The sequence below is a fragment of the Tachyglossus aculeatus genome, chromosome 14, assembly GCF_015852505.1.
Source record: "Tachyglossus aculeatus isolate mTacAcu1 chromosome 14, mTacAcu1.pri, whole genome shotgun sequence".
In the NCBI taxonomy this organism is placed as follows: Eukaryota; Metazoa; Chordata; class Mammalia; order Monotremata; family Tachyglossidae; genus Tachyglossus; species Tachyglossus aculeatus.
The window spans coordinates 36,894,305-36,966,393 of record NC_052079.1 but is presented as its reverse complement, the minus strand read 5'-3'; positions in this window follow the sequence as shown (position 1 = coordinate 36,966,393).

The following is a 72,089-nucleotide window of genomic DNA, read 5'->3' as shown; positions in this document are numbered from 1 at the left end:
TTTGGGGAGTAAGGTGTTCAGACTGGGTTGTAGTGGGAATGGAGCGAGTTAAGTAAGGGGGAGAGAAAGAGATAAGTAAGGGAGAGAGAGCTGATTGAGTGCCTTGAAGCTGAGCATCAGGATTTTATGTTTGATGAGGAGAGGGATGGTCAACTACACAAAAGTAGGCCCTGCTCAAATTTCACAGAGAAATAACTCAGAAAAGAGGAAGGCTATGTCTGCTATATGAGTTTCAGAACTTACAGGTTCAGAAAGTTTTAAGTTCCCCTCAAGTGATGCTTTGTACAGGACCCTGACCTCTGACAGTCCTCAGAATTATGATCAAGGGGCTCCTGAAAATTATATCTTAAGCTAAAATGCTGTCATTGGAACTCATTTTCTCCTAGGAACAGTATCACAGCAAGAATATTGAGCCATTGTCAGGTAACCATTTTTTACCAAAATGGCCTAGACTTGTGTACTCAATCAAATTAAGATGAACACTAGAGCCTCATTGATGTATTTATATCGAGGCAGACAGGTTTCATTATAGAACTACCTGCTTGGATTTCATCAGAAGCAAAATGGAAGTGTCAACCCGCTTACCAGGTGACCCCCCTCTGACTCTGACCCTTGAACCCACTTGCTCTGGTCCCGTCTTTCCTTAAGCATTCACCATCTTTTCCCCCACATTGCAGTTTTAAAAACATTTCCCCATTTTCCCACAACTCCTGTGTTTAGCCCTGTCCCCATGGCCACTGCCTGTAATTACTGCAACAGAGGAGTGAAGCTACAACAGAGTATAAATTTAGAAATGTCTGAGCTGTTCTTTATAATCCAATATGACCTGTACCTTCACTTGCTTGATGGAATTGGTTATGCATAAAATTATTGCAATTTGAGAGTGGGACAAAATCTCTCCAGGGAAGCAGCTGGGCCCTGTGGCTTGGGAGCCAGAAGGGCCTGGGTTCTCATCCTGGCTCCACCACTTGTCTGCTGCGTGACCTTGGTCAAGTCACTTTGCTTCTCTGGGCCTCAGTTCCTTCATCTGTAAAATGGAGGTGAAGATTGTGAGCCCCATGTGAGCCATGGACTGTGTCCAACCCGATTTGCTTGTACCCACCCCAGCGCTTAGTACAGTGCCTGGCACATAGAAAGCACTTAAATACCGCCACCACCTCTCAAACCAAAGATTAATCTCTGGGTCCTTCTCTATGCCTTCATAAAAGGAAAATATTGGATCTAAAAATGCCTACTTGATCTGGGAACCTCTTCCTTAATTATAAAGCGACAAAGGTTAGCCAAAATTTGTCACTGGCCCTCCTCAACTCATGAAGCAAAGGATACCTGGAGTTCCCTCCATCCAGAGTAAAATTCCACTTTTCACAGATTTTTCCCTGGTCTCTTGAGTTTGCTGCAAGTTGGTTTTGCTTTAGCATATGACATTTTAATGGGCTTTTGATGAAAATGTTATGTATATTCAATATTGGCTGGGGTGTGTTGGGGAGTTTTTTTAACTCAAAAATCTTGTGGTTTTACTCAGATGCCTTTGGAAGATGTGTTTGAAAAATGTTTTTACTCCTTTTTGGCAACTGCTGCTGCTATTTGTCAGTACAAAGCGTGTTCAAATGGAAGTTGAAAGTGATACTCTGAAGAAACTGAAATCTTTCCAGCTAAGATAATAACCAAAGTTCCCTGATATTTAATTAAATGCTCTAACTAAATACACATGTCAAATGATCTCTGAGAAGTCCTTCTTGTGTGTGCTTTTAAAGAAATTATAATGGTGTAAATTATAACAGCACAAAGAAAGGCAATTTACCAATCTGAAACTTTATTCTGAATCTGCTGTGTGCTGATTTTAACAAAAAGTGAGAAGCAACATGGCCTAGTGGATAGAGCACTGGCCTGGGTGTCAGTAGGACCTGAGTTCTAGTTCCGGCTCTGCCATTTGCCTGCTGTGTGACCTTGGGCAAGCCACTTCACTTCTCTGGGCCTCAGTTACCTCATCTGTAAAATGGGGATTAAGGCTGTGAGCCCCATGTGGGACAGAGACTTTGTCCAATCTGAATAGCTATATCTACCCCAGCCCTTAGTACAATGCCTGGCACATAGCAAGCACATAACACCAATCAAAAAAAATTGAAAGGGGTGATAAGAGTGAACTGGTCAGGGTGGAAAAATGTAGTTAAAGGTTTTGGCTATTTTCTTTTATTGCTGCTTAGGTTTCTTCAACAGATTCAATTCCTCTGTCTCTGAACACTTGCTGATAAGGAAATTATTTTCAAAATTAGTTCAGGATAAATTACTCTGTAAGCCTTTATTAATGGAAATAGGCCATGGTTTGGACAGTTAGACTAAAGGATCCTCAGAGGCAGGTACCAATGGTACATAGCAGAAGTGTTGTCAGCTAACACACCCTGATTATGTGTCAGAGGACATAGAGGTCTCTAAACTAGTCTTCACACTTCCAAGTTCTGCCAAAGACCTCCTTTCAGGACAGGTTAACTGTTTCACACGCAACTTGGTCAAGATTGACAGAAAGTGGAAAATACATCTAATATCTTTAATTCATTTTAAATTATTTTAAATGCTGCTTTGCTCAGTTCACTTGATGAGAGGAAACACTGGCAATAGGGTCCACTCACCTCTAGCTAACATCTAGGTGCTTCGTTCCGCCTACAGAATTGTAGGAAGGAGAGTCTGTCTAGAGGAAAGGATCATTATTCAGTAAACTGATAGCTGATTTTTATTTTTCAAAGGTGAGAGCATTTTTATGGGTTGCTCTGGGAACATGGCCAAGATTTAACCAACTGATTAATAAATAAATAGTAGTTATTATGCACCTACTGAGTGTGAAGTACTTTATTAAGGGCTTTGGAGTGTATAACAGAAGCAAGATACATGTTCCCTGCCCTCAAGGAGGTTATAATATTAAGAGGAAGACAGGAAGATAAAAATCATTTCCAAATAATGGGATTATTCTGAGACTTAGTAGCTCTTTTTTGTTCTTTTGTTCTGGTAGTTAAGTGCTTACCATGTGCCAGGCATTGTATTAAGGACTGAGATGCAAACTAATCAGGTTGGTCACTATCCAGGGCCCACAAGGGGCTCAACAGTCTTAATCTCCATTTTAAGATGAGGTAACTGAGGTACAGAAAGTTAAATGACTTGCTCAAGGTCACACAGCAGACAAGTGGCAGAGCCAGGATTAGAACCCAGATCCTTCAGACTCCCAGACATGGGCTGTCTCCACTAGGTCACACTGCACCTTGTGGACAGAGAAAGTTTCTACAAACTCTGCTATATTGTATTCTCCCAAGCGCTTAGTACAGTGCTCTGCGCCCAGTTAACAATATCAGCAAATATGATTGATTGATCGAAGGAGATGACAATAAGATGTAGGTGATTGGTGGTTCTGGTGACAGTTCCCAAAGAACTTCCACCCATGCTCAATAAATAGTAATAATGATGGGGTGATGATGATGAAGAAGGAAATGTAGGGAGATGGTCAGAAACATGAGTAGTTCCCTAGCAGTGAGGTATGAACAAGCTAAATATTAATACTATAAAGGAGGATAGAAGAACTTATCAAATAAATCCCATTTTATGAGGATTTTTGCCCATCAGTCTGTGATTTAAGCAAGGATCTTCAGAGAATGAGCTGTGAATTAAGTCTTAATAGTCTTTGCCAATTTAATGTGCTTTTTTTTTTTGCTTTCAGTGATCTTTTTCCAAATTCACCATAACTCTGTTCCTGAGGGCAAGTGTGAAAGCCGCAGAGCGGGAGAAACGTTTCATTGTGTGCATCCACTGGGTCTTTAGAACAGGAGGACAAGGCTCTAGTCTCCTTAGTGCAGGATAAACAGAAGCTGCATTTCCTCACTCCATCTCTCTTCACCTTCTGAAAGAGATGCTCATCTCAGATTCGGGGAGATTTCCACCCTCACCACCTTCCAGATTTAACCTGGCTGATCTCTAACAATCAGCGCTTTATCTTTATTTCCCCTTCCTTGCTCATTGTCGGTGTTTAATCTTGCTGTCTCTCTAAGGCTCATCTTGTATTCTGTTTGTGTCACCTCTTAACCTTGTAAAGCTTCCTCTGAGTTATTTTTAGCCTGTAAGAAGGCTTGAGATCTCCACCTGAACAAGTGTCCTTTGTAGGCCATTTGTGTTTTTTGATCATTGCGGACAGTTTGGAACTTGAGATAAGTAAGGGGTTTCTATTCTTCTTGTGTATTCTGAAGATAAGAGCTCTGCCTCAGCCAAGTGGTTTCTCCTTTCATGACTGGAAGATGAAACTGGAGTGGGGAGAGACAGGAGGCAGGGAGCTCAGCAAGGAGGCTGATGCAGTAACCGAGGTGGGATATGGTAACTAATCAACCCATTTTATTTACTGAGCACTTAGTGTTCGCAGAGAACTGTACTAAGCATTTGGGACAGTATAATATAACATTATAACAGAGTTGGTAGAAAAATTCCCTGCCCACCCTGAGTTTACACTTTAGATGAGAAGTGCTTGGATTAATGTGGTGACAGTTTGGATGGCCAGGGAAAGGCAGATTTTAGTCAAAATTACAGTCACTTCTGTGACTGTGGTTTAGGGAAGGCAGCTTTTTATCCTGTTGGTTTATCTCCTCTGGCATCTCTCTTTGTCCCCACTGTTCTTTGTTCCCCTTTATATGTTTGTCTTCCTTTTTCTTCCTCTTTGTCCCTGTCCCTGTCTGGTTCTCTAATTTTCGGTCTTTCCCGCCTTTTCAGGCAACCTCCCCCCACCCCGAAGTTCCCTCCCCCAACCTAATTTGAACTCTTAAATTATGGGCATGTTATTGCAAAAGGGCAGAGCTGAAAATGCCCCAATTTCCTTCAATTGTTAAACTATCAAATTTCAAAAGGCTGATTATTTTTCTCTTCTGTATCTGGTCTTTGAAGGATTCTTTCAAATTCCTCTTTTCAGACAAGTAGCAAGCAATAAGCTTGGGTTTAGGGAAGGAACTAGAACTTTTATTATTGCGGATGAGACTTTTCAGGATTTAACACCAGGAAAAAAAATGTTTGGTGCCGAAAATTAGCATATAACTACAAACCACAAGGAATTTTTTTTTTACAGATGGGAAAACAGATACATTTAACATCCACATGGGGAGAAGGTGGGTAAAACAAACAGCTTGGTGGTGGTTTTCTAAACACTAAATATTATAAGGTTTGGAAAAAGCCTTCCGTAGTCTGTTAGGAAAACTGTAAATAGGGTGGACAGAACACTTCAGAGCAGAACTTCAAATATTATGACAAACTATAACCAGTAGGGAGACAACAGCAGAATATAGGTCAGCCTGGCATTCAGCAGCTAGAGAAGGGGTGACTGTTTTTAAATGGTTAGAAAAGACTAAGAACCGAAGAATGAACAGTAACAACCAAATTCTGCGGACTGCACAATGGAACAAAGGGCAACATTTATGTGCACGTGATATGGAAGCGATTTTTGGGTTTGCATTTATTACAGTACTCTGCACATATTAAGTGCTCAATAAATACCATTGATCGATCGATTTGATTGATTGCATTTTTTTCTCACACGCATTTCCATACGCCAATAAAATATCACTAGTAACATCATCATTAAACCCAATGGACAGCTAGATATATCACTAAAAAGATCTTTGACTCCCAGAATGAGGAGTGATAAGTACTAAGTACCGTACTAAGTGCTGCGATAGATACAAGAGAATCAGGTTGGGCAGAGTCCTTGCTTCACATGGGACTTACAATCTAAGTGGGAGGGAGAACAGGTATTAATTTGATAGATGAGGAAACTGTAGCCCAGAGAAGTTAGGTGACTTGCCCAAGGTCAACCAGCAGGCAAGTGGAAGACAGAATTAAAACTCAGTAATCTAACTCCCACGTCTATGCTCTTTCCATTATACCATGCTGCTTCTCTACCCAATAGAATTGGTAGACAACATCCGTTCCCACAAGATCTTACGGTCACTTGCTTGCAAGTCAATCAATCAATCAATTGTATTTATTGAGTGCTTACTGTGTGCAGAGCACTGTACTAAGCGCTTGGGAAGTACAAGTTGGCAACATATAGAGACAGTTCTTACCCAACAGTGGGCTCACAGTCTAAAAGTCTGAAAGTCCTAATAAGCTTATAAATCCAGAAATAGCAAACAATAAATCTACAACTGCAATTTACAGGCAGTGACCTTTGTAAGGAGAAGCTTAAGGTCTTTGGATTTTAGAGTAATTAACCGTAAGCTCATTTTGGGCAGGGAATGTGTCTACCAACTCGGTTGTACTGTACTTTCCCAAGCGCTTAGTACAGCCCTCTGCACACAGTAAGCACTCAATAAATATGATTGGTTGATTGATTAAAATTAAAAAAAAACCCCTTTAAATGATTTATATTTCCTCAAACACTGGAGATGAAAATGCTGTGTAGACTTTTGGTATTTATTATTTAGGCCTCAGTGAATAGTCCTAGAGCATTAGCTGAGGAGGTGGATAAGATGCCAAAATCCAGTGGCTTTAGTGGGAACTTCTGGTACCCAGGTGATGCATATAATCTTAAGCCTTAAGTCTTGCTGAAGAGTTGCAATAGCCACTAACTCTGAACTCTGTTCCTGGACTGAAGGAAATATGAAAATAGAACAATTTGAAATGGGAGGAATAGTAGGGAATTTAAAAGTGGATCAGTCAATCAATCGATGGTATTTTTTGAGTCCTTACTATGTGCTAAGGGCTTGGGAGAGTCCAATGTAGCAGATTAAAACAAAATGTAACTTTCACAGTGGCCTCAGTGGACACCCTCTTGAATTCCCTCAGGATAGAAGGGGGGTAAGAAATGACTGGTTTTCCCTACTTTCTCTGTACCTCAATGTTGCCCAGACAGAAGTTGATCAAGGGTGAGAGAGTGGGATCATTTGCATTTAAAAGGTTTCCTTAGTTCAGAAGCGCACAGATCCCTGATCCCAGAACGAAACATATGCTACACTAACAGCTTCCAGGATGTTCGGAGCTCTCTTCATTTATAGATCCATCCTTCTGGTGAGTTATGACGGTCACCACAGAAATCCTGAACAAAACTTGCCATCTTTTTGTTCCAACAATAGCCTGCTTCTGCCTCAAAAACTCATTGGATTGTCTCAGGATTTATCATCTGTCAGTAGCTGACGGCGATTACAGGGCAAAGTGGAATTCTATTTATGTTATCGCTTAGCTGTTCTTTATTCTTCCTTATTTTCTTTCGGAATTACAAAGGACCATGAAACTTGGCCCCTATTCATTCACCTATTTATAAATAAATGGAAACTGACAAGCCCTGCTTCAGAAAATGTTTACTATATGGTCAAGTGTTGATAACGTGGTTTGAAAGACACAGTCTGGTGCCACTAACACCAGGTGTTCCTCCTGCAGCTACTATTGTGCCGTCTTGCTTTCATTTTAGCTTGGCACATGAATTTTCAGCTTGCCTTACATTGTGTCTCCGGGATATTTTATCTCTGGCACTGTCTGCCGGAGACAATAGATGAACCTATTTACCAGGGTTGAAAGCTACTGCTTTTGTGTGTGCTTGATCTTTGGTAAAATAGAGCCATCCCCACCGTTGCTCATATTATGTGCTTCATTTGGTGCCAACGAACACATCTGCTGTTGGCCCAGAAACTTTGCTTCCTTGAAACAACACTCGTTCTGTGTGTCTCCCCCCGCCACGCTAACATTCGCCAAGCTGCATATTTTCTGGAGAGACTCGGGGAGTTCAGCATTGCCTTCACCTGCTGGATTTGCAGGAAAGAAAGGGTTATTGTGATTCTTTTAGCCAGAACTCCCCCTGATGTGGCCCGTAAATTGTTGATAAAGCCTTCTGGGAATGATAAATTCTGCTGTGCTTTATCAAAGGTTTGCGGGATTGTTGTTTCAGCCTCACTTCACTGTGGGCAGGAAACGTGTCTGCCAGTTCCTTGTATTGTGCCCTCCCAAGCACTTAGTACAGTGCTCTGCACATAGTAAGTGCTTGATAAATATTAATGTCTCTTTCCCTCTAGACTGAAAGAGCATTGCGGGCAGATATGTACCTGTTTATTGCTATATTGTACTCTCCCAAGCATTTAGTACAGTGCTCTGCACACAGTAAATATGATTGAAGTACCCTTGATTGATTGATTGGAACAGGCCAGGGATTGAAACACAACCTAACAAATACAATGAAAAGAAAAATCCACTAATCTCACTCTTGGACATTTATGAAACTCACTATATTTTTAAAGATATGAATGTTTATCAGCAGGCTGCACCGAGGCATGATTTGTCTTTTCATGACATTTGCTAAGCGCTTAGTTATATTTCAGGCATTGTACTGAATGCTAGGGTGGGTAGATAGTTACAAGGTATCAGGTTGAATGCGGTCCATGTCCCAGATGGGGATCACCGTCTTAGTCCCTGTTTTACAGATAATTGAGGCACCAGGGAGTTAAATGACTTTCCCAAGGTCACATAACAGGTGGCAGAGCCAGGATTAGAACCCACATCCTTTGACTCCCGAGCCCATGCTCTACTCAAAGGAGAAGCCATGTGGCTCATTGGAAAGAGCCCGGGCTTGGGAGTCGGAGGTCATGGGTTCAAATCCTGGCTCCACCAATTGTCAGCAGTGTGACTTTGGGCAAGTCACTTCATTTCTCTGTGCCTCAGTTCCCCCATCTGTAAAATGGGGATGAAGACTGTGAGCCCCACGTGGGACAACCTGATCACCTTGTATTCCCCCCAGCGCTTAGAACAGTGCTTTGCACATAGTGAGCACTTAACAAATGCCATTATTATTATTGGTAGGCCATGCTGTTTCTGGTTGTCCACTACTGCCCCTTTATAGACACCGCTGGATTTATCTGTTCCTAAAATCTGACAAAATAAAAGTTCAGTTGGGTATTTAGGATTGGAATGGTATCATGTTCAGTAACATTCCCTTGACAGTGGACGAAAGGTCGTCAAGTTGGGATCGTTAGAATGAAAGGTTAGGTCCCCAGTGGAACCATCCCTAGCTATAAGGCTGGATCCTCTTGATTGTAAGTTCCTTGAGGGAAGGGAATGTGTTTACCAACTCTGTTGCATTATACTTTCCCAAGTGTATAGTGCGGTGCTCTGCACAGAGTAAGTGCTCAATAAATACCTTTGATTTGTTTAAACAGAGAAACCATTGCCCTATTCCTTCAAAAATCCTTCCTTGCCACTGGCAATGACAGAAATCTAATCTGAGTAGACCTCAGGACCAAAGCAATTTAACATTTTTTATGCTCTTCCATCTCATTTAGAAAGCTCGTTGGTAATTTTGCACTCTCACATGGAAGCAGATTGCACATATTGTCCTTTGAAAGGATTATGCGTCGAAAAGGAGTCTTTTGGTATTCCTCTTTAGTTTTCCACTTCATCCATTTTTATGCCATTCACCAATTAAATCAATCCTTCAACTACCACAATAGAAAGGCCCTCTGTGAGACTCCTCCCTGCCCCCCATAAGATATTTCTGTTATATCTGCAGTGTCATTCATGCGTCCTACGACAAAGACAGCTTTGACAGACTAGCTGAATCCCAAGCCCTTTGTGGATAAACTATTGTTGATCAGTTCAGGAGGCTACCATGTAGCACATGTCATCTGCCACATGGTCTTCTGCAACTGTACTGTCTGTAGTAAAATGAGGTTCAGATGATTAAGAATAAAGCCATGATTTCTCCTTCCCTGCTTATTGTCTCTAGCCTGAATACTCACATTATGTTTTAAAATCTAGGGTGCTGGAGTAACATGCTTAACAGAAATGAGGACCTTTCTTGGGATGTGAATTTTCGTGGAAGAAAGGCAGTTCTGCTCCAAACAGCCCAGTATATTCAGCTTTACTGAATATGTTCAGGTTCCCAGGCAAGCTCAAAGGAATAAATTCCCACCTACTTGGTTCTGGTGAGAATCAGATGAGAATGAGGTCATGGGTTCTAATTCTGACTTTGCCACTTATCAGCTGTGTGACTTTGGGCAAGTCATTTAACTTCTCTGTGCCTCAGTGACCTCACCTGTAAAATGGGGTTTAAGACTGTGAGCCCCACTTGGGACTACCTGATTACCTTGTATCTACTCCAGGGTTTAGAACAGTGCACGGCACATAGTAAGCGCTTAATGAATACCATTATTATTATTATTATTATTAGATCATTTGAGTCATATTTATTGATTGCTTACTGTGTGCAGAGCACCAACCTAAGATCTTGGGTGAGTACAATATAGTAGAATTGGTAGACTTGTACCCTGCCTACAATGAGCTTACAGCCTAGAAGGGAAATTTAGTCAGTATTTCGTTACTCTAAGATTCTGACTGTCTGAGAGAGTCTACATTGTCATTTTGTCTTCCCTCATTCTTCTGATGGATACATTCTGGTGAGTTGGCTGGATTTTGAAATTCCCAAAGTCATGTATTTTGTCAGTGAAGGTTTAATCAGGCTACTAGATAACTTCCTAGAACCTTTGCAGTTTTACTTGGCTAAAGATTCTCAGTGGAAACAGTTTTTGACTTAAAATAATGAGGAATGAACATGGATTCGGGAGCATAAAACATTTGCTTTACTCTCAGTTTAGTGTATTAAACCCTAAATGTGGTAAAAGCCCCAAATTAAGCAGTCCAGAGAGATAGCTGTATATGTTTTTACACATAGTAAGTGCTCAGTAAATACCATTGATTGATTTTTCTTCAAACACCCCTGCCTCCCCCCAAAACCCCACAAAACCAAAACAGCTCCAGAGAAGAAGACTATTTGAGAGCTGTTTCAATCAGCAGGCTGGCCCTAAATTCCCACCCTAATCTACTCCTGTTAAAAAAAAATTAAGCCTATCTGCTGTCATTCTCTCCTAAAAGGAAACTGAAAAGAACTGCTCCCAGTTCCTCATACAATACCTTTTCATATCCTTGTGGTTTGTTATCAAGTTTTCCTTCTGCATTCTCTTCTCTTGGAATAAACCCAATTCCTTTCAGCCTTTCTTCGCAGAAGCTCTTTCCCAACGCTTTAATCATGTTGTTGTCTTCCCCTGGATCTTCTCCAAATTCTTCATATTATGCTTGAGTTATGGAGCCAAACACTAAATACAGTGATGAATGCTGACTAGAGAGAGGGGATTACCATACAGTAGACACATGCTTTCTTCATGTTGATGCATACAAATGTTACACTGGCTTATTTAGCTGCTGCATTAACTGCTAACCCATATTTATTTTTCTGTCTTTTGGGACACCCGGATCTTTTTCTGTCAGGTATGAGCAAAGTTGATATTCTTCTCAGGGTTAAATCTACTGTTGTTCATTTGGTCTGAATGAGTCAGTTTTCTTTCTTGAGTCAGTTTTGTCTGCTTATATCTAGTCATCAGGCGATTACTGCTCCTATTTACCAAGTGGACTGAGCCCTCAGGGATATATGAAAAGGGGATCCCCTTCCTGCCTGCTGCAAAATGGGGTTGGGGGTGGATGTTTGAGGCAAGAGGGAGATGCGGATGATTGGTGGGGAAAGAAATGCTGGCATTATCCAGCTCTGCGTCCACCTGGGGAAAGGAGAGAGCCTCTTGGCTTCAGTTTGACAATATATCTGGGGGCTTCGGGAGCCGGGGTCCACAGGGCTTATCCAGGAGCAGAGGGAGAACTACTTCTGTCAAGGAAAAAAAGGGCTATGTCTTTTGCTTCTAGTCGGGGTTTCCAGGTTCCTAATACACTACAGTGGGGCCTAGTGGAATCTGAGTTGTAGTCCCGGCTCCTCCACTTGTCTGCTTTGTGACCTTGGTCAAGTCACTTCACTTCTCTGTGCCTCAGTTACCTCATCTGTAAAATGGGGATTAAGACTGTGAGCCCTATGACAGGGAATGTGTCCAGCACGATATATCCAACCCCAACTCTTAGAACGGTACCTGGCACATAGTTGTACTTCCCAAGCTCTTAGTACAGTTCTCTGCACACGGTAAGCGCTCAATAAATACAATTGAATAAGTACTTAACAAATACCACAATTATTACTATTATTATTACTCTGCACACACAGGATGCTCAAGGGGAAGCAGGAGGGGCGGGGGGGACTCAGAATCAGGGTCCTTTTTCATCTGTGCAAAAATCCCTAGACAAGCCCCCATTCATGTTGCAGGCCATTACTGATCATGTAACTGTGTATTTTAATCAGTCAGTCAATCAATCAATCTTATCCATAGAGTGCTTATTATTTTAATCTCCTCTCTAAAACTAAAAGAAGGGGCAGAAAGTTGTGAAGAGAATAAAGCGAGAGAGATTGTTCCACAAAAAAGAGGTGTTTTCTAAATCATTTTTCTTTGGAACAGGGAGTGTGTCGGACCTCATTATCTTATATCTACCCCAACACTTAGTATGGTGCTTGGTATATAGTAAGCACTTAAGTGCCACAATTATTACTATTTTTTGAAAAATTTCTTCTTACACTGGTCTTTTAATTTAAAGTATAAAACTATACAATATACATGTAGGTATATAACCACATGATACAGTACAATATAGTACTATCTATAGTCATATAATTCATGCATGTGTAACGTGTATACCTTTACACACATATAAAGAAGAAAGGGGGGCAGAGGGAGGAAGGAAGGGATTTGGGGGAAGAAAGATATTTTACAGCCCCTTGTAATCATTGTACTATTCTATAGGACTCTGCGTCTAGTTTGAAAGTCTCCCTCCTGTCCCCACCCTTTTTTAATGGCATTTGTTAAGTGCTTACTGTGTGCCGGGCACTGTACTAAGTTCTGGGGTAGATAATTAGGCTGTCAGTCATTGTCACACATTCATTCATTCAATGGTATTTATTGAGCGCTTACTGTGTGAGGAGCACTGAACTCAGCGCTTGGGAAGTACAAGTTGGCAACATATTTGTGGCTCACAATCTTAATCTCCATTTTAAAGATGAGGTAGCAGGCACAGAGAAGTTAAGTGACTTATCAAAGGTCACACAGCAGGTAAGTGACAGAGCTAGGACTAAAAACCAGGTCTCCTGAGGCCCAGTCCCATGCTCTTTTCACTAGTCTGCACTGTTTCTCTGTAGGAAGCTATTCCAGTGGTGAGATTGAGATTAAGCACTTAGTACAGTGCTCTGCACACAGTAAGCGCTCAATAAATATAACTGAATGAATGAAGCTGTGGATAAGAAGCCTTTTCTTTCATTATTTCCAGCCTATCTCACTTGCTTTCCCAAGAAATGCCAGATAAATCGCTTGAATACTTCAGGATCCTTTAGTTCTTATGTATTATTCCTTTAGCAGCTCTCCAAGATTTTCAAGTTATTTTTCTAGCCATTATTAGTGAAGATTTGCAAAATGTATCCGAAATACGAGGCACGGATTATTAGCGTCATTATCAATGGCTTTCATTAAGTACCTTCTGTGTTCAGAGAGATGGTCTAGTTGCTTGGGGAATATTCAGAAGAAGAAAAAGCCATCATCGCTGCCCTTGAGGTATTTACAATCTTATTACATTTCTTTTTAACAAAGGAGGTAGGTCAGTCTACCAAGGTGAAACAGCAAACTAGTGGTAGAGCTAAGAATAAAAACCCAGTCTCTGATGGACTTCCCAATAAGCTGTGCTGCCTCGACTTCAACACTCTCATTCTTTCTTTCACTCTCCTCCTTCCCAACGTGGTTTCCAGAGTAAACTTGTCTCCCTGGACAAATTGCAGTAATGCTACTGTGATCCCTTGGGCAGGGATCACATCTAGCAATTCTGTTGTATTGCACTTTTCTAAGTGCTTAGTACAGTACTCTGCACACAGTATGTGCTCAGTAAGTACCACTGGTTGATTGATAGAACAGTAATTGGCCACACATTTCCTTTTCATTAGGACTTTGATCAGCTTTTCCTCTAAACCTGAACCCTAATCACAGCTCAAGTATTTTTTTTTGTCTACGTGGATTATTTCCAAAGACAGGACAGTAAAATCAATGCCAAATCCTGCTTTAAGATCCTTTTCTAGGTGAGAAATCCAGCTCTGAAGGATGATTAAGGCTACACTCCTTCCTTGGGCCTCAAAAGAAACTTCTTTTCTGCCAGGCGAGGAAAAATGCTAGATTGCACAGCTTCTTGTAAGAATTGGGTATGTAGTAGGGCATTTAATCAAGAGCCAATTTCCATGGAAACATGAGAAAAATCCATGTAAAATATAATATTAAGACAAATAACAATACTTTCACTGTTTGGCATTCAACCCGTATACAGTATGGGACATCCAGTAAAAACTGTGAAAACTCAAAACATTCTTTTCATAAGCCCTCAGAATTAGGATCATTAAATCATGCCTCTCCTGAGTTGTGCATTGCATAAGGCACATAAAATATGAAGTAAAGCACTGAGTAAATGCCCTTTTTGATAACATGTATTATACCTATTGAATCCTGTAACATTTTTCTTTTAGTGGTTGTATTTGAGAGCACTGAACTAAGCCCTGATAAACCATAAGAGGTTAAAAACTACCAACCCTTGGGCCAGGGCTATTTGTGGACTCAGTTTTACAGGTGGCTGTTGAGTTTGGGTCCTGGTTCAAATTTTGGGTTTAGAGCTCCAAGATGAGAAAGGTTGCATTTTCCACCTCTGTTTCTTTGGGGTGGAACCAGGTTGCTTGAGGTGGAGTGGTTACTAGCTGGGTGAGGACATGAGGTTAAAGTGCGTTGAGGAATTTAGGAAGCAGTGAGGCCTACCGGAAAGAGAGATTTGGGAATCAGAGGACCTGGGATCTAGTCCCATTCTTCCACTCGTCTGCTTTGTGACCTTGGTCAAGTCACTCATCTTCTCTGGGCCTCTGGGCACCTGTAAAATGGGGATTAAGACTGCGAGCCCATATGGAACATGAACTGTGTCCATCCTGATTATCTTGTATCCACCACAGCGCTTAGATAGTCCTGTAGTCTGTAAACTCAGTGCGGGCAGGGAATGTGTCTGTTTATTGGTATATTGTAATAATAATAATAATGGCATTTATTAAGCACTTACTCTGTGCAAAGCACTGTTCTAAGCACTGGGGAGGTTACACGGTGATCAGGTTGCCCCATGGGGGGCTCACAGTTGTCATCCTCATTTTACAGATAGGGAACTGAGGGGCAGAGAAGTGAAGTGACTTGCCCAAAGTCACACAGCTGACAATTGACAGAGCCGGAATTTGAACCCCTGACCTCTGACTCCAAAGCCCGTGCTCTTTCCACTGAGCCACACTGCTTGTACTCTCCCAAGTGCTTAGTACAGTGCTCTGCATACGGTAAGTGCTCAATAAATACGATTGAATGAATGGAGGAAGGAATAATATAGTGCCTGGCACATAGCAGGCGCTTAACAAATGCCATAAACACCTCCCCACCTCATAAAAAAACCAAAAACAACCTAAATTAATCAAACAGGAATTACATAACCAATGGAAGAATGGCATTTTGGCCTGGAAAGTAGAGGCAATCAAGTAGCTCTTAGAAACCAGAAACTCACGTCCAGGTGTCTGCTCCAGTCCTAGGTTCAGGAAATGATTCTACAGGACTTGTAGTTGAGTTCTGACTCTGCTATTTGCCTCCCCATGGCTTCTTTTTGGGAGAAATGGACTTGTCAAGTGTTGACATTTCTTTCAAGCGGATCCTGAAAAGCCTCTCTCATCCAATCGCCTTTTTCTTACGCAAGTGGTCCCAGCTGTCGGTGAGAGTTTCCTGGGGTATTGAATAAAAGAGGTTGGAAACTTTTGGCAAAATCGAATATAACGTTCAGGCCCCTATTGGAGGCAGAGCTGAGGTGAAGGGACTGGAAGAGGGTAAGACGCTTATTCTTGCAGTACCTGCTTCCTGGGATTGAGATTTCCTAAAAGCCTAAGGTCTACATTTCCCAGAATCACCTGAGACTGGAAGGTCAATTGCAAGCCAGAAAAAGCATTTTAAATGCAGGAGAGGAAATCCACCCTCTCTTCCTGCCGGATGGAACAAACTCAAATAAACCTTGCTGACTTTTGAATATACATGTTCATAATTTTGTGTATCTCCGGAGGTTTCCTGGTCTATTTATAATATCTTATTGAAGATATTGGATCTGATTTAGCTTCCCCTTTATTCTCTCCCTGTGCATTAAGCTAAATCGGGTTTAAGCTGTAAGAGTTTGGGAAATATTCGAAGGTGCCAAGAACTTTTCTCAGGTTCTTCCCCTTACAACTCTGATAGATCAACTTTAAGTGCCGCAGGAATATTAACTGCTTTGGAATAATGATCCAAAGCATCTTAAAAACTTGGAAGTTCTATGGAACTGAACTACTCAATGTTTAGAAACCTCTAGGACATGCTGAACACTTTAGGTTGGCTGTAGCAGTAATGGCATTTGTTGAGTCCCCAGTGGGTAGAAAGCACTGAACTATGTGTTTGTGAAGTCCAACAAATTGTAAGCCCACAAGGAGGATATGGGTTTCAATAATGGACTCAATACATTGTTGTTGTTCAGTATTGTTTGTGAGCAGTCTCAGATCCAGGGAGTTTTTGTGGGTTAGGGAAGGGCAAAGCGAATAGAAGAGACAAGGGAAAAGTACAGGAAGTACTGGCCACTTGCAGTGAAAACAGGGACATGGGGAAAGACAGCGGAAAAGAACCACAGACAATGAACTTTAAATAATTCTTTAATTCCAGTGGTAGCAGCAAATGGATTTTGTTTGGGGTAGGAAGGTGATTTGGTATGTGCTAATAAAAATCTTTGTGCTAGAAGCTCTAGGATACCCTTCACCACTGATGATCCTTCAGGAGACACCAAACTTTCTCATCCCTTTCAGCAAGCTTGTACAGAGGACAAAATTATGATATATTATTGTTGATCTCATTACCTATATGTGCTGTGATGCTCTTTGTGAGTGATTTCATTTCTTTTTTTTAAAGGCATTTATTAAGTGCTTACTATGTGCAAAGCACTTCTACTTTAAAGCTAGTATACTTTTTTATATGGTATTTTTTAAGCGCTTACTATGTGCCAAGCACTGTAGTAAGTGCTGGCGTGGATACAAGCTATTCAGATTGGACACAGTTCATATCCCACGTGGGGCTCACGGTTTTAGTCCCCAGTTTACAGATGAAGTAACTGAGGCCCAGATAAGTGACTTGCCCAGGGTCACTTAACAGACAAGTAGCAAAGCTGGGATTAGAAACCAGGTCCAGACTCCCAAGCTTGTAACTCTTAGAAAAGAGTCTAAGTAAAATGGCTATTGTCCTCAAGAACATTCATTCATTCATTCAATCGTATTTATTGAGCACTTACTGTGTGCAGAGCACTGTACTAAGCGCTTGGGAAGTACAAGTTGGCAACCTATAGAGACGGTCCCTACCCAACAGTGGGCTCACAGTCTAGAAGGGGAAGAAGAACATGTGGAGTAACTCATACATAAAGCAATTCATTGACTTATTTAAGGTCACCAATCAATCAGTGGTATTTACTGAGTACTTACTGTGTGCAGAGCACTGTACTAAGTGCTTGGGAGAGTACAAGCAATTGTAATCTAATCCCGGCTCCGCCACTTGTCAGCTGTGTGACTTTGGGCAAGTCACTTAACTTCTCTATTCCTTAGTTCCCTTATCTGTAAAATGGGGATTAAGACTGTGTCCTCCACGGGGGACCTGATTACCTTGTATCCTCCTCTGCGCTTAGAACAGTGCTTGGCACATAGTAAGTGCTTAACAAACACCATTATTAGAGCTCACCTCCTCCAGGAGGCCTTCCCAGACTGAGCCCCTTCCCTCCTCTCCCCTTCGTCCCCCTCTCCATTCCCCCCATCTTACCTCCTTCCCTTCCCCCCAGCACCTGTATACATGTATATATGTTTGTGCATATTTATTACTCTATTTATTTATTTATTTATTTTACTTGTACATATCTATTCTATTTATTTTATTTTGTTAGTATGTTTGGTTTTGTTCTCTGTCTCCCCCATTTAGACTGTGAGCCCACTGTTGGGCAGGGACTGTCTCTATGTGTTGCCAATTCGTACTTCCCAAGCGCTTAGTCCAGTGCTCTGCACACAGTAAGCGCTCAATAAATACGATTGATGATGATGATGATGATGATTACAATACAATAGAATAGTTAGGTACGTTCCCTGCCCACAGTGAGTTTGCGGTCTAGAGGACCCAAGTTGAAGGTGAGATGAGAAAATTTAAGCAGCTAGATTACAGGGGCCTCAGAAGAAGATGATTTTCCTAACAGCAAATACAGATACTATGCCTATGTATATGGATACATGAGAAAGGATACATGATACATCCTTTTCGCCTAATTAGTTTCTTTGCTGAATTAGATTAAACGCATTAAAAGTGTTGTCTTCTCTCCAGACCCTGAGCTGACAATCTCCGACTGGGGACGTGATCCACGTTGCCATCCCTTATAGTTAAACTCCATTTTTTTTCTTTCTCTCCGGAATATGTTTTCAATACTCCAGAACAGTTGTTACGAATCAGGCCTAGGGAAGACCTTGCTGGGAGTTGCTCTAAAATGTAGTCAGGAGAGGGCACTCTTTGAGCAGTAACGCAGACATCCTAAATCCTTCCACTGTGTCACTTTGGCCTTGCAAGAGGGTACAAAACACAAATCATGGAAGTTGGCCATATTCTAGGGAAGTGACCAGGTCAAGAGTGGGCACTGGGAACCTAGTTTCAGAATCATTTTATCATACGTTTTGTTTCCAGCGCTTAGAACAGTGCTTTGCGCATAGCAAGCACTTAACAATTGCCCTTCTTCTTCATAAATAATAATAATAATGGCATTTATTAAGCACTTATTATGTGCAAAGCACTGCTGTAAGCGCTGGGGAGGTTACCAGGTGATCAGGTTGTCCCACGTGGGGCTCACAGTCTTCATCCCCATTTTCCAGATGAGGGAACTGAGGCCCGGAGAAGTGAAGTGACTTGCCCAAAGTCACACAGCTGACAGTTGGTGGAGCTGGGATTTGAACCCATGACGTCTGACTCCAAAGCCCAGGCTCTTTCCACTGAGCCATGCTGCTGCTGCTGCTTCTTCTCTTGTAATACTACAGATTTTATAGAGAAGCAGCGTGGCTCAGTGGAAAGATCACAGGCTTTGGAGTCAGAGGTCAGGGGTTCAAATCCGGGCTCTACTGATTGTCAGCTGTGTGACTTTGGGCAAGTCACTTCACTTCTCTGTGCCTCAGTTCCCTCATCTGTCAAATGGGGATTAGACTAGACTGTGAGCCCACTGTTGGGTAGGGACCGTCTCTATATGTTGCCAACTTGTACTTCCCAAGCGCTTAGTACAGTGCTCTGTACACAGTAAGTGCTCAATAAATACAATTGATTGATTAAGACTGTGAGCCCCCCATAGAACAACCTGATCACCGTGTAACTTCCCCAGCGCTTAGAACAGTGCTTTGCACATAGTAAGTGCTTAATAAATGCCATCATTATTATTATTATTATTTTATAAACTATCATTTTGTCTATAGGTGTAATTTATTTGTTTATTTATACAAATGTCTTTCTCCCCCTCCAGACTGCGAGCTCTCTGTGAGCTGGAGTGTGCCCGTTTGTTGTTATATCATGCCCTCCCAAGGGCTCAGTGCAGTGCTTTGCACATAATAATAATAATGGCATTTATTAAGCACTTACTATGTGCAAAGCACTTTTCTAAGCGCTGGGGAGGTTACAAGGTGATCAGATTGTTCCATAGGGGGCTCACAGTTATCATCCCCATTTTACAGATGAGGGAACTGAGGCCCAGAGAAGTCAAGTGACTTGCCCAAAGTCACACAGCTGACAATTGACGGAGCTGGGATTTGAACCCGTGACCTCTGACTCCAAAGCCCGGGCTCTTTCCACTGAGCCATGCTGCCTCTCCAAGTAAGTTCTTAATAGTGCTCAATACATAGGATTGAATGAATGAATATCATTTGAGAGCAAGTCCTGGAGGTGGGTACTTTTTGTGCTCTACTCCTGAGTCATCTGTACGCCGAATGAAGCAGCTAGATGGTCTTGCTCTCAGGTTTATTATTAAATATTCATGAGTTGTTTAGAATAATAATAATGATGGTACTTGTTAAGCGCTTACTATGTGCCAAGCACTGTTCTAAGCGCTGGGTACAGTGCTCTGCACACAGTAAGCGCTCAATAAGTATGATGGAATGAATGAATGTTGGTAAATGATACAATGAAATGAAGTGGGAGTCAGAGGACTTGGGTTCTAATCCCAGCACCTCTTCTTGACAGTTGTGTGACCTTGGGCAAGTTGCTTAATATCTCTGTGTCTCAGTTTCCTCATCTCTAAAAGTAGGGGTAAGATAACTATTCTCCCACCCCTGTGTCTCTGAGCCCCATGTTCATTCATTCATTCATTCAATCTTATTTATTGAGCGCTTACTGTGTGCAGAGCACTGGACTAAGCGCTTGGAAAGTACAAGTTGGCAACATGTCCATGTTGGACAAGGACAATGTCCAATTAGTTTACAGCTTATCTAGAGGAGCGGCATGGCCTAGCAGAAAGACCACAGGGGTCAGAGGACCTGAGTTCTAATCCAGGCTCCTCCACATGCTTGCCTTGTGACCTTGGCTAAGTCACTTAACTTTTTGTGCCTCAGTTGCATCCTCTGTAAAATGGGGATTAAGACTGTGAGCCCCATGTGGGACATGGACTGTGCCCATTATCTTGTATCTATCCCAGTACAGTGCCTGCCGCATAGTAAATGCTTAACAAATACCATTAAAAAAAGTAAGTAAACTCAATCCCTGCCCTCAAGGACCTCACAATCTAGTAGGGAAAACAGACAAAAATCATTTAGATTACCAAAAGTAAAATAAGCATTGTCCCATTCTTAGAACACACTGAGCATTAAACAGATCAAGAAAAGAAAGTTTAAGGTAATTATTGAATATATTTTTAACAATTTAGAATAATAGTAATAATTGTAGTTTTTATTAAGGGTTTACTATTTGCCAACCACTGTACTAAGCTCTGGGGTAGGTACAAGATAATCAGGTCCTACATGGGGCTCATAGTCTAAGTTTAAAGGGAGAACAGATATTGAATCCCCATTTTTGCAGATGAGGGAACTGAGACACAGAGAAGTTAAGTGTTTTTCTGAAGGTCACGCAGCCAGTAAGTGGAGGAATCAGGATTAGAAAGCAGGTCCTCTGACTCCCATGCCCAGGAGCTTACCACTAGGCCATGCTGCTTCCCATATGAATACTTAATTTTTTAGAGAAATTTCAATGATCATTCATTCAATTGTATTTATTGTATTTATTCTGCGCTTCCTATGTGCAGAACCCTGGTTACTCTCCGTGTTATTGAAGTATTACATTGTACACTAGCTGCCTATCGGGGAATTCTCTACAGCCCTGCACTGTAGTATATTGGAGAATGGTCATAATTGTTCAGCTGTTACTCATTGCAGTTGCTGGTCATCCAGTTTAATACTGGACGTTTCAGTAATAATAATAATGATGGCATTTGTTAAGTGCTGACTATGTGTAAAGCACTGTTCTAAGCGCTGGGGAGAATACAAGGTGATCAGGTTGTCCCACGTGGGGCTCACAGTCTTAATCCCCATTTTACAGATGGTAACTGAGGCACAGAGAAGTGAAGTGACTTGCCCAAAGTCACACAGCTGACTAGCGGCTGAGCTGGGATTTGAATCTATGACCTCTGATTCCCAAGCCCGGGCTCTTTCCACTGAGCCACACTGCTTCTCTAAATGGACCAGTACTTGCTGGTCCATTTCTTCTCCAGTACAGATAATGGGTCTATCAATTCTGTTGTATTTATTTCTCCCAATTGGAAGCTCAGAACAATACTGAGCTCAGTCCAATACTCTGCACCCAATAAGCACTCAGTAAATACCACTAATTGATCACTATGGTGGTAGATGCCCCTGTTGGTTATTTTCATTTTCAGGGCTCAGCTTCCCTCCATCTCAGCTCTTCCCCTGAGTTCGGTAATTTGCAAATGACACCCTCATTCCCAATGATCTGGGAAGAGAGAGCAAAGGCCCTGCAGGAAATAATGATCGGTGAGAGAGTGTCAGTAAACCCCCCGAGAAATCCTCTAGGTTTGGAAGGAATTGCACAAAGTGGCGGGAATGGTGGTCATTATGTTACGCTTCCTACACATGTGATGCCAAGGGGGCCTTCTTGGTCAATCGATCGATTAATTAATAAGTGGTAATTACTGAGTGCTTACATAGTATCTGTGAGGGCCACCCTATTGCTCATGATGATAGAAATGAGCTAAGCTAGATGCTAATAGCAGGAGTTGTTTGTGCCGGGACACACATTTCTTAATTCCTTGAAATGGTGAAGGTTTAAGGCGTTGCCAGAGTAGAGAAAGGAAGGGATTCTAAAGATCTGTGAATCTCGGGCTCTGTCTGCTCAAAACTCAGACTTTGAGAGAACCCCATTAGTCATTTTTGAGCTAGATATCTGTGGTGCTGTCAGTGTGAGGTGAGTTTTCACTGTATATTACTCTGGGGAAAATCCCATGGAGGTAATGATTGCCTGGCTCATGGCCATTAAGGGAGAGGTGATCATTAGAGATGATCATAAGAGAAGCAGTGTGGCTCAGTAGAAAGAGCATGGGCTTGAGAGTCAGAGGGAATGGGTTTTAATCCCTACTCTGCCACTTGTCAGCTGTGTGACTTAGTCACTGAACTTCTCTGTGCCTCGGTTACCCCATCTGTAAAATGGGGATTAAGGCTGTGAGCCCCACGTGGGACAACCTGATTACCTTGTGTCTCCCCCAGCGCTTAGAAAAGTGCTTGGCACATAGTAAGCTTTTAACAAATACCATCATCACTATCATTATCATTTTTATGGCATTTTGTTAAGTCTGAGGACTGGGTTCTAATCCCAGCACCTCTGCTTGACAGTTCTGTGACCTTGGGCAAGTTGCTATCCCAGCTCTGCCAATTGTCAGCTGTGTGACTTTGGGCAAGTCACTTCACTTCTCTGGGCCTCAGTTACCTCATCTGTAAAATGGAGATTAAAACTGTGAGCCCGCTGTGGGACAACCTGATCTCCTTGTAACCTCCCCAGTGCTTAGAACAGTGCTTTGCACATAGTAAGTGCTTAATAAATGCCATTATTATTATTATTATTAATATCTCTGTGTCTCAGTTTCCTCATCTCTAAAAGTAGGGATAAGATAACTCTTCTCCCTCCACTGTGACTCCATGAGTCAAACACTGTTCTAAGCGCTGGGGTAGGTTCAAATTAATTATGTCGGACACAGGACCTGTACGACATGAGGCTCACAGTCTAAGTAAGAGGGAGAACAGGAATCCCCATTTTACAACTGAAGGAACAGAGGCACAGAGAAGTTAAGTGACTTGCCTAAGGTCACACAGCAAGCAGTTGTCAGGGCTGGGATTCGAACCCAGGTCCTTTGACTCCCAGGCCTGTGATCTTTCCACTAGGCCACACTGCTTTTGGATTTATCAATTCCTTGGTAAGTGTTGGCGTGTTGGTTAAAATAAGGAAGATGTTATTGGGCTAGTTTGTAACGTGTAAAGCCTCAGAGTTATGAGAAATTCCCTTACTCCAAATGGGCAGAGCCTCCATTTCCTCAGCTAGTGGTGGTTACGTGATAGGGCTAATTGCCTAAAGTATAGTTAGGGGTGTAACTGGTACCCTTATCTGATGATCCTCCGCCAGGTAAAAGGGATTTATTTATGATCGGCTGATGCACCTGATAAATTGATCCTAGTTCAAAATGCCTCTCTTCCTTCCTGGAGCGCTTGTGGCCTCTGATTTGAATAGGGCTCAACAAACTGGGTTTCATGAGTCCTGCGTTCTCTCACTTTAATGTAAAGAATCCTCCAGTTTTCTTCGGTTGTATTCTCCCAAGTATTAAGTACCGTGCTCTGCCCATAATTAACACTCAATAAGTATCACTGACGATTGATGAAGTTGGCAGTAAGGGAATGGAAAATGGGAAAGGATTTATACAATTTCCTGTGGGGCAGTTTGGGAGATTTTGAAGTAGATCTATTGGATATGCCTTTCTTAGATAGCAAAGCATTGCGGATGGAGACTTTTCAATTCGTTCCCCTTTCTCCACTATGTTTTGCATACAGGTGCTTTTTTCCACGTTACGTGCTATCATGCTATACATGAAATCTGCTCTCTGTCCGCTAAATAATTATGTTTCCATCCTTCTCAGTCTCCATTTTCTTTTTTTCTTCTTCTTCTGCTGAGTTGTGTTGAACAAAAGCAGATACCTGTAGGTTCTGAAGGTGCCATTTTCGTCTAGGCCTTTAACACTTCTTTTCCTAGCATTCATTCATTCATTCAATCGTATTTATTGAGCGCTTACTGTGTGCAGAGCACTGTACTAGCACTTGGGAAGTACAAGCTGGCAACATACGGAGACGGTCCCTACCCAACAACGGGCTCACAGTCTAGAAGGGGGAGACAGATAACAAAACAAAACATGTGGACAGGTGTCAAGTCATCAGAATAGATAGAAATAAAGCTAGATGCACATCATTAACAAAATAAATAGAATAGTAAATATGTACAAGTAAAATAGAGTAATAAATCTGTAGAAATGTATATACAGGTGTTGTGGTGGGGGGGAAGGAGGTAGGGCCGGGGGGAATGCGGAGGAGGAGAGGAGAAAAGGGGGCTCAGTCTGGGCCCAACAGCTTCCATGAAATGGATTCCTACCCTGCTTAGAATTCTTCCTAAATACCCAAAAACTACCACCTGGGCTTCCACTGGTGAGATGCGTTTCCTGGAACGGTTGGCGATTTTATAAGGTCGGAAGCAACATGTAGCTGAACACCCGAGATCTAGCTTAAACCCTCATATTGCAGCACCTTGGTACTTGTGGTTTCATTTCCTTTGGGGTTTGTTTTTAAGAAGTCAAAAAAAATAAGGCGGTTATGAAACCCATTTTTTTGAAGTTATTGGGCTGTCTTCTGAGTTTACCAGCTGTATTTCCCATTCATTACTGAGCCCCTTTTGTCGAATATGGATTTCTCTAGCTACATTTTCACTTGCTATTTCCAGATTGTCCCTTGATCAACTATTATGGGGGTTTGATGGGCTGTATAGCAATCCAGGGCCCCACTAGAGGATGTCGGCCTTCCTTCAAAGGTGCTGAAACTTCCTGGTGGTTCTCACGTCAAGGGGCACCTGTTGGCAATGACATGCATGCCAATAAGCCCTGCCAACCCATGGGATATCCTCAAGTACTTCTCTGGGTGGCAGGGGTGGGGATTTAGAAAGCAGGTACCCAGGTAGGACTCAGTGGTCTGGAGGAGGTCTTGATGGAGCGGTATTTTCTGATGTGCACTGGGGATGACTTGAGATAAGTGGGCTAGGTTGAGACTCTTTTTCTCCTGGAAATTGCCATGTGCACTGATCCTAAGAGACCCTCCCCTAAAGGCTCACCAGTCGAGGAATTCTCCTGACTGGGAGTATTCAAGGAGCAGTTACCCTAGGGTGGCGGGATGATCAATATAATATAATGATAATGATGTCATTTGTTAAGGACTTACTATGTGCGGAGCACTGTTCTAAGCACTCGGGGGGATACAAGGTGATCAGGTTGTCCCACGTGGGGTTCACAGCCTTAATTCCCATTTTCCAGATGAAGTAACTGAGGCACAGAGAAGTGGCTTGCCTAAGGTCACACAGCTGACAATTGGCAGAGCTGGGATTTGAACCCGTGACCTCTGACTCCAAAGCCCGGGCTCTTTCCATTGAGCCACGCTGCTTCTCTAGTATAGGGCTTGCATTCAGTAAGCACTCAGTAACTGCTAAATATTATTACTGAGCTCTTTCTACACTATGGGCAGGGAACCTTTCTACAAACTAAGTTATATTGTACTCTCCCAAGAGCTTAGTACAGTGCTCTGCGCACAGTTAGCACTCAATAAATACCATTGATTGGGCCCAAGTCTATGAGCCAGTCAAGACTGCTTGCCCATTTAAGGAGAGGTTTAACAGATGGGTGGCTAGTTGAGCCTTCAGATCATTCTGTCCTTTGCCATATAGTGCAGGTGAGGAAACAATGGTCAAAATATTGACTTTAATTAACACGGTGGAAGTGAAAGTAAAAGAGGAAACGTGTTCTCGGTGGCTAGGCCTCAGTAGGCTAATTGTGGGATTTTTCAGTCTCTTGAAAACTCTGTGAGGGTTTAGACATTTTAGAAATTATATGAGAATGCTCTGATGACCAGATAATTGTGTTTATGAAAAAAAAAATACACCCCTCAAGCTAGAATACCTGGTATGTAAAAAGAATGAATTGATAACTATTAAACGCTGAATTATTGTGTAGTTATAAGCATGGCTCAAATACTCACAGTGTGCTGCCCGTTCAGATCTTACACCTGATTGTGGCTAATATCAGGACAGTTGAATAGAAATCCTAATCGATTTTCATCAAGGCAGGTATTCTGAGAGTGGATTACTTGTGGAAGACAAGAAAAAGAAAGGTAGTCAAATGCTAGGAGTTCATTCAGGTAGCTAATTCACTGAATTGTGGGAAGCAATCCTTAACCATTGAGAGAGAAGGAACCATCTTCCGAGGGAGACCGTGTTTTAGCCAAGCTGCCACAAATTCTGACGAATGGCCAGGGAGATTTGCCTTGGCATGTTAAAAGCAAATGTTTTAAGAGCTATAAGACTGTAATAAGAGGTGTATTCTGGAGAACCTGAAGAGGTCAGGATAACAAAGAAGATAATCTTTGGATAAAGAGGATCAATCAGTGGTATTTATCCATCCCCCTATCAAACTCGGAATTTCAAGAAAAAGAGGATTCTATCAAGCTTAATTGTTAATGTCTTTGGAGATTAGAAGGAAATACAATTGTGGTTTCTGGGTTTTTTTGGAGAATTTTTGGTCATGAGAACAGCATCAAGAATCCCCTCGGAGATTATCAGCATTCCTCAATGATAGTGCTTAGTACAGTGCTCTGCACACAGTAAGTGCTCAATAAATACGATTGAATGAATGAATTTGGGTTTCCCAGACCCTGCATCTGGTAACTTGTCTATCATAAACCTTTAAGTGTTTCCTACACTAAATTAAAAAAAAAAAGTTTTGCTAGAGGAGATTCACTGTCAGCTCGCATTTGAAAGAATCGAGGCCAGAGTGCTCACCACTGGACTTGATCTATAATGTTTTGAACTATGAAAGCGGCCTGGACGTATCCCTAGACCAACTCAACCCACAGGTCAGCCAGCAGGGAAGGAAATGTGTTGTTGACAAGGTTATAGCCAGAGGAATTTGCAGGGTGAATGAGAGCAAAAATAATGCCAAACTGGGTCAGAACGGGTTGTTTTCTAGGCAGTTCTCACATGGCAGCATCCGTGTCATTGGCAGGATGTATGGAGAATGCCATGCCATTGTTCCTAAACTCCTCCCCCTCTCCTCCGCCATCCTATCCCCGGCAGAAAAATGGGAAGCAGCTAAATTAGGATAAAACTGTGGAAAGTTACAGTCCCATCTCTAGCGTTCACTACATCCAAGGACAAGGAAAACATCATGGCCTAATGGAGATAGCACAGGCCCGAGAGTCAGAAGGGCATGGGTTCTTATCCCAACTCTGCCTCTGGCCTGCTGTGTGATCTCGGACAAGTAACTTCACTTCTCTATGCTTGTTATCTCATCTGTAAAATGGGGATTAACGCTGTGCACCCCGTGTGGGACAGAGACTGTGTCCAACCTGACAACCTTGTATCTACCCCAGCACTTAATACAGGGCCTGACAAAGATTAAGCGCTTAACAAGTACCTTTAAAAAAAGAGCACAGGGCTGGGAGTCAGAGGACCCGGGTTCTCATTCCAGTTCCTCCACTTGTCTGCATTATGACCTTGGGCAAATCATTTAACTTCTCTGAGCCTCAGTTTCCTCATCTGTAAAATGGGGATGAAACGGGACTCCCTCCTACTTAGACTGCATGCTTCATATGGGACAGGGACTGTGCCCAACATGATTTTCTTGGATCTATCTCAGTGCTCAGTACAGTGCTTGGCATTAAGTAAGTGCTTAGCAACTACCATTTAAAGAAAAGGAATTTCAGGAGGCTGCGCTACTTTGCCAAAGCACTGCTTTGCCATAAAATATTTGCATTTTTAGACAACTAACTAAAGGTAATCACAGATATAATCTGAAGATGGGTGAGGACTAGTGAGAACGATTTGAAAACTTGTAGTTATCCCCCCCCCCCCCCACCAGACTGTGAGCTCACTGTGGCAAGGATTGTCACTCTTTATTGTTGTATTGTACTTTCCCAAGCACTTAGTGCAGTGCTCTGCACACAGTAGGTGCTTAAGAAATAAGATTGAAAGAATGAATGAATGAAAGTGAGCAAAGTCGTGTTTTAGTATTTCTTTGGGAAGGTCTAATTGTCCAGAAACCAGTGACATCGAAGCTAAAGAAATTGGTTAAGAGTGTGCCTTTGATCCCATTGGCTTACTAGCTTTTTGCCTGACTTCTGACTGTCTTTATCTCTACCATTTTTGAGTCCACAGGTGAACTGTTGCGTGATTGTTTAATATCTAAGCAATTTATTCACTATTAATTTGCTTTCTCGTGCTTGTGGGATAGCAGGGTTGAGAAGTGCAGCGTAGGCAGGAACTTGGGGACAAATATTTAATTTGGATTGTATTCATTAGTGACCTTTCCAGCTCCCTCCCTTCTACCCCTTTGATTCTCTGTCTGCCAAAACCAAGAGTCAGATTCACAGAGGCTGCAAGGCAAATAAATCCTCCTGGCAAAGGGTTTTCATTATGTGCGTACTGAAGAAATGAAATATGGGAGAACACACTCACCTTTTCTGTCACATCAACAGGTGTAATATTTCACTGTTGGGAGCAGCTTGTTTGAATCCTGGCACGCACACACACACTCCCAAGTATCATGGCACTTGTTAAGTACTTACTATGTGTCATGCGCTGTACTAAGTACTGGGGTAGATACTAGATAATCAAGGAATAGGAGTTAATCCCAATTTTACAGATGAGGAAACAGATACAGAGAAGTTAAGTGATTTGCCCAAGGTCACACAGGAGACACATGGTGGAAACACTATTAGAACCCAGGTCCTCTGATTCAATCAATAGTATTTATCAAGTGCTTACTGTGAGCTGAGCACTTCACTAGGCGCTGGGGAGAGAGTACAATATAAGAGTTGGTAGATAACTTCACTGCCCAAAACAAGCTTACAGTCTAGTTGGGGAGACAGACAGTTATAGAAATAATTATGGGTATGTACTGTGGTACTGTGGAGCTGAGAGAGGGGTGACTAAAAAGGGCAAATCCAAGTGCAAGGATGATACATAAAGGAGTGGAAGAAGAGGAAATGAGGGCCCAGTTGGGGAAGGTCTCCTGGAGGAAACGTGCCTTTGTGAAGGCTCTAAAGATGGGAAGAGTGATTGTCTGTCAGCTATGAAAAGGGAGGGCATTACAGGCCAGAAGCAGAACATGGGTGAGAGGTTGGGGGTGAGATGGAGGAGATTGGGGTACAGTGAGTAGCTTGGCGTTAGAGGAGTAAAGTGTATGGGCTGGATCGTAGCAGGAAATCAGGGCAATGTGATTGAGTGCTTTAAAGCCGACGGTAAGGAGTTTCTGTTTGTACAGGTGAACTCTAAGGCCTGTGCTATTTCTGCTAGGCCCCATTTAAGCCTAGACCTACTGTCTATTGGCCTTTCACTAGGCCATTGCTTTCCTAAACCATTAAACCCTGCTGTTTCTGAGGCAAAGGTGGGAACCCAGGAATTTTGCCTTTGGTTTAAAAACTAAGCGAAAACCTGAAAATGCATAATCTCAACCTACTTAGTCTCTTTGGTTGCAGTTTCTGTGAATGGAGCAGCTCTCCTTATCCTTTCGGAAGTCTCCTATATCACGGATATGGACTTCAATCAATCCATTGGTGGTATTTATTGAGCGACTAATGTGTGCAGAGCACTGCTTTAAGGGCTAGGGAGCGTATAGGGGGATAGAGTTGGTAGAGACGATCCCTGCCCTCAAAGAGTTTACAGTCTCGACTTCTGAAATAAAATGTAGCTTGGCCCCAAACACAGGAAAACTGGAGTAGAAGCTGAGAGTGGCACACTTGTTAGCTGGAACAGGGCTCAATTTCCCATTCATGATCCTGGCCATCTAGCATGATTTCATAGACGAGCCCGTGTATCACAATGTTGGTATTTGTTAAACGCTTTCTATGTGCCAAACACTGTTCTAAGCACTGGGGGTGTGTGTGATACAAGGTAATCAAGGTTGTCCCACGTAGGGCTCATAGTCTTAATCCCCATTTTACAGATGAGGGAACTGAGGCACAGAGAAGTTAAGTGACTTGCCCAAAGTCACATAGCTGACAAGTGGCGGAGCCAGAATTTGAACCCGTGACCTCTGACTCCCAAGCCCGGGCTCTTTCCACTGAGCTACGCTGCTTCCCAAGGTGAATAAAAATTTAAAGAATAACAGTTAAAGAAGCAGCATAGTTTAGTAGCTAGAGCATGGGCCCAGGAGTCTAATCATGTCTCTGCCACTAGTCTGCTGTGTGACCTTGAGTAAGTCACTTCATTTCTTTGTGTATCAGTAACCTCATCTGTAAAATGGGGATTAAGGCTGTGAGCCCTATGTGGGACAGGGAGTGTGTTCAACACATTACCTTGTATTTACCCCATGCTTAGTAATAATAATAATGATGATGGCATTTATTAAGCGCTTACTATGTGTGCAAAGCACTGTTCTAAGCTCTGGGGAGGTTACAAGGTGATCACGTTGTCCCACCGGGGGCTCACAGTCTTCATCCCCATTTTACAGATGAGGTAACTGAGGCACAGAGAAGTTAAGTGACTTGCCCAAAGTCACACAGCTGACAATCGGTGGAGCCAGGATTTGAACCCATGACCTCTGACTCCAAAGCCCGGGCTCTTTCCACTGAGCCATGCTGCTTCTCTGTACTTCTGCTTAGTACAGTGCCTAGCACGTAGTAAGCACTTAACAGATGCCACAATTATTATTATTAACCTTCAAAATTTTTCAGAGGGTTTCTTTGAACCTAGCCCTTTTACTTTTTGCTCTTGGGGATATTGTCTTTGCCTTGCAAAATTTCCACAGTGGAAGATAGAGCGAGGGTGAAATTCTAAGGAGGGAAGAAATTAAAGGTGTCGGCCCAGAGGAGAGATGCTTCCTATGGCCAACTCCGTCCCCATCCTCTCAAACCTGGAGAAATATTTTAGATTTCTAGACTGTTTACTTTTTCCTTGATATTTGAGATGTGGACTTGCTGGACTTCCCTTTCCGCCCTGAATATTGCCTTTACACAGATAACACACAGTAAATAGCAAAGTGCGGAAGAGCAGGGTACATGGGCATATCTGCAGTGCCCCTGAAATGAACAATTTTTGCGTTGTGTCGATGAACAAATGTTGACCAACATTCTTCCTGCAGCGGGTTCACACACTGTACATTCATCTGCAACATCAAAGAAGAAGAAATTGGAGTAAAGCACTCATTTTTTGGAGGCACATTAACTCTTTTAGGCCACTGAGGTAATTTATTCAATTTGTGTTTTGCTAGTCTAGGAATGCTGCCAGTGGGAATGGGAGGTTTTCTCTCCTTACTCAGTTTGCTACGTGTGTGTGTGTGTGTGTGTGTGTGTGTGTGTGTGTGTGTGTGTGTGTGTGTGTGCTAGAGTCCCAAATACAATATCTGGATCAGAAATTCAAGTCCAATAAATCAATATGTAGCCATAAGGAAGAAAGTTGTTTATTTAATTCCTTCTTGGGTCAGGAAGAGTCATCTAAGTGCCCCAAAGTGAAGCCTTTACTTCTGGTCCCCCAAAACAACAGGCATCAGAGTTTGGTTTGAGCAAGATTTGGGATTTTAATTTTGCTCTACCACCAGCTGATCCCTATCAGAAAGCAAAGAACAGAAATTTGTCATGACAGAAAGTAAACTCAGAAATATATATATTTAATTCCTTTACACAGCAAGGAGGGGAAAAATATTACTTCTTGAAAATTCATGATAAGACTGAAATCTGCATACTAGCAAAAATGTGTACCTCATCAACCAAACCATCTCCCAGAGCTTTACATGAAGCTCATTGTGGGCATTGAATGTATCTGCCAACTCTGTTAGATTGCACTTTCCCAAGCACTTAGTACAGTGCTCTGCACATAATAAGTGCTCAATAAATGAGAAGCAGCATGGGCTTGGGAGTCTGAAGGATCTAATTCATATCCTGGCTCTGCCACTTGTCTGCAGGGTGACCTTGGGCAAATCATTTCATTTCTCTGTGCCTCAATTACCTCACCTTTAAAATGGGGATTAAGACTGTGAGCCCTATGTGGGAAAGGGACTGTATCCAACCCTATTCATTTGTATTTACCCCAGCACTTAGAACAGTGCCTGGCACATAGTATGTGCTTAATAAATGCCATTAAAAAAGAAAGTATAGTGAGGTTTGGCAAGACAGCAGAGATAGAGACAAAGATGGAGCCGGCTTCTTTTCACATCTGCTTGATTCTGCTCTCTGCTGTTGGGGACTACTGGGGGGACTGTTGGCCAGGGTTGCTCTCAATCTCTCTCATTGCCCTCACACTGAAATAGCCAATCGCCCCCTGAAAATCACACGATGCTCTTTCAAGATTAAACCCACCCTACTCGTTAGAATCAGGGAGGAGAAGCTAATAGCTTTATGAGGTTAGGCTGGGAGTACCACATGGAATTATCCTGTATCTATCCCAGTGCTTAGTACAGTGCTTGGCATGCATTAAGATCTTAACAAATCCCATTATTGCTATTATTATTACAAGCTAGGTGAAATCAGATTTTTGTGTCTTTTTGTGTCAGTGTGATTTGAGTCTCTAAGTTAATCACTCTCTAAGAATGAGTCGTTCCACCTAGATAATATGGGGACTCCTGCCTGCAGGTCATGACTGGTTCTCCAAAAGCCAACATCAAACCATTGCCTTTTGAGTTAGTATTGGCTCCTGACAAACATGATGGTTTCTTCTATTGGCTAGCCATCCCCTTCTACTTCATCACTTTGGGATTTCTCACATTTTCTTCTTGTTGCTATTTTGAGAAAGAATTCCTGTTGTCACTAATGTCCTTAATTCATCTGTGATACGTCAGGAATGAGACAGAGGGTCATTTGCTAAACAGTTTAGCCAGTAAATCAAGGCTCTCTTTAAAATCTCTCATCCTTGCCTGCCCTTCTTCACTCCCTGTGGTCTCCTTTGGGGTTGAAGATGTTCATATTGATTTTGGGTAGCAGCTACCTGGGGAAGTCATTTCAGTTTCCCCCATGACGCTCAGGACAAACCTCCCCTTATGCTCTGGGATGGTTGATGGAGGGCCAAAGTCGTGGAAAAGTCAGCTTGTCCTCTTAAAATGTAAGCTTGTCCTTAGACAAGTCGCTGTGGGCTGGGAATGTGTCTACCAGCTCTGTTGTGCTTTTCCAACTGGTGCTCTGAATGGAATAAATAATCAGTAAATACCATTGATTGATTGAAGGAGAGAGATGAACTCCCGGCTGTTTCAAATGATCTGTGTTCAGAGGGACATATTCTGGGTGTAGCCAGAGCTCAACTGAATCAGGGATATTTTCCAGTGCAGCAGAGGGAAGGTACCCCAAGATCATCATTAAGATTCTGAAACAACCACCTGTGGGTCATTTAGAAATTACCTTAATGTGAAAATGGGGGTCATCTGACTTAAGTGTATGACCAGTTACAATGCAGGACAGAAACTTGCTGCCATTTTTCTTTGTGTTAATGGGCCTCTCAAGCGCTTATCTAATCACTGCATTTGGCTCAATGTCTTTCGCACATTCCGGACTTTATAATAAGATAGTGTGTTTACCGAGTGTTCCCTTCCGTGTAGTGCAGACTGCAAATTTACACTTTGCTCAATCCTGTCTGGTCTTTTAAAGTTTCAGCAGGCAAAGCTGACTAAGGGAGGTAGGCTTATAATAATAATAATAATAATAACATTTATTAAGTGCTTACTATGTGCAAATCACTGTCCTAAGCGCTGCAGGATATTGGCCACCTGAAGTGGGTTAAATGGCATGTTCCATTAAGAGTGGCTCTGGGCTCAATAAACTAAACCATTCCAATCTCTTCCTGAAAGGAGAATGAGTGAAAAATCACTGTTGGATTCCAAAAGAGTAAATCCTCAGGGGTAGCGATGATCTCAGAGAGTGCCTGAATTGGGTTATACCCTCACTTCTCCCATAACATGTGTTTCCCCTGCTCATTTGTTTAGAACCTTGTTAGGGAAATAGAGAACATCCATGTGATGATGAAAGCCTGTTTGGATACTGGTGTCGAAAGGAAATGTTTGTGTACATAATAATAATGATTAACAATTAAGATATTTGTTAAGTGTTTATTTTGTGCCAACCACTGTTCTAAGCACTGATGCTACATGCTCATAGCATTGGACCCAGTGAATACTAGGCATAATTATACAATTTACTAAGGGCCTCCTGTGTGCAGAACGCTGTACTAAACAATGGCAAAGAAGTACGTGGCTTGGAGTGGAAAGAGCACGGGCTTTGGAGTCAGAGGTCATGGGTTCGAATCCCGACTCCACCACATGTCTGCTGTGTGATCTTGGGCAAGTCACTTAACTTCTCTGGGCCTCAGTTACCTCATCTGTAAAATGGGGATTAAGACTGTGAGCTCCACGTGCGACAACCTGATCACCCTGTATCCTCCCCAGCGCTTAGAACAGTGCTTTGCACATAGTAAGCACTTAACAAATGCCAATTATTATTATTATTATTATGTTCTAAGAGAAGTGGGTGTCCTATGATGAAGTAAAGCCCACGGGACTTGGATCTCTCAAGGACTCTCCTGAACATTTCTGTGTCTTACACTGGGAAATGCATTGGTTTCAATGACTGAAATCAAGGACTCCAAAAGAAAAAGGACGCACCAAAGTATTGGTTTCTCAAAAGTTGTTGAGGACTCCAAAAGGCCTGACTTTTGAAACTCCCACAGATTCTCTCTTCAGCAGTTGGACTTTAGCAGTAAGACAAGCTGGGACTAGCTGGTTTTGCTATGCACTTAATTACCATTTAAAAAATGTAAATTGCTATGCTGATGTTTTAAAGTTTCTGTTTGTATGCATGCTGACTTCAAAGAATGCTTACAGGACTCCAGATCAGATCTGGGGGTTGTGGCAGTGGAATAAAGCAAGAGCCAGATGTCTCACTGCTTTAAAGATCAACTTTCAAGCGTAGCCAAAAAAATAGGCAGTAGATATCAAGTTTGAACATTCCACCCCGGGTGTCCTGGACTCCCCATTTTCAGCTCCGTTCTGGAAGGCTGGTAGTTTTCATACATTATGCGATTAGGAGAGATACTGTAATCTCTTCCAAGTGTGCTTTCCTGTTTTCTGCAGGCAGGATCCTCTCTGAGTTGTCCTTGGGTGGTACTATTTACAGCTGGGTGAAGCCCGGGTGATGATGTCTGCCAACATCGGTCTCAGCAAACAGACAGGAAAAACCTGCCAAGCCTGTTCAGCGATTTTACTTAGTAAACAGGCCATCCAGAAACAGAAGAGACAACAGTACCTTGTGACTTCAATTAAGGCTCACGGCTTGCCAACATCCCCTTTGCCAGTCTTATCATGGGTTAAAGAAGTCCACTCTTTTAAAGCACTACAAAATATCTCTCCACGCCCTCCAGACCACTTGAGAAGCAGCGTGGATACAGCATGGGCCTGGGAATCCAAAGGACCTGGGTTCTAATCTCGGCTGTGTGATCTTGGGCAAGTCACTTCACTTCTCTGTGCCTCAGTTATCTCATCTGTAAAATGAGACTGAAGACTGTGAGCCCCAACGGGGACGGGGACTGTGTCCAACCTGATTTGCTTGTATCCACCCCAGCGGTTAGTACAGTGCCCGGCATATAGTAAGCGCTTAACAAATACTACAATTATCATTACGATTTACCGGTTTTGAAATGGCAAGAGAAGCCAGCTGTTAGCCCCCTGGTTTGAAGTCTGCCTTTCTCTCTAAAAGCAAAACAGATGCCCGTGAGTTCTGCCACGTTTGTGCTATATGACCTCCAGCAGATCACTTAACTTCTCTCTGCCTCAGTTACACCCTCGGTAAAATGGGAAAGAAATCCTACTCAGATTGCGAGCCCCATGTGGGAAAGACATGAAAGAATGAAACACATAAAGTGGGCTTGTTGTCGCCTTCCTCTTTACCTTACCATTTCCTCGCATCTGTGGCTGCTGTTTGTTTCAAATACTGTTTAAAAGCTATGTTACTGGTATTAAATTCTAGGTAACACTGCTAAAAGTTAATGAAGTACCAGAAAATTGGTGGTTTAAGGGATTATTAGAGATTGAATTTTGCCTAGAAGTGACTTGAGAAGTTTTAGTCTGGGTATATCACTCGGGTTATATTATTTACAGTCCATTGTATCATAGGGTCATGATAACTAAGAGTGCATTATTCAATGGTTCTGCAAAGAACTGGCTCTCAGAAGTCAGAGGTGAGCCTTCTGGCAGTGTTACCTCGTGATTACAGTTGTGACTGGACAGATGGAAAGATCCATGCACTGTTCCTCACTGCTTGCAGGTTTACGCTGTCCCTTTAATTGGTATGTATTAAAGTCATTGGACATTCAAGAAATGCCATTAATGAGTAGGGTCTTTTTTTTCCTTTGCAGTTTTTCCTAAAAACAATGCTGGAAGGATATATATACATATTCTGAAGTTGTTTATAACTCCACATTCTTGCTCTGTGGACAGCTTGACTGTGTTCAAACCGCCACCCTGCTGCCGGCAGTTCCAAACTGACTTCTGACCATTGGTGCTTATCAGGTTTTGACTGCAATACGGAATTCTTCTTGGGCTTCTGTGCTCCTTGAAGCAATCCCTTTGCCCCAAGTTTATTCAATTGCCCTACTTTAGTTGGGTTCTCTTGGAACTTCCATTCTCCACTGATGACCAGAATAAATACCATTTCGAACGGCTTAGTAGATTGATCGTGCCCCAAGATCGGTTTGACGTAGACGTGACACTTCCACTTGCAGTTTTATATAGTGCATCCAAACACCATTAATGCTATCACAAGATTTTATGTATTTAATGCAATTTTTGTTGCCTGTTTTATCTGAGTCCAGTTTTCCCAAACCAAAGCGTACTCCCTGGATGGTGAATTTAGGCATGTTGGAAGAAGCATTGATTTTTTAAAAAATGCATTACTGGGTGATGACTGCAGCAGACAGACTGTTCTGGCAAATGGTGATCAGAAGACTCTTTTTTCCTCTTGAGCAGAGACTAAGGAAGGATCAGGGAATGCAAAAACAGGAGATGTTACAGGTGGCATTAGTGCCACAAAAGGCAGTCTTTAGTGTGTTCAGGATGCAAGGGAACACAAGAAGCTGTTCAATAAATCAAAAGAATCAGTTGTATTTACTGAGTACTTTGTGCAGGGTATCGTACTGAGCACTTGGGAGAGAACAATATAATGGGGTTGGTAGACATGTTCCCTGCCCCCAAGGAGTTTACAGATTAGGCAGGGAGACAGATATTAAGATAATCTATAGACATATCCAGAAGTGCTCTGTGGCTGAGGTTGGGGCAGAAAAAAAGCTACGAATCCAAGTGCAAGGGTGATACAGAAAGGAAAGGGAGTAAGGAACATGAAGGCTTAGTCAGGGAAGTCCTCTTGGAGGAGATATGATTTTAATAAGGCTTGGAAAGTGGGGAGAACGATCTTCTGTTGTAAATGAAAGGAGAGTGCATTCCAGGCCAGAGGCAGGATGGAGGTGAGGGGTTGGTGGAAAGATAGATGAGATTAATAGACTGTGAACCCATTGCTGGGTAGGGACCATCCCTATATGTTGCCAACTTGTACTTCCCAAGCGCTTAGTAAAGTGCTCTGTACACAGTAAGCGCTCAATAAATACGATTGAATGAATGAATGAATCAAGGTACAGTGAATAAAAGCAAAGGGAAGGGGCAGGATTGTAGTGGGAAATCAATGTTATCATCAGGACAAATAGTGAAATCTTCAAATATTGAAGCGAATATCATTGGAAAAGTTGAACTCAAACTATCACTATGGGTGCATTCTTTTATAGGTGGTTCAGAAAAGCTCAGAGTGAGCTGTTCTTCTCGAAGAACAGATTGTTCTTTTAACACGATTATGGCTGGCCTGCTCTTAGCCCGCCCTGGCTTTAGGAGACAAGAAATGACCGTGTGTTTCTAAATATCTGCTTCTCTCCAGCAAGGTTCAGCCCTGGTCTGATTCCTGCTAGAACCGTCTCTGGAAAGCCGTATTTGAGGAAATGCCGGAGTGTTAAAAATATGGACTGTGTGGGAGAAGCAGAGTGAACATGACTCATGTTCGGTAATGGTGTTGAACTTCGAAACAGGATTGGGGATACATAAAGGATAATGCTAGCCCAAAAGTATGCATGAGGTAAACAAGATGTTTGCTTCTGGTAAAGGGCTGACCTCATATCACTATCTTTAGATACTAAGTTTATATCACGCTTTAGTTGATCAATTATACAATTTTAAATATTAGGTAGTTTATTACAAAAAAGCTTACTAAATTTTGAACAATACCTCACTATTATTTCAGCAAAGGAATGGATATTTGGAAATTGTTGATAATAATGCATCATCATGAATGAATGAATGGTATTAATTGAGCTTTTATTATGTGGAGAACATTGTGCGAAGCGTTTGGAGGAATATAACGCAATACACATTCCCTGTCCACAGTGAGCTTGCAGTTTAGAGGAATTTCACCCTAGCACATCTTTCTTTATCACCTCTTTCTTTTGCTCATTTTTTATATTGAGATTTTCTCAAGTTTTTGATTCCTTCCCTCTCGCTGCTCATGAGACTTCTGGTCGCCACATAAAGAATTGCAGCCTATTGTTTACTTTGTTGCCCTGTGCGCGTTTATCTGATAGAGTACAGGTTTTAGTTGGAAAACTCTATGTAAGTATTTTGTATTATTATTATAAAATTTTTCTTTTTTTCCATCTGAAAAATTGACGTCACTCGTGCTGTGACATTTATCACTCTAGTTCAGGGCTTCTTGGGAACTGTATCTCTGTCACTCAAAGAATTTAATGCATTTTTAGCTAAGTAGAGAAACATACTCAAATTTCAAAGAAAGCACTCTTAGGTGTTGCACAAATCCAATTTACAGTGACGTAAGTTTAAAAATGTGGTTATTCTCTTCTTTCCCCACTGTAAAAATGTACAAGAAAGGGGGCAAAGCATTTGAAGCTGGAGGCTACAGAAGGGAAAAGGGGTGAAAAGGCTAGTGGCTTCCTTTTCCTTGAAAGGGCCTCCTGCCATTTTATTCACTTGGCAGAATTTAAATGTTTTTTTATGGTACTTGTTAAACACTTACTATCTGCCTTGAAACTGACACTGGGGTAGATACAAAATAATCAGGTTGGACACTGTCCCTGTCCCACATGCGGCTCACAGTCTAGGTAGAAGGGAGGGGACTTTACTTCTCATTTTACAGTTGGGGTAACTGAGGCCCTAAGAAGTTAAGGGATTCTCCCAAGGTCACACAGCAGAAAGTGGCTGAACGAAGATTAGAATCCAGGACCTTTGACTCCGAGGCCCATTCAGCAAAATGAAAACTCTGAGAGAACAGGGGTGGGTAGAAAATCACAAAGGCCCATTCTAATATTTGCCATTTCTTTTCTATATGCATCCCGAGGACCATCCGTGACAAGGTTTCTCTCATTTACCAATCAATCAATCCTATTTATTGAGCTTTTACTGTGTGTGCAGAGCACTTGCGAGAGTACACTATAACAGAGTTGGTAGACTGTGAGCCTGTTGTTGGGTAGGGATCATTCATTCATTCATTCATTCATTCATTCAATCGTATTTATTGAGCGCTTACTGTGTGCAGAGCACTGTACTAAGCGCTTGGGAAGTACAAGTTGGCAACATATAGAGACGGTCCCTACCCAACAGTGGGCTCACAGTCTAGAAGGGGGAGACAGAGAACAAAACAAAACATACTAACAAAATAAAATAAATAGAATAAATATATACAAAGAAAATAAATAGAGTAATAAATTCATTCATTCATTCATTAAATCGTATTTATTGAGCGCTTACTGTGTGCAGAGCACTGGACTAAGCACTTTGGAAGTCCAAGTTGGCAATACATAGAGACGGTCCCTACCCAACAGTGGGCTCACAGTCTAGAAGGGGGAGACAGAGAACAAAACAAAACATATTAACAAAATAGAATAAATATGTACAAATAAAATAGAGTAATAAATTCATTCATTCAATTGTATTTATTGAGCACTTACTGTGTGCAGAGCACTGTACTAAGCGCTTGTTGCTGAATTGTACTTTCCAAGCACTTAGTAAGGTGCTCTGCACACAATAAGTGATCGATAAATACGATTGATTGAATGAATGAACGAATGGTAGACACGATCCCTGCCCACAAAGTCATCAGAGGTCTGGGGGATAGGAAAAAAATGAGATATTGAATGAGGGTGGGGCTCCGAAAAGGAGGGGAAACTGAGGGGGAGAACAGAGAACAGGGAATAGACAGGGAGATCAAAAACTTGCTGATTCCACCGACTCCACCACTGGACTTAACTGCCCTCTGCATTTTCGGCTGCCCGGGATGGGGCAGTTGGCACCTCCGCGGCTTCTTGATCTGAGGCGTCCTAGACGCCAAGTCCTTAGTTGCAACAGCAGGAACATTTCCCATGGCAGCAGCCTGGGCTGTGTCTAAGGGGTTTCTTGAAATGCAGCCAAAATGGTTGGATTAAAGCCCTCTAGAAAGGGGCAGCAGTGGCTGAAGTGACTTGCCCAATGTCACGCAGCTGAAGAGTGGCGGAGCTGGGATTTGAACCCGTGACCTCCGACTTCCAAGCCCAGGCTGTTACACCGAGCCACGCTGCTGCTTTATTGGTGTACTGTACTTTCCCTGGCAGGCCGGCTTCACGCAGGCACACAGCGGAAGACCGAGGGGCAGGACTTTGAGGCAGTGCTGGCACTTGTCAGCTGTGTGACTTTGGACAAGTCATTTCCCTTCTCTGGGCCTCGGTTACCTCATCTGGAAAATGGGGATGAAGACTGTGAGCCCAATGTGGGACAATCTGATTACCTTGTATGTCCCCCAGCGCTTAGAACAGTGCTTGGCGCATTGTAAGCGCTTAACAAATGCCATCATTATTACCTTCTAGGCTGTGAGCCCGTTGTTGGGTAGGGACCGTCTCTCTATGCTGCCGACTTGTACTTCCCAAGCGCTTAGTACAGTGCTTTGCACACAGTAAGCGCTCACTAAATATGATTGAATGAATGAAGAGGAGAAACAGTGAGGCCTAATGGAGAGAGCAAAGACTTGCGAGACAGAGGACCTTGGTACTAATCCCGGGTCTAACATTTACCTGTTGTGTGACCTTGGGACGGTCCCTTAAACTACTGTCAAATCAAATTTCTAATCTGTTAAATACCATTTCAATACCTGTTCTCCCTCTGGTCTGATTTAGACCGTAAATTCCATATGGAACAGGGACCGGGTCCAACTTGATAAACTTGTATCTACCCCAGCGCTTAGTAAAGTAGAAGCAACGTGGCTCATCATCATCATCAATCGTATTTATTGAGCGCTTACTATGTGCAGAGCACTGTACTAAGCGCTTGGGAAGTACAAATTGGCAACATATAGAGACAGTCCCTACCCAACAGTGGGCTCACAGTCTAGAAGGGGGAGACAGAGAACAAAACAAAACATATTAACAAAATAAAATAAATAGAATGGAAAGATCCCGGGCTTTGGGGTCAGAGGTCATGGGTTCAAATCCTGGCTCTTGTCAGCTGGGTGACTTTGGGCAAGTCACTCGACTGCTCTGTGCCTCAGCTACCTCATCTGTAAAATGGGGATTAAGACTGTGAGCCCCACGTGGGACAACCTGATTATCTTGTATCCCCCCAGTGCTTAGTCCAGTGGCTCAGTGGAAAGAGCACAGGCTTTGGAGTCAGAGGTCATGGGTTTGAATCCCGGCTCTGTCACATGTCTGCTGTGTGACCTTGGGCAAGTCACTTAACTTCTCTGAGCCTCAGTTACCTCATCTGTAAAATGGGAATTAAGACTGTGAGCCCCATGTGGGACAACTTGATCACCTTGTATCCTCCCCCAGCACTTAGAACAGTGCTCTGCACATAGTAAGTGCTTAAATATCATTATTATGAGAAGCAGAGTGGCTCAGTGGAAAGAGCCCGGGCTTTGGAGTCGGAGGTCATGGGTTCGAATTCAGCTCTGCCAATTGTCAGCTGTGTGACTTTGGGCAAGTAACTTAACTTCTCTGGGCCTCAGTTCCCGCATCTGGAAAATGGGAATGAAAAGACCGTGAGCCCCCCGTAGGACAACCTGATTACCTTGTAACCTCCCCAGTGCTTAGAACAGTGCTTTGCACATAGTAAGTGCTTAACAACTGCCATCACCATTATTATTATTAACAGTGCTTGGCACATAGTAAGTGCTTAACAAATGCCATCATTATCATTATTATTAAAGACCTCGGTACATAAGAAATGCTTAACAAATGTCATCATTATTATTACCTCTACTGCCCTGTCACTGCTCAAACATTATGGCCTTCTGGTCACCTCCCATCCCACTGGCTAAAAGCAGAATTTAACGGATCTCGCTTTGGGTGGCCATATAGCACCTGAGAGCATGACTGTCCCACCTCTAGACTGTAGGCTCTTTGTGGACAGGGAATGCATCTGTTTATTGTCGAGCTCTCACAAGCTCTTAGTACAGTGCTCAGCACACAGTAAGCGCTCCAAAAATCCAATTGACTAATACAGAACACCCATCTACTTCACTGTAGCCTCATCCACAGGGTGGAAGACCAGAAACGTATTTTAAAATTCGAATTTGACTCAAGTGAAGAGCAAGGTTTATTTCTTTATTTTTGTAAAGAGCATTTGAACCAGCATTTTTCAGGGTGGGAAATGTTTATCTTTGGTCTTTTTCCCATAGTGTGAATTTTCCAGTAAGGCAAAACACATCTGTTTTAGTGACTATGTAGTGCTCTTAGGGTCCTGCCTTTGCCACTGTTGGAGGATACGAGGGAAGCTGTTTGGGACCAATGGTTGCGTTATCAAGTAGCAGCATAGCATAGTGGATAGAGTGGATTGTCTGTTGTGCGACCTTGTTGAAAGTCACTTCATTTCTCTGCGCCTCAGTTACCTCATCTCGAAAATGGGGATTGAGACTGTGAGCCCCAGGTGGGACGGGGACGGTGTCCAACTCGATTTGCTTGTATCCACCGCAGTGCTTAGTACAGTGCCTGGCACATAGTAATCACTTAACAAATACCATCATTATTATCAAGATGTATCTGCTTCAGAGAGCAGCAGCATTGTTTAGTGGAAAGGCCACAGATTTGGGAGTCAGAGGGCCTGCGTTCTAATTCCGGCTCTTACCATTGCTTGCTGCGTGACCCTGGGCAAGTCAATTAACTTCTCTGTGCCTCAGTTTCCACAAATGGGGATGCATGTTCTCCCACCAACTAAATCTGTGAGCTCCACATGGGAAAGGTATTATGTCCAATCTAATGAACTTGTACCTAATATAGCACTTAGAAAAGTAAATGCTTAACAAATACTATAAAAAAACCCCAAAGATGGCCCAGATGAAGTTTTAGAAATTTCTAATATAACTCATCTCCAAAGATGACCTAGCAAACGCTTTTGAAAATGGCATCTTCATTGAGGATGCCATAAAAGAAGCAGTGTGGCTCAGTGGAAAGAGCACAGGCTTTGGAGTCAGAGGTCATGGGTTCAAATCCTGGCTCAGCCCACTGTCAGCTGTGTGACTTTGGGCAAGTCACTTAGCTTCTCTGTGCCTCAGTTACCTCACCTAGAAAATGGGGATTAAGACTGTGAGCTCCACATGGGACTACGTGATCACCTTGTAACCTCTCCAGCCCTTAGAACAGTGCTTTGCACATAGTAAGTGCTTAATAAATGCTATCATTATTATTATTATTATTATAAAGGAATAACTACATAGAATTTAATTTACACAATGTGCATTCTACTCTTTCATTTTCTCTGCTTTGTCTCTCCCTTCTGACTCTTTGTCCAATTTGCTGAGATTGTAAATAAGTATATGGGAGAAAATGTGTACCAACAAAATGGATATGCATGACAAAATGTAATATAATACAGATGTCTAAACCAAATTTGTCGATTACTATAGTAAGCAAGCCTGACGAAAGGAGAATGGGTGGATACATGAGAAAATATTAAATTATTCATCCTGTCTCCTTGTTAATGATATCTAATTTATAAGATGCTGTATGATGTGCATTCATGTTATGAATTAGTAAGAGCTGTGTGACTCATTTTTAGTTATTCATTTTTACTTACCAATCACTAAGACCTCTGAACAGCAACACATTTCAACATACAAACCATGCTAACAAAATATTTAATGAGAAAAATGAACCCACTGCATCTTGCTTGGGTGCTGTTGTCTGTGAAAGGCCTGCTTAAACAGATGAGTGTTATGTTGTGTCCTGTGAATTAAAGGGATCCTAGATAAAGAAGAAAAACTAATTTTGATTCTTCTAATAATTCTTGGCCCCTTCTAGCCTCTCTGGAAAACAAAGCTAGTGACGCTCTCAAAAATGCCTTGCCTTATCTCAGTTGTAAAGACTGGAATGGGGAGAGAAAGGAGGCAGGGAGGTCAGAGAGGAGGCTGAAGTAATAGTCAAGGTGGGAATGATAAGTTTCTGGATCAGAGAGGTAGCAGCTTGGATTGAGAGGAAAGGGTGGATTCTAGAGATATTGGAAAGGTAGAACTGACAGGATTTGGTGACATTAAATATTTGAGTTGAATGAGAAAGGCAAGTTGAAGATAACGCCATAGCTGAAGGCTTGCGAGACAAGAAAGATAACGGTGTTGTCTACAGTGTTGGAAAAGACAGGAGAAGAATTGGATTTGGTTGGGAAGATGAGGAGCCCGTTTTGGACTTGTTTGAGGGGTGGGCAGGACATCCAAGTAATTAGGTGTCCTGAAGGCAGGAGGAAATGCAAGACTACACAGAAGTCAAGAAGTCAGGACTGGAGAGAGAAATTTGGCAATCAACCACATAAAGATCGTAGTTGAAGTCATAGGAGTAAATGATTTGTGAATATGGGTACTAGAAAGTGACCCAAAATTGAGCCTTGAAACCCCCAAATTTAGCAGGTGGGGGGTAGAAAAGGAGCCTGTAAAAGTGGCTGAAGAAGAGTCACCTGAGAGATAGGAGGAGCAAAAGGAGAGAGGACAAGGAGAAAGGGGTGATCCACATCATCAAAGCCAGTTGGGATGAAGTAGAGACTGTTGGATTTGTTATTATTATTATTATCATCAGCATTCATTCAATCATATTTTATTATTACCACTACTATTCCTGTTATTACTATTATTATTTTATTTAAGTGCTTACTATTGTTAAGCACTAGGGTAGATACAAGTTAATCTGGTCGGACACCATCCCTGTCCCACAGGGGACTCACAGTAGAAGGGAGAACAGGTATTCAACCTTAAACAGGTTAAACATTAAACATTAAACAGGTATTAAACCTTCATTTTACAGATGGGTCACACAACGGGGCAAGTAGTGGAGCTGGGATAAGAACCCAGGTCCTCTGACTCCGAGGCCTGTGCTCTTTCCAATAGGCCAATTGGCAAGGAAGAGGTCATTGGTTAGAGAGGGCCGTTTCTGAAGCCAGATTGTAGACAATCCAGGAGAGAATTGGATGAGAGGAGTGGGGGTGATAGCGGTCGGCATAGACAACTCTCTAAAGGGGTCTGGAGAGGAATGATAGGAGGGAAACGGGCCAATAAGCCGAGGAAGCTGTGGGGTCAAGAGGGTTTTTTTTTTTTAGGATAGGGGAGACGTGAGCATTTTTGAGAGCAGTGGGAGAAGAAGCCATTGAAAAGTGGTTGAAGATGGTACTCAGGGAGAGAAGAAGGGAGGGACAAGTGTTTTGATAAAATGCTGAGGGATGGGGTTAGAGGTGCAGGTGGAAGGGAGTAGATTTTGAGAGGACGTGGGAGCTCCCCTCAAGACACTGTTGGGAAAGAAGCAGAAGCAGCGTGGCTCAGTGGAAAGAGCCCTGGCTTTGGAGTCAGAGGTCAGGGGTTCAAATCCCAGTTCCGCCAATTGTCAGCTTTGTGACTTTGGGCAAGTCACTTCACTTCTCTGGGCCTCCGTTACCTCATCTGGAAAATGGGGATTAAGACTGTGAGCCCCCCGTGGGACAACCTGATCACTTGGTAACCTCCCCAGAGCTTAGAACAGTGCTTTGCACATAATAAGCGCTTAATAAATGCCATCATTATTATTAAAAACAGGAGAGACAAAGATGGGATAAACAATCATTTTGCTCCTCCGACATGAACAACTCCATCACTGTAACTCACTCTCATCAATCTCACCACCGACTTGTTGCCCCCATCCTTCCTCTGGCTTGGAACTCCCTCCCATTTCAAATCCAACAGTCCACCACTCTTCCCACCTTCAAAACCCTCCTAAAAATCACGTTTCCTCCAAGAGACCCTCCCTGGCTAATCCCTCATTTCTGCTACCTGTCCTCCCCTTTGCGATGCCTGTGCATTTGGATCTGAATTCCTTCAGCACTTGATATTCACCCCAATCTCAGACTCACAGCACTTTTTCCTCCGCCAATTTCTGTCTGTAATTTATTTTAAATGGCTGTCTCCTCCCCTAGGCTGTAAACTCCTTGTGGACAGGGAATTTGAGGAAACAGTGTGGCCTCGTGGATAGAGCAGAGGCCTAGGAGTTAGGACCTGGATTTTGATCCCAACTCCACCATCTGTCTGCTGTGTGACCTTGGGCAAAACACTTCACCCTTCCGCACTTCAGTTACCTCATCTGTAAAATGGGGATTAAGACCGTGAGCATGGGACAGGGATTGTGAGCAGCCCGATTATGCCAGGGTTTAGGATAGTGCTTGACACATTGTCGGCACTTAACGAATATCATTATTATTATTGTTATTGCTATCAGGTTTTCCAACTCTACCATGTTGCACTTTCCCAAGTTCTTCGTAAAGTGCCCTGCACACAGTAAAGCTCAATAAATGCCACTGATTGATTGATTGAGTGCTGACTATGTGCAGAGCCCTGACTGAGCACTTGGGAAAGTGCAGTACAACAGTGTAATCAGTCGATTTATGCTTCTGAAGTTTAGTTTAAAATACGTTCATAATACAAGGTTAAAGAAATAACATTTATAGCCCATTAACATCCATTTTTCTTGGTCACATCATTCCTTGCTATGCCCTTGAACACTCACTTTGGGGAAAAACTTCAAGGCAGTTGGCTCAGCCACAAGACTGTGTGTTACAGAACTCTTCGAAAGTTACCGGGCTTAGACCGGTAGTAAAGGCCACCCAGGCAGCTGAGTAAATAGACTTTTATAAAGGAGAACTGAGCAAAGTGACCATCTGCTCCATTTTTGGCCGGACAATGACACATTTCCCCTTCAGCCCTACTCCCTGTCAGAAGGTCAGATGGACAGGAAAGAGTCCCACTTCAGGACAAAGCAGTGGAGGTGGTGGCGAGTATTAGAATTTCAGGGAGCCCAGTACAGAGCTCTATGACTGATTGAGGACTGATGGATTGAACTGCCAAAAGATCTGGTGTCTAGAAATAATAGCATTTCTTACTAGAGGTAAGGCTTTCTCCAAGGGTCTCGGATCGCAACCTGCTATCAATTTGTCTGATGTCTCTGACATAATGATACTTGAGCCCAGTTTATAGATAAAGAAATAATGTACAGGGAGGTGAAGTGACTGGCCTCAGTTCTCATTCACCGACAGGGAGTGTTTACAAAATACCTGCCATATCTACTGGCTGTCATGTTTATGGGTCAGTACTCAAGGATTCCAGGGTACTTAATATTCTCTGGGTACAATGCACTGAACCTAGCAGTGTTAATAACTATTACCTCTGGTGTTGCTACTTTGCCTAAAACACTACTTCAAGGTAAGTTAGGTCTCCATTTTTTAATGCTTCCTTCCCCCCCTTTCCCTTTATTTTTCTCTCTTTCTGTATTGTTCGGTTTTCAGATGTCGCCAAACTTCATGGGTTCCTTGACTGATTTTGAAATTGGGGATTGCCTTACTGATGGGAGTGGCTATTGATGTCTGCCCTGAAAGTGAGGCCATCAGCACCTTGTTGTCTGTTTGTGGTTGGGACAAGCGGATTACTGCAATATCCTTTCATCTCGGGTGATTGAGGTTCCTGTCTGGATTAGGTCATAACTGAAATTAAGTGGTGTGAGCCAGCCACTTGTGGATGTTTATCTACACGTAAAATCTCCCAGAGGGTAACAGATTGGGCTTGATTGCTGGCTTGCTCTGAGAACACTTTGAGCTTGGAGGATTGAAGATGTGGAAAAGCAGGCTCAGGGCCGCGTCAGAAAACCATCGGAGTCCGGGTTGGCCCCGAGCTATTCCCAGCCCTGTATATTGTTCTTCTTTGTTAGCGTGAAAATTCACCGGAACATAAAAATAAAATCGGAGCATTTCCGTGAGCCTAAGCATTTCCTGGGGATGGGAGAATGGATTCTGTTTCCACGGACTTGAGTTTGTACTTTCTCTGAGCTGAAGATCGATGTCTTTCCACTTTATGAGTGTCTACTGAGCTCAGAAACTAATACCTTTTCAATAAAGGTGCTCTTAAATTCAACCTAATTGGGTTGGCTGTGAGGCATTTTGTGTGGCTTTTTATGGTATTCGTTAAGAGCTTACTATGTGCCAGGCACTGTATTAAGCGCTGGGGTAGATACAAGGGAATCAGGCTGGACACAGTCTAGGGCAAACCTGGGACTCAGTCTTAATCCCCATTTTCCAGATGAGGTAACTGAGGCACAGAGAAGATGTCACTTTCCCAAGGTCACACAGCAGATGAGTTGGGAAGCCAGGGTGAGAACCCAGAACCTTCTGCCCCTCAGGCCCGTGCTCAATCAGTAGGCCATGGAAGTCATCTCCACTCATTCATTCATTCGGTCATCTATTGAGCGCTTACTGTGTGCAGAGCACTGTACTGAGAGCTTGGGAAGTACAAATTGGCAACACACAGAGACAGTCCCTACCCAACAACGGGCTCACAGCCTAGAATCCTATTCCGTGGTGGTCTCTTATCGCAAAGGAATGTGAACCATTTGAGTGATAATTCATTTTATTCCTATCCTCAAAGGATTTTCAGAGCACGACCTTGGGAGTTAGAGGATGTGGGTTCTAATCCTGCCTCCTCCACTTTGTGTCAGCCGTGTGACTTTGGGCAAATCACTTAACATCTCTGTGCTTCAGTTACCTCATTTGGAAAACAGGGATTAAGACTGTGAGCCCCACATGGGACAACTTCATGACCTTGTATTTACCCTAGTGCTTAGAACAGTGCTTGACACATAGTAAGTGCCTAACAAATACTATCATTATTATTATTTTTTTATTTCCTCCTACTGCAGAATGTTCTTTAAAAATAGGAGAGTTATTGTCAGCTGGCTTCTACTGAGGCATGTAGTCCTTCAAATCAGAAAATGATAGCTATGGAAGTAATCCCTTCAATCCATCAATAAATGGTACTTATTGAGTGCTTACTGTGTGCAGAGCACTGTGCTAACCCCTTGGGGGGCATACAGTACAAAGTAATTGGTAGATATGATCCCTGTCTTCAAGTAGCCTCGTGGATACAGCACGGGGCTGGGAGTCAAGGGACCTGGGTTCTAATCCCGGCTCCGCCACTTGTCTGCTGTGTGACCTTAGGCAAGTCACTTCACTTCTCTGAGCCTCAGTTTCCTCATCTGCAAAATGGGGATTACGCCTGTGAACTCCATGTGGGACAGGGATGGTGTCCAACCTGATTATCTTGCATCTATCCAGTGCTTAGTTACCTACCCAATGGTAAGTACAGTGCTTGGCACATAGTAAGTGCTTAACAAATACCACATTATTATCGATAATAATAATAATAATAATAAATATTTTTGAGGTCCATTCTTCAGGGAGCCAGTACCCTTTGGGGATCAAAATAGATCCTAGCTGAATGGGAATCAGTCATGTAGAGTCAGCCATTAGAGAAGTTAGTAGAAATGGGCGTGGAAAATTATCTAATATTCCTTTGACATTTGACCTTTCTTGGAGCGCACTGCAGCCAGTCTGGGAAGGTCAAGGCTGAAACAAGGCATAGGGAAACTGGAGAGGGCCCAGAATAAGGAGGTTGGTAGGGTGAAAGAATTCTATTTCTATATACAGATACAACTTTCCTTTTTGCAGTGACACTACAGGTGAATAGATCCCTGTTTGTATCAGAGAAAAGATGGATTTATGGCTGGCATTCCCTCCCACATTATTTGAATAGTATCAATCAATGGTATTTGAGTGCTTACTTTGTGCAGAGCTCTGTACTAAGTGCTTAGGACAGTAATAATAATAATAATAATCATATATAGAATCTGTTAAGCATGTATTATGTGCCAGGCACTGTTCTAAGTGCTGGGGTAGATATAAGGTAATGTGGTTGAACACAGTCCCTGTCCCTCACAAAGCTTACCATCTTAATCCCCATTTTATAGATAAGGGAACTGAGGCCTATAGAAGTGAAATGACTCACCCAATAATAATAATTATGGTCCTTATTAAGCCAAGCACTGTTCCAAACGCTGGGGAAAATACAACTTAATCTGGTTGGACACAGTCCCTGTCCCACATGGGGCTCACACCCTTAATCGCCATTTTACAGATGAGGTAACTGAGGTCCAGAGAAGTTAACTGACTTGTCCAAGGTCACACAGCAGACATGTGGCAGAGCCGAGATTAGAATTTAGGTCATTCTGAGTCCCAGGCCAGTGCTCTATCACCCAACAGTAGAGTCGGTAGACAGGATCCCTTCCCCTAAGGAGCTTACATAGAAGAATAGTGCTTCACTGAATTGATGGGTTTGTCCCAAACAGGGATGGTTTCTGAGTCTGTAGCTACCGTGTCACATTGCTTGAAATTGTGCTCTTCCACGCCCTTAAAGAGTTTGTTCCTGGGAAAAATTAGACCCTCTGAGGAAAGGCTGTGTGGGTAAACCTGCTAACTGACTTCAAGGGTGTAAAGAGCTCTCTTTATAAAGGGAGTTTGACCAGGCTTTTTCCATTCCTAAGCAGGACCACACAGGCGGACGCATATCTAAATTACAAGGGAAATTGGTTAGAAATAAAGAAGAGCAGCTCTGTATTACAGGTGTCTCAACCTGAAACAAGTTACCGAAGGAATTTGTCATCTTGGTTTTTAGACATCTTCTATTCCTCTATCTTGGAATGCGGAACAGGCACTGTGCGCAACCTGATTATTTTGTATCTACCACAATGCTTAGTACAGTGTTTAGCACAGAGTAAGCACCCAACAGATATAACTATCATTATTATTACTATCATTTAGGGCCAGCCAAGTTGAAGGCAGGGACTAGACAGAATCCTAGAGCTTGAAAGGATTCTTAGAGAAGTGACGTGGTCTAGTAGAAAGATCATGGGCTTCGGAGTCAGAGGACCTGGGTTCTAATCCTGACTCTGCTAGCTTGCTTGCTGTGTGAACTTGGGCAAATCACTTAACTTCTCTGTGTCTCACTTTCCTCAACTCTAAAATGAGAATGAAATACCTGTTCTCCCTCGTACTTAGACTGTGAACGCCAGGCAAGACAGGAGTTTTGTCCAGCCTAATTAACTTGCATGTACCCCAGCGCTTAGAATGGTTTTTGACATATAGTAAGCACTTAACAAATGCCATATGAAAAAAGGTACCAAGGGATTCAAATTTCTCTGTCTGATTACTTCTGCTTGCAATTTACCAGTAGAGTGCATACTGGTGGCAACCTTTTAGATAGTTTTCTTCCTCCAAGTAGCAAACATCCCCTAATATTAGGATGAGTTTCCCGGAAGGCAGTCATCACCAGATTCCTCCAGGTATCATCCTGCCACTCCCAGGGAGAATATTCGGCTGGAGGGACCATAGATATGATCCAATAATGCCATTTCTGATGTTCTACTTGGCAGGGGACCGATCGTATTTACTAAGTGCTTACTGTGTGCAGAGCACTGTACAAAGCGCTGTATATTATAACAGAGCTGGTAGACACATTTCCCTGTCCCCAACCACTCTTTCTCCCTGCCTTCATTCCTCCATTTTTCAGGTACCCGAAAGCATTAAAAATGCAATAGCTTTGGATCCTTCCCTATACATAAGAAATGAATCTCTGGATCCAATCAATCATATTTATTGAGCACTTACTTTGTGCAGAGCAGTGTAGTGAGCCATTGGGAGAATATAATACAACGGAGTTGGTAGACATATTCCCTGCCCAAAATGCATTCTCAGTCTAGAGGGGGAGACAGACGTTAATATAAATAAATTACAGATATGAACATAAGTGCTGTGGGGCTGAGGGAGGGGTGAAAGAAGCCTGAAAATCCAAGTGCAAGGGTGATGTAGAAGAGGAAATAAGGGCTTAGTTGGGGAAGGCCTCTTGGAGCAGAGGATGCAAGGCATTTTATTCCTGAAACACTTCAGAGGTGGTAATAATAATTATGGTATTTATTGAGTGTTCCTTGGATGTAATGCACAACATTCAGTAAACACAGCATTATTCTGTTGAAGAGTGAAGATGGCCCCCTTCCCATCACAAATAAGTAAAGCCTCCTGGAAATATGGCTACATTCAGTATTTTCTATGATATTTGTTAAGCGCTTACTATGTGTCAAACACTGTTCTAAGCTCTGGGGTAGGTACAAGTTAATTAGTTCAGGGACACTAGAAAAGCAGGTATTTAATCTCCATATTACAGCTTGGGGAATTGAGGGCGCAGAGAAGTAAAGTAACTTACCCAAGGTCACACAGAAAAAACTGGCAGATTCTCAGAACCGTGGCCTTTCCACCAGGCCAAGCTGCTTCTCTATTGTCTTAAACACATCTGCTAATGGAAAATAACAGACTCCACAAAGCGTGGAGACGATGACAATGAACAAAGACATGACACTCTTTTCCTTACCACAGTCAGAACTGTGAAAACTGACAATGAGTGCTTAGAGAAAAGGGTGTGGTAATAAAGAGGAAAAGGAAAGGGGGAGACTGAGGGACAATTTAATGGAGGCAGTTCAAAAGAATAAAGGAGGATAACTGAGAGACCAAGGACACACAGATGGCGAGGAGAAAGGGAGAAGAAGTAGATAGAGCCTGTACTGATAGGATCACCATTTAATTTGATCTGGGACCTACTATAGTCACCTCATCGGCAGGAACTAGTGAAGGGAAAGCTAATTGCTGAAATTCACCATCTACATGGCATCTCAGACAAATTCAATTTTCCGATAGAATTTTTAAAAATCGACTAATTCTTCCTCCAAGACTCACTAGGGAGCAAGATATCCCTTTCACAGAAATACCATCACATACCCACAATAGGGGTGAGGTTGCAGATATAATGACGGTTAATTGTAAATCCCAGGGTACGATGATCAATCCACTGAAAACAATTTTATCCTAATTTAATCTTAATTACAATGAGTCTCTTTCTCAATAACTGCAATTATATTCTTCAAAATAATCCCACTGGACATTTTCAGAGTTATTAAAAGTGATTTCTCAGAGAAGTGGCTAATGTCAAATGTGATTTACATGTACATGAGGGTTTATGGCATGAGCGTGCCAGAAACGGGCTTGGATCTTTTGAACGTTTTCTAGGTAAGAGCCAGTGGAAGAAAGGGATTCTGAGCCCCTCTTAAAAATAACAATAATAATGATGGCATTTATTAAGAGTTTACTATGTACAAAGCACTGTTCTAAGCGCTGGGGAGGTTACAAGGCGATCAGGTTATCCCATGGGGGGCTTACAGTCTTCATCCCCATTTTCCAGATGAGAGAACTGAGGCCCAGAGAAGTGAAGTGAGTTGCCCAAAGTCACACAGCTGGCAAGTGGAGGAGCTGGGATTTGAACCCATGACCTCTGACTCCAAAGCCCGGGCTCTTTCCACTGAGCCATGCTGCTTCTCTAAAAATGTGATGACAGCATTTATTAAGCACTTACTATGTGCCAAGCACTGTTCTATGCACTGGTTACAAGGTGATATGTTTGTACAGATTTATTACTGTATTTATTTTACTTGTACATATTTACTATTCTATTTATTTAGTTAATGATGATGATTTAGCTTTAATTCTATTTATTCTGACGACTTGACACCTGTCCACATGTTTTGTTTTGTTGTCTATCTCCCCCTTCTAGACTTTGAGTCCGTTGTTGGGTAGTGACAGTCCCTATATGTCACCGACTTGTACTTCCCAAGTGCCTAGTACAGGGCTCTGCACACAGTAAGCGCTCAATAAATATGATTGAATGAATCAATCAATCAGGTTTTCCCACGGGGGGCCCACAGTCTTAATCCCATTTTCCAGATGAGGGAACTGAGGCCCAGAGAAGTTGTGACTTGCCCAAAGTCACACAGCTGACAATTGGCAGAGCCGGCATTTGAACCCATGACCTCTGACTCCAAAGCCCGGGCTCTTTCCACTGAGCCACGCTGCTTCTCTTAAATGTTTAGGGTTTTCTCCAGGCTTGTTCAAACTGCACCTCAGGCAGCTGATTGGCTCGGAGAGTCAGGGCTGCACCGCCTCTGGGAGACCCCATATCTCTTTATTTTCCTGTGCTGGGTTGTAGGTGGCACAAGCTAAAAATATCTGAACTCCGATGCAGGGTTCAGCCAGGGAGACAGTTTGAGGAAAACCACAGGGAGTGCTGGAGGGAAAACGTTGCTCTTTCATTTATGCGGGGAAGACGCCTCCAAACTGAAACCTCAGCGCCCCAAATAGACACTTCGGTTGCTGGTGGCTGCTTGGAAAGGGTTTGGGGTGGCTGATTTCAATGGTGAGAACTCGCTGCTCTGGGCATTCTTCTTCCCTTCCAAGTGCTGACTCAAGTGCAGCTCGCTCCGCCTGGTATCCCCAAGTCTGCCATCCAGCTTATTACTCAGAACCAAATAAAAATCATGCCATTTCTCTATTTAGCCCAGAAGAGAGGCTCCGGTTGTTGGCATATGATCCGATCCCCTTTCCTCAATTCCGTCTCACCCTTTTAATTACTTGTGACTATGTTTCTGGAGGGCGACTGCAATGATTCTTTCCTTCTTCCAGAATCTCCTCTGGTTAGGGAAGCCAGGTGTCCTAGATACCCAGGATTATCCTTTTCTGTTATTGCCTGGTCCATTTTCTTAGGAAGAGCTGTTGGGAGGGGATACCTAACTGTCCAATATTTCAATGGCTCAGGTCCCACCTCTCCTTTGGAAGAGTGGGTTAGTGGAGTCAGGCTGAAGTTGGTATCCCACGTTCTTCAAACTGAAAGCAGGCAACTCAATCCCTGACCCTTTTCCCTAACAGTAGCTTACCAGGGTGAGGCCAGTGATTTTCCTTGGGATTTGTTTAATTCTATTTGTTCTGATGATTTTGACACCTGTCTACATGTTTTGTTTTGTTGTCTGTCTCCCCCTTCTAGATGGTGAGCCCGTTGTTGGGTAGGGACCGACTTGTAGTTGCCAAGCGCTTAGTACAGTGCTCTGCACACAGTAAGCGCTCAATAAATACATTTGAATGAATGAATGAATTTGTTGGTTACTGTCAGCTTTAGGGCTCTCTACTCTCCTGAAACCACGCTAGCCTAGTTGTCCAGTGACTTCTTTCTGGCTAAGCCTAATGGGCTCTATGCCTTCTTACCCCTTCAGCTGCTTTTGATATTGCTGATTATTCCTTCCTCCTAGAAAGGAGGAAGGCTTTGGTTTTTATAATAATAATGATAACTGTGGTGTTTGTTAAGCACTTACTCTCTGTCAGGTACTGTAGTAAGCCCCGGGGTGGTTACAAGCAAACTGGGTTGGACAGAGTCCTTATCCCACACGGACCTCACAGTCTTCACAATCATTCTACAGACTAGGTGACTGAGGACCAGAGAAGTGAAATGACTTGTCCAGGGTCACACGGCAGACAAGTAGCAGAGCCGGATTAGAACCGAGGTCCTTCTGATTCAAGCCCGTGCTCCATCCAGACTCTTTCCCCCTTCTCTTCCTTCTCAGTTACCTTATCATCTTAATAATAATAATCGTATTTATTAAGTGCTTACTGTGTCAAAGCACTGTTCTAAGCGCTGGAGAGGTTACAAGGTGATCAGGTTGTCCCACGGGGGGCTCACAGTCTTCATCCCCATTTTCCAGATGAGGTCACTGAGGCCCAGAGAAGTGAAGTGACTTGCCCAAAGTCACACAGCTGACAATTGGTAGAAGGGGAATCTGAACCCATGACCTCTGACTCCAAAGCCCAGGCTCTTTCCACTGAGCCACACTACTTCTCTATCTTGTCTTTGACCCAGCAATTGGTACCTTGCTGGGCGTTATACCTTATAATTACCCTAAGTAGCTCTTTTTGTCATCTTCCCACCACTTACTTACCTGTGGTTGTCCCACAGGTTGTTCTGAACCAACCCCTCACTCTTCTCACTCCACACTCATTCGTTAAGGAAGCTCATCCGTCCTCATGACTTCATACTCGTAGTTGCTGCTGCTTCATCAACACCCTATCCTCTCAACCAGTCTCATCTATCTGTCTGGGAATGTCTACGAACTCTGTTATATTTAACTCCCCCAAGCGCTTAGTACGGTGCTCTGTGCACAAGAAGGGCTCAATACACATCACTGCCTGAAGATGTGGAATCTCACATCTTCCCTCCTAAGCCTTCTCCTCCTGCTAACTTCCTCATCCCTGCCTAAAATACCCGCAAAGCTCACAACTTTGGCATCATCTTGAATTCATTTCATCTTTAATTCCTTTTTGTATTTTACCTCCATCATTTTTGAAATGGTGTTTAAGTGCTTACTATATGCCAAGCACTGTGATAAGCAGTGGGATAGATACAATACAATCAGATCAGATGGAGCCCCTGTCCTTCATGGGGCACACAGCCTAATGGGGAAGGAGAGCTGTTATTCACTCCCCATTTTTAGAGATGAGGAAACTGAGTCACAGAGAAGTCAAATGACTTGCCGAGGTCACAGAATAGCTAGGTGGTAGAGCCAAGATTAAAACTCAGGAATTGTGACTCCCACTCTCCATGTTCTCTTTCCACTAAATCATGCTGCTTCCCCCATTCATACTAACTGTAAAACCTATTAATTCTTCCTCCGTGGTACTTCACAGGTTTGCACCTTTCTCGCTATCCAATGTGATCAAGGCCTCATAATCTCCCAATTCCATTACTTTAAGAATGCTTTTACTTGATTCCTGGTCTCAACACTTTCCCTACTTCAGTCCATCCTAGGAAGAGTGTCTTACAATGCTCTTGGAATGCATCACTCTTTTGCTCATAAACCTCCAATAGTTGCCCATTTCTTCTCAAATAAAACAAACTCCTAATCATTTGCCTCAATTCTCTACCAGCTCTTTGACTAATGATAATAATAATAATTTTGGCATTTGTTTTAATGCTTAGTATGTACCAAGCACTGTACTAACCACTGGGGTAGGTACAAGATTATCGGTTAACAACATCAATTATGTTTCAATCGTATTTATTGAGCATTCACTATGTGCAGAGCACTGTACTAAATGCCTGGGAGAGTACAACACAATAACGTAACACATTAGCTCACACTCTTCACTCCTCCCCAGGTCAACTTATAACCACGCCTCACCCTTGACTCTCCCGTCTCTGATTTATTGTTTACACCTTTATCCCAGATTAGAACTTCTCCCTCCAAGTCTACCAAACCATAGCCCTCCACAGCTTCAAAGCATTTCTAAAATATCATCTCCATCAAGAGACATTCTCCACTTACGTCTGTGAGCCCATATGGGACATGGACTGTGTCCGACCTGATTAATTTGCACCTGGCCCAGCAGCTTAGTAAATTGTCTGGCACAGAGTAAGCGGTTAACAAATACCTTAAAAAAAAACACTCCCCAAACTAAACCCTCACTTTCTGGCAGCAATCAGCCATCTTTGCACTTGCAAGTCTCTCTATCTGTTTATTCTTCACTTAATCACTAACCTCTGATAGTCTCGTTTGTATCTCTACTCCTACACTTTTCCCTTTTTAACTTTTGGCAGTTTACCTCTGCTTGTTTCTCCTAACTGAAGGTAACTTCCTCAAGGACAGGAACTGTGTCTTACTTCTGTTGTATGTTTCCGGGTTCCTGTTCCGGGCATAGTCAAGGTGAAGTGGTTCAAAGTGGGGCCCAGTAAAAAGATTATCTGGACCACTCGTTGTGGGCAGGAAGTGTATCTGTTTATTCTTTTATTGTACTCTCCCGAACACCTAGCACAGTGCTCTGCACACAGTAAATGCTCAATAAATACGATTGAATGAATGAATGACTTCAGTGTGTGTTTGTTGTTGGGGAGAGGTTTGGCACGGTGTCTTGCCTTGTTTCCTGGTCCGGGATTTGGAGGTCGGTGATGGCCGGGCTGCCCCTCCTCGGCGCAGATGCCCAAGAGTGGACATGGCTCCAAAGTGGCCAGTCCTCTTGTTCTGATCCACCACCCCGCGGCTACAGCAGGCATCCTGACCTGCAGCGTGACAGTCAATCGAGTTTACTGAGCGCTTACTGCATAGCGTAGTGTGAAGCAGCATGAAGTAGTTTGAAACAGCATAGTGTAGTGAGAAGCAGCGTGGCTAGAGCCTGGGACTGGGAGTGAGAAGGTTGTGAGTTCTAACTCCAGCTCTGCCACTTGTCTGCGAGAGGCAGCATGGCTCAGTGGATAGAGCCCGGGCTTTGGAGTCAGAGGTGACGGGTTCAAATCCCGGCTCCACCACTTGTCAGCTGTGTGACTTTGGGCAAGTCACTTCACTTCTCTGGGCCTCAGTGACCTCATCTGGAAAATGGGGATGAAGACTGTGAGCCCCATGTGGGACAACCTGATGACCTTGTATCCCCTCCAGCACTTAGAACAGTGCTTTGCACATAGTAAGTGCTTAATAAATGCCAACATTATTATTGGGGAAGTTACTTCACTTCTCTGTGTTTACCTCATCTGAAAAATGGGGAATGAGAGTGGGAGTCCCACACAGGACAGGGACTGTGTCCAGCCTGATTTGCTTGTGGCAGGGCCACTTCTGGCCTGGTGCTCCTGATCTTCCTGCTAGATGTGGATTCTTGTTCTTCCTGGGTGACCGTGTTGGCCTCTGTAAATCCCTTGACCCCCTTGCTCCGCTCTGGAAAATGCCCGTTTTTAATCCCCACCTTGGGCAGGCCCCACAATACAAGGATTATCGTCCTTGAATATGTGGCTGTAGCATGAATTAGTGCATCATGATGTATGTTTACCCATAGACTGGCAGACTGCAAATTAGGATCTGTTCCAGAACTTGGGGGATATGTGCCTTGGGAGGGAAGGGGAAAAGAAGGATTCTGAAATAGGGAGAGGGAGAAGCGTTTTGTCAAGGTACCACAGCTGTCCAAATAACAGTATCCCTTGCCTAAGCAGTGATCCCTAGTTTTTAATCAATCATATTATACTGTGGGGAGAACAATATAACAGAGTTGGTAACGAGTTTCCTGCCCACAGCCCGTTGTTGGGTAAGGACCGTCTCTATGTGTTTCTGATTTGTACTTCCCAAGCACTTAGTACGGTGCCCTGCACACAGTAAGCACTCAATAAATATGATTGAATGAATGAATGCCCACAAGGAGCTTACCGTTTAGAGGGGGAGCCAGACATTACTGTAAATAAATTACAGATATGTGTTTAAGTGCTGTGGAGCTGAGGGTGGAGTGAATAAAGGATGGGAGTTAGGAAATTTTGTTGAGTGTTCCCGTCAGTTTTGAAATAGTTGAGTGGATTAGGTGATGTTTAACATTGAGCCCTTCTCAATAGCTACATCACAGGAGCTAGAGGAAGAGAAGCTTAAGACGATCGTTACCTGATATTTCTGTAGCTCAAACATCTCACAGTGAATCCTAGTAATGATATGTCTAGAGAACCAATAGACCCCTCATGAAAAACCTCTTCAGTGGGTGTGCAGTCACCTCAAATCACTTCAACTTCAGTGACAGAAGTGTGTGTGTAAACTCAAATGCATATTGTGGATAATTATAGAACTATAAGGCTAGTAATACAATGTAGATCTGACAGTGTGGGAAATTACAAAGGCTCAGAGAGCTAGAAGAACTTGGGCTAGAAATAAACCACGATGTACAGGGAAGATAAATGTGTACGCAACACATCCTGCTAGATTTTTAAAATCCAAATTTCACATCCAATTCCCCTGCATTTCCAGAACCAAGATTCTTCCAGATGTCCATCCTTCATTTTATGCTTAGAACTCCGCCTTGAGCAGAGACATCAAAAACTGTACGGGTAAAATAACCTTTCGAGCCCTCCTTTCATTTCCTAGGATTACGATTACATAACTCTCTCCTGGGTCTTGAAAAAGGTTGTTTTCAGGGATGACAGAGTCATTTAGTCTATCCCAATAATTCTATTCACCAAACTAGATCGAGAAAAGATAGAAGAACATTTACATTCATATGTATTGCATTTCCAAATACAAAAGCTTTTGGGATAAATCTTTAACTCTGCCTTGCAAAATTAGTTCTCCGTCCTTATCGACAGCCACTCCCATTACCCTCTCCAATTGTTCCAGACATTGAACTCCTTCCTCAAACCCCAGCTTCCACCATCTCTTGTCCCTAATGATCTGGATACCTACTTTATTGAGAAACCTGAACCGATTAGACGTTACCTCAGGCACTTAATGTGTCCAGAGCGCTTGGAGAGTACAACAGAATTTGGTTAACATGATCCTTGCCCACAGAAAGCTTACAGTCTGGACAGGGAGATAGACATAGATATGAATAAATCATAATGTATAAATATTTACATAAGTACTGTGGTCTTGGGAGTGGGGTGAATATCAAACGGTCAAAGGTCACAGATACAAGTACATAGATAATGTGGTAGGGAGGGTGGACCAGGCTTCAGTGGGGAAATCCTCTTGGAGGAGACGTGCCTTTAATAATAATAATAATAATAATGGCATTTATTAAGTGTTTACTATGTGCAAAGCACTGTTCTAAGCACTGGGGAGGTTACAAGGTGATCAGGTTGTCCCTCAGGGGGCTCACAGTCTTAATCCCCATTTTACAGATGAGGTAACTGATGTCCAGAGAAGTTAAGTGACTTGCCCAAAGTCACACAGCTGACAATTGGCGGAGCCGGAGTTTGAACCCATGACTTCTGACTCCAAAGCCCGTGTTCTTTCCACTGAGCCACGCTGCTTCTTTAATAATGCTTTAAAGGTGGGACGAGTGGTGGCCTGGTGAAAATTAACATCTCACCCTTTCTCTCCCACCCTCTGGATTCTGAAATTGTTATTCGGATGAGAAACCGGGACTCTGAACTAATCTTTGACATTTCAGCTGCAGAAATATCTTGGATAACCCTTTTCTCGGTCTCTGTTGACATTTGTCACTCCAATGAAGAGCCAACTCAGCAATTCAGCCTGCTGTCTCCCCCTCAAAAGGTTTGAACTGCAATCATGACCTTTCTCAGCCCACATTCACTCATTATTTTCACTATGATGCAATTTAAACAACCAGCCTGGACATTTTTGGGTTGACGAACCCAGGAGTTAGCATCATTATACACTTCAAGGATTGCTTAATTTATGAACTGTAGTATTTTTGGAGCCAAGCGTTTTGCAATGCTCCTATCCTTTTGATGTTTTAACCCATTGATGCACCGTGGAAAATTACATCAGCTTTCTTTGGGATGGACGGAACCTGATCTGCTTTGAATTTTTCTGGAGAACAGCGTGATTATAATCAGTGTATACCTAACATTGCCGAATTACGGCGAAGACTAGGCCGTCACAAATAAGCCTATGGCTAGCAAGGTGGAACAGGTTTCAGTGTTAATCTGCTGAGTGAGATGATATTTTTATTAAAAAGGGAATCGCTGTATCCTTGTGAAGCCGAGGGGTAAAGTAAATCAGAAGCACTCCCTCGAATGGTGGCTTGGAAAAGAAAATATTCTGAGGGAATGTGCCCGCCAACTTGGCCAGTTATGGATTTCTGAACTTGTTTGACTTCCAGAAAATCCTCTCTGACTCAAGAACATCGGCACATGCATAAAACACATGACCTCACTTCCCATGTGTGAATGCCACAGGAACCGCCCCTGGGCTGGGACTAAATATTGCACATACATGTCATGTGGACGGTAGTTCCTGGAATTAGTCAATTAGATGCTACAAGGAAAATACAAGCCTCAGTGGTAATTAAATGAACATGTTAACCATCCTGTTTTCTTATACAATCCCTTTTAATTACGTTTTCTCAAAGTCAGCATGCTTAGGGAGGAGGGTTGTTTAGTCCAAGAGATTAGTCCTTGGTGATGTGTGAAATTTCAACCTCTGGAGAATTTTGTTTGGACTTGGATGAATCTGAGCGCTTTCAACCTCCTACTAGACAGTGCTTTGCACACAGTAAGCGCTTAACAAATGCCATCATTGTTGTTGTTGTTACTAGTAGCAGTAGTGATGATATTTATTGAGCACTTATTTATTTAAGTGTATTGCACGTAGAATCGCATTTATTGAGAGCTCACTGTATACAGAGCACTGTCCTAAGTGCTTAGGAGAGTACAATACAACAGCAGCATGGCCTACTGGATGCAGCATGGGCCTGAGACCTGGGTTCTAATCCCTGCTCTGCCAATCATCTGCTGTGTGACCTTGGGCAAGTCACTTCACTTCTCTGTGCCTCAGTTACCTCATCTGGAAAATGGAGATTAAAACTTGTGAGCCCCCCATGGGACAACCTGATCACTTGGTAACCTCCCAGCGCTTAGAACAGTGCTTTGCACAGAGTAAGTGCTTAACAAATACCATCATCATTATTATTATATTGCTTCGGAAGCCTCCTCTACTCTTTCCTGCAATTACAATCCCGTTGACCTTTGAAGATTTGAGCCTCACGTAATATCCAGAAGCTTGAATAGAATCTTATCCAAATTTTGTTTTGGGGAAACAGAGTCCTGAGAAAGTAAATGTCTCCTTCAGTGAAACACAGGAGAAACAGTATTGAAAGTCGAATGTGGCCATTACTCATTCTTAAGCAGCGTGGCTCAGTGGAAAGAGCACTGGCTTTGGAGTCAGAGGTCATGGGTTCAAATCCCAGATCTGCCAATTGTCATCTGTGTGACTTTGGGCAAGTCACTTCACTTCTCTGTGCCTGTTACCTCATCTGTAAAATGGGGATTAAGATTGTGAGCCCTCCGTGGGATAACCTGACCACCTTGTAACCTCCCCAGTGCTTAGAACAGTGCTTTGCACATAGTAAGCACTTAATAAATGCCATTATTATTATTATTATTATTACATACCTCCTTCCCTGGACGTGCCTCCCTCTCAAGGATGGCAAAACCGTGAATGGGGAGATTGTGAGGAAAAGCCGATCTACCTCTTCAGTCTTCCACACTAATTTCAAATCAGGACTAGCTTGGAAAGAAGCATTGGTGAGCCACATATGCCAAGAGGGAGCTTAGACCCTGCCCTAGATTGCCTAACCCCCCTCTTGAGATGAAAGAGTAATTCAGTCTCTTCATTGCTTTCTCTGCTGGGACCTATGGCCCTAAAGTCTGGAATGACCCCAAAAATGTTGGTCTCACAGAGTTGGACAACCTTTCCCTCGGCTCCCAGAAGACACTGCTCATAAACAGCGATGCCTCTCCCGACTGGTGTCCAAGTCCCCAGTGAAGAATTTTCCGACAGGATGGAAATTTCTCAGTGTGATAACTAACTGCCTGATGGGGAAAAACCCCCCTCTGAACTCAGGTAGGTTGATCACATCATCCTAGCAGTGGATCAACAGCAGGCTTTTGTCTGGAGGTTTGACATACAGAGGGAAGGTTTAACTGGCTGAGCGGGAAGCTTTCCAATGGCTTCTCCCTGGCAGAAGCTCAAACAGCAACTTTGTTTTGGCAGATATTGCTCCTTAGAGGCCTGTTGAAAGCCTTCTATTTATACTCTGTCTCAGAGCCAGCATCAAAATCTCCTACAGCCAGGCCTCTGATTGGTCGGTAGGGTAACGATCACCAAGCAACTTAGGAAAGAAGGCAGCCAACCACAGAATGAAACCTTTTTTTTTTCTTTTTTTTTTACAGGGACCTGGGGAAGTCCTGAAGGATTTGACACAAGATGAGATTCTGGATTTTAAACTTTGGCAGAGGCGGAACAGTGGTAAGATCCTTGGGGAAATAACGATGGCAAAGCTCAGGCTCCTGGGTCACAAAAGAGCCTTCAGAGAGGACCAACCTTTACTTACAAAGAGCCCCAGTCAGCCTGTGACCCAGAGGTGAAATGTCTAAAGTCCATTTTAATCCCCAGCGTCCTGCAAAATCCAGCAAAGACTGCATTTAGCAAGAAATTCTAGGAAGAGCATGAGATAGTTAAACAGGATGCTCATTTTTTTTTTCTGGTTATGAACTGTTTTAGACTGAAGAAGAAATTCTCTGGGGGATACAAAGGGCAAAATTGAATAGCCCAGATGGTTTAGCTTCTTTTCTTTCAACATATTTTCCCTTACATCTCTTTCTTAAGTCATAAAGTCCCAATTTAGTCCTTTCCATTTGGCAACCTTGTTTTCTCCCTCCTAGGTTTTCACTGCAGAATCGAGCTGGGAATGGGGCGGCACGAACAATACCCCTCTTTCTCTCAGCTTGGCCTACGCTGATGGATTGCTGAAAAATTGCTTTCAGTTTACCAAAGAAAAAATAGAAGCAGAAACTTTGCTCCCCTCTCAAAACAAAATTCAACCCCTTTGGAGGTGCAAAAAGATTAGCAGCTTTCCTCCCTGTATTTCACACTCTGCTGTACTTCCTGCTTTCAGGCAGCACAGAGAAAGGAGAGAGAAAACAGCTGCAGAACAACAATAGCTCTTTAAGGATCTGACAAGCAGCACATGACACAGTTTGCTTTTTCTGCTGCTCCTCCATCTCAAGAAAGGCTGTGTTTCAGTACATGAGTTCTGGGAGGACGACAGAAAAAGGTGGTCTTTTCTCCTCCCCACCCCAACAATCCCATCCTTCAGGATGTTTCTCAACGTGGAAAGGGAGTGTTGATTGGGTATCTATCTGAAATAATTTCACTCGATCTGAGGTCATTTGTGTTTGTGTTTGTGTTTTCAAGTCTTTATTTGTGATTCTTGGGACAACTTAGCTTGATGACAAGAGTTTCTCAATGGGCCAGTTCATCTCTGAAAGTAAGTGCGCAGAGTTTGGTCAGAATTCTTTCCTCCCTCATGTAGGCCAGTGTGAAAACTGTTTGTGCTTTGTAGGAATGATCTTGGCATCCTTTGAAGGATCGAAGGGGAATCTGTGCCGCTTGTCTGTAGTGACAAACGATGAAACGGGACAGCTTATTCTTATTTTGTAAGAATTCGTTGCGCTTGTGGCTATTCTATTTTTCCAGCTGATCCAGATGTGTCCTATTTTAGCTGAGTTGAGCCCCAAATCCACCCTCATCAGGAAGCATCAGATTAAGTTGAGTAAAGGTAAAGGGTAAAGTCTCGATAAATTTACTAGAGAAACAGTCTGGCCTACTGGATAGAGCACGAGCCTTGGAATCAGAAGGATCTGGGTTCCGATCCCCGCTCTGCCACTTGTCTGCTGTATGACCTTGAGCAAGTCACTTTACTTCTCTGTGTTTCAGTTGGGGATTAAGACTGTGAGCCCCAAAAGACAGGGATTGTGCCCAACCCGATTTGCTGGTATCAAACTCAGAGCTTAGTAATTAATTAATGATGTCATTTATTATTATGCCATAATAATATTATTAGTATTAATATTTATTATTATTTAATTTTAGTCCAACCCAATTTGCTGGTATCTACCTCAGAGCTCAGTAATTAATTAATGATGGCATTTATTATTATGCCATAATAATATTATTAGTATTAATATTTACTATTTAATGTTTATTTATTAAATATTTATTATTTAATATTTTTATTATTTATTATGTGCAAAACACTGTTCTAAGCGCTGGGGAGGTTGCAAGGTGATCAGGTTGCCCTACAGGGGGCTCACAGTCTTAATCCTTATTTTACAGATTAGGTAACTGAGGCACAGAGAAGTTAAGTGACTTGCCCAAAGTCACACAGCTGACAATTGGCAGAGACGGGATTTGAACCCACAACTTCTGACTCCAAAGCCCGTGCTCTTTTCTACTGAGTGTTTGGCACATAGTAAATGCTTAAGAAATATCTTAATTATTTTTTAAGATAGCGGCTGCCCCTGCTGTAGGAAACTCAGGTGACCCATTGTCAAAGGAGCCCTCATCTGTGTTACTCCATTGGCCTGCGCCTCTCTGCTTTAAAAAAACCAGTCCCCAAAGGGTTAGGAATCAAAAATTATGGTAGTTCCCAAGCTGTTAGTACAGTGCTCTTCACACAGTAAGCACTCAATAAACACGATTGAATGAATGAATGAATGATTGGTATTTAAGTGCTTACTATGTGCCAGGCACTGTACTCCTTGCCCTTGTCTTTTACCGCTAGACTGGTTGAAAGCAGTAACTGTAGAAAAAAGAAAATGCTTCTTCCCTTTAGGAGATGGACAAAAGGCTCCTAATCCTAGCCCTGCTTGCACGAGAACAAACTGTAAAACCACCACAAAGACTGGAAATAAAAATGAATGTTTTATTTATTTATCTATTTTTATAGAATTGAATTGTTCTAAGTGTTGGGATAGGTACAAGTTAATTTGGTAGGACACAGTCTTTGTCCCACATGAGGCTCACAGGCTAAGTAGGAGGGAGAAGTATTTAATCCCCATTTTACACTTGAGGGAACTGAGGCACAGAGAAGTGAAATGACTTGCCCAAGGTCACACAGCAAACAGTTGGCAGACTCCAGGATTAGAACCCAGGTCCTCTGATTCTCAGGCCCGTGCTCTTTCCATTAGGCCATTCCAAAAGAGGAGCTGCAAATGAGCCCCGTTAAAAAGTTCTCTCTGGACTTCCATGTCGAAAACAAATAGCTGTATCTCAGCAGGCATAAAATTACTGAATGGAGGCTCGCCAATCCCGTGCTAAAATCTGTTCATCAAATCTCTGTAGTTCGGCCGATTCCCAGTCGATCACAAATTTGATGTCTCGGATTTTCCCTCAGTGTATTACTGAGGGTGATTATGATCTGTCTCTAAAAGTTCACCGTGCACAGAGAAAAATAATCTGTGGAAGGACGACAGTTTAAGCGCCTATTGCTGTTTCCAGCATCCTTCACTCAAAAAAAGACGTTGACCTCTTTCTAAACAGCAGCTTTCCGGTGGGACAGTTCATTGCTTCCCAGCCATCCATATTCAGCATATCACGTTGCTTGAGGTTCTGTTCTATGGTGTTTTGGGTTATTGTTGCTATTTTCCGCTACAGGCAACCCACTTCAGTTTTCCCAACACATTTTTAGACATCTTGATTTCAGCCCTTCTCTGCAGATATACTGCTACCAGAGTTAGCCAATAGAACAAACATTGCTCCAGTGATGCACCTCATTGCTGGGAGTTTTGCTTCTCATTTGGTTGGAAGTAGGATTTCAAGTTGCATTGATTAATTTGATTAAACTGTAGGAAGAGACGGATGTGCACGGGCTCACTGGAGGCATGGGTATCACAATGTGAGTCTTCCTTAAATAGGGATTGGTCACAAACTTAATTCCCATGTTAAAGGAGAAGAGCAGCATTGCCTAATGGAAAGAGAGCAGACCTAGGAATCAAGGACTTGATTCTAATCTTGGCTCCACCACTTCTCTGCCATGTGGCCTTGGTCAGGTCATTTAAATTCTCTGTGCCTCGGTTACCTCATCTGTAAAATAGGGATTAAAACCGTGAGCCCTATGTGAGACATGGACAGTGTCCAACCTGATTGGCTTGTATCTACCCACATGCTTAGTCCAGTTCCTGGTACATAGTAAACGCTTAACAGCTATAATAGGAATAAAAAACCAAACAAAACTGATGGTAGTTAGCTTTAATAGAGAATCCAAGTCACAAATGAACATTGTCTAAAATATATATGTCCTTAATATCTTAAAGGGCATTGTAAGACTCATTTTTCAATGTGGGGAATTAATCCCTAAACGTGCCCCTAAAGCCACTGTTCAGTCAAACTTTCCTACTTCTATAGAAATAATATATTTGTAGGGAAAGTCTAAATAAGCTTTGAGGGTCCCTCTCATAGCAGCCTTTCTAGAACTAGCACTTTCATAGCCTGATTTTTCTTCCACACCTGCCGCCCTAGCCTCTGAGAGAAAAAGGCCCACGTTTTGCCTGCTCCCATCTCACTAGATTTTAAACTCGTTGAGGAAAGGGATCATGTCTACCAACACAATTACAGTATGCACAGAGTAAACGCTCAATAAATGCCACTGATTGATTGAGAGAGCAGAGATATAGGGAACACAGGGAAACATGGATTTATGAGTTTATGTGAGCATGTCTTACTATATGGGAGAGCATATTTGTGTGTGAACTGCAGAAAGATCAGAGAGAAAAAGTTAACCTATGGATAAAGAGGAAGAAAATCAGCAAACAACACTGATGAACGTGCCATTCCACTGGTGCTATCTATATTTCTTATAAGTAGGTGTTCGGTAGTGAGCTAGAAGGTGAAAGGAAATCAGTTCTTCTCTGGGCATTCCTTCAGTGACTCTCAATAGATTGGGTGATGAGGAGATCAATCCATCCATCAGTAGTATTTATTGAGTGTTTATTACGTGCAGAGCACCGTACTAAGCTCTTCGGAGAGTAGCTGAGTTGGTAGACACTTTCCAACACCGATGAACGTGCCATTCCACCAGTGTTATCTACATTTCTTATAAGTAGGTGTTCAGTAGTGAGCTAGAAGATGAAAGGAAATCAATTCTTCTCAGGTCATTCCTTCAGTGACTCTCAATAGATTGGGTGATGAGGAGATCAGTCCATCCATCAGTAGTATTTATTGAGCGTTTATTATGTGCAGAGCACCGTACTAAGCTCTTCGGAGAGTAGCTGAGTTGGTAGACACTTTTCCTTTCCACAGCGAGCTTTCAGTCTAGAGGGAGATGGAGATGCATAGGCTCATAGGGTTCCATGAATATTAGTCTAGGACTGAAGGAAGTAGCGTGGCCTAGTATAAAGGGCACAGGCCTGGGAATCAGAGAATCTGGATTTTAATACCATCTCTGCCACATGGAGTCAGAGGTCATGGGTTCAAATCCCGGCTCTGCTACTTGTCAGCTGTGTGACTTTGGGCAACTTCTCTGTGCCTCAGTTCCCTCATCTATAAAATGGGGATTAAGACTGTGAGCCCCCCTTGGGACAGCCTGATCACCTTGCAACCTCCCCAGCACTTAGAACAGTGCTTTGCACGTAGTAAGCACTTAGTAAATGCCATCATTATTATTATTATTATGTCTGCTGTGTGACCTTGGGCAAATCACTTAACTTCTCTGTGCCCCAGTTTTCTCATCCGGAAAATGAGGATTATACAACCACCAATTTAGACTGTGATCCTCATGTGTGACAGGTACTTTGTGCAACCTGATTAACTCGTATCTACCCCACTGTATTTTAGTACAATGCATCATACATAGTAAGTGCTTAGCAAGTTGAATATTCTTCTTTATTGTTATTAATATTATTAATGATAATAATGCTAAGGAAGGCTTTAAAGGACAGATGAAGAGAAGCAGCGTGGCTCAGTGGAAAGATCACGGGCTTTGGAGCAGAGGTCATGGGTTCAAATCCTGGCTCTGCCAGTTGTCAGCTGTGTGACTTTGGGCAAGTCACTTCACTTCTCTGGGCCTCAGTTACCTGACTGTGAGCCGCCTGTGGGACAACCTGATTGTCTTGTAACCTCCCCAGTGCTTAGAACAGTGCTTTGCACATAGTAAGTGCTTAATAAATGCCATCATTATTATTATTATTACTTTCTCCTACTTAGAATGTGAGCCCCATATGGGATAGGGGCTGCAGCCAAATCAATTATCTTTTATCCTCTTCAGGACTTACTACAGTGCTTGACAATTAGTAAGTGCTTAACTATTACCAAAATTACATAATTAAGATGGCCTTCTCAGGGCTTCTCCATTTTTTACAAATCTGGACCTCACAGAACTGAGAATGGAAAATTGTATAGAAAAGGTCCAGTCATGGAGGTATCTTCAAACCATCTATCCCCATAACCCATTAAATTCTCGTTGAATCAGTGGTTTCTGTAATACAATTTCCCCCAAACCCAAGGTTCTCGAAAAACACAAGCCAAGAATTTTCCATCAATTCCCTTTACCTGCTACTGTGTTCCATGTTAGAAGGCAGCTAAAATCTTCTTATACACCTGGTTGATTGAAAGCATTTGGGTAGAATGAGGCTAGGTACTCTAGGAATATGTAGATTGACATATAGGTTGATGCATCAAGAAATAGTTTGACAATGTAAGAGTGATCTGAGTAGATGTGTTAATAGGTGTTATTTCATAAAGATCTGCGACCTCTCAGCTAATCAAGGAATCATAGCAGTCATTATAGTCATTGCCTTCACTTTTCATTTAGTCTCAATTATGCACAGTTAGTCTGTACTAGCTTGCTTGAGACATAGTTTTCAGAAGAAAGCCTAGGCAATTCTCTCAGCAGGAAACCATGAAGCTTTTCTTTCCCCCATTTATTAGAAGCAGTTTGGAAAGTATAGGTGAAAGGATGGTGCTGGCTGCAACGTCAAGAAGTTCAGGCAGACATACCACAGCCATCTCCCCTTCCTTCATCCTTAGTTTATTCACACTACTGGTGCAATCATTGCCAAGACTGTGATCTATCTTTCTCTGAAGGGGCTATTGAGAGAGAGAGATGGACGGCTGCTAAGCCGTGGCTTCAGAAGATCTAAACACTCAGTATGTCGAATGTTTAAAAAAGATGATGGAAATGTGAATCGGATGACCCCATTTGGATTTATTTTGCGTTCGCTTTTGAAGCTAGACAACTCGGCCTCACGTCCCAGTGCTGCTCTATTTCATTTACTAGGTCAGGGGTACCGGTTCCAATCACCCCACAATATTGTGAGCCCCTCAAACACGGTGGGCCCCTTCAAAGATTGTGAGCCACGTGAGGGAAATGAGTCCATGTCTAATTCCCACTGATATACTCTTTCCCAGCACTTAGCACGGTGCTCTGCACACAGTAAGTCCTTGATAAATACTATTACTACTACTAATATGAAAAATCTGGAGAAAAGCTGTGCTCTAATTGCTGGCGCACTCCAAAGGTATGTCCACCAAATCCTCATCTCCACTTTCTCTGTCATTTTGTTCCCACTCTCCCCTGTTCTGGGCTGTTTTTCTCCCCACTGCAGACCCACCCCATCTTCTTTCTCTCTTTGGCCCTGCCACCCAATATTGTTTTAAACTAGGGAGTCCACATGACCTGTTGAAGCCTCGGGCTACCTCTTGGCATCAGGAGAGGGGCAGAAACATTCATTCATTCATTGGATTGTATTTTTTAAGCACTTACTGTGTGCAGAGCACTGTACTAAGCGCTTGGGAAGTACAAGTTGGCAACATATAGGGACAGTCCCTACCCAACAGTGGGATCACAGTCTATAAGGGGGAGATGGTATCGGGTCTTGGCTGAAACCTGCATCTTTGCCCCAAGCAGCAGGGCACTAGCTTGGTTTTACGCTGCTGGATCCCCTCTCACTGCCCTCTGTCCACCCACTCTGACTTCTGTGTGTTCCTCAATGTGCTCCCCATTCCACCCTCTCAGCATCTCCTCCCCAGGTGCAACTACCTCAGGTTGGAGCCATGCCTGGTCTCCATGGAGATGGAGATATCCACCCAGAGGAGAGGAAATAGGCAGCAGGAGTGGGGATAAAGTTGCATCTGGGGATAGAGGACGCAGTCAGCCCCAACTACACTGACTTCCTGCTGTCTGGGTTAAGGGGACAGGGCCAGAATGCCCATTCATTCATTCATTTCATTCAACCGAATTTATTGAGT